At 36.9% G+C, this 72,089-nt stretch overlaps 2 protein-coding genes across 5 annotated transcripts in view; one reads left to right on the top strand and one right to left on the bottom strand.

Moving 5' to 3' along the window:
* Nucleotides 1-13,032: 13,032 nt before the first annotated feature.
* Nucleotides 13,033-69,142, bottom strand: LOC121380177 (bifunctional 3'-phosphoadenosine 5'-phosphosulfate synthase-like). 4 transcript variants are annotated; one of them, XM_041508982.1, is made up of 12 exons: nt 69,051-69,142; nt 28,998-29,348; nt 27,914-28,052; nt 24,784-24,902; nt 24,144-24,257; nt 22,917-23,028; nt 21,718-21,923; nt 20,230-20,361; nt 18,341-18,470; nt 15,921-16,063; nt 15,357-15,482; nt 13,033-14,548 (listed from the first exon to the last, which is right to left on the bottom strand). In XM_041508982.1, exons 1-12 carry the CDS (start codon nt 69,081-69,083, stop codon nt 14,300-14,302), a joined length of 1,854 nt encoding a protein of 617 aa, XP_041364916.1. In that variant the 5' UTR covers nt 69,084-69,142; the 3' UTR covers nt 13,033-14,299. The 4 variants fall into 4 exon arrangements, with proteins under 4 accessions (XP_041364916.1, XP_041364914.1, XP_041364915.1 ...); XM_041508980.1 differs by lacking the exon at nt 69,051-69,142 and adding an exon at nt 51,825-51,975; XM_041508981.1 differs by lacking the exon at nt 69,051-69,142 and adding an exon at nt 48,286-48,436.
* A 1,594-nt stretch (nt 69,143-70,736) lies between these two features.
* The window catches only part of LOC121379899 (multiple inositol polyphosphate phosphatase 1-like), a 6,911-nt gene continuing 5,558 nt past the window's right edge, over nt 70,737-72,089 (top strand). Inside the window, exon 1 of the mRNA XM_041508570.1 lies at nt 70,737-71,503. Coding sequence (XP_041364504.1) covers nt 70,774-71,503 — 730 coding nt within the window. The 5' untranslated portion in view covers nt 70,737-70,773. The remainder of the gene's footprint in view (nt 71,504-72,089) is intronic.

Here is a 72,089-nt window from a genome sequence, read left to right as displayed (position 1 = left end):
TAATGTATATATATTTTAAATTAATAATATTTTTTTTATTTAAGTTAATTTACTTATTTTCCCAACATTCATATTTGATGCGAATTACAGTAGGCCCTAACACGGGGATATTAGAATCGATATGACATTAGAAAACCCTCCAAAAGAGGGACCCCCCAAAAAACCCAACCAAACAGACCGACACACACACACACACACACACACACACACACACACACACACACACACACACACACTGGGATGTCCTTGTGACGAGTTGGGACCATGCATATGCCCTTTCCCCGTTAGTCCCACCCGCAAAATACAGTGGCGTGGGTGGGGGGGGGGGGGCATATGTTGGCGATGATTCCCCCCCCCATCCCAGGAAATTTTTACCTTTTCGCTTATTAATAACATTAAAAAAGGTTCCCGTGTCAAATCCCACTACACAGGTGCACCCCCCCCCCCTCCAATATAACATCCTGCCTACGCCTCTATCTCCTACCCCACCGCCAAAAAACTAATCCTGGCTACGCCAGCGACACGGTCTATGATCACGATAATACGGTGATATATATACGTACGGTACAGTGGCGTAGCCAGGGGGTGTCATGTCCCCCCCCCACCCCCCAATCCCGAGAAATTAGGGGTGATCAGTGGCGAGGAAATTTGTAAGTAGGACGATTACACTTTAAATCAGCTTTGTTTATTGTTTGTCTTTTCGCCTATTAATAACATTAAAAAGGTTCCTGTGTTATATCCCACTACATGTGCCCCCCCCCCCCCCCCCCAATACAAAATCCTGCTTACGCCACTGGCAAAATATTCCCTGGACCGTCCCTGTTCAGTGCAACGTGAACCAGACGATGGTTGACGCAATCTTTCATTGTCTCCTCAATAATTAGGCTAAGCATGCGCATGTAGGAAGAAGCGTTGCGAGTGGGTCACCTGTTTTAGATTACCACCGCGCGCGCGCGCGCGCACACACACACACACACACACACACACACACACACACACACACACACCGTTGCTTATCAGTGTCACATCGACCTTCCCAACCTTTTCAAAAGTTTCCATGGATGCACATTTATTGGGGTGGGGGGGGGGGGGATTAATTGCTACTTTATTCTGAATCAAAGCAAAAGTGAAAAGTTATATGTAAAATTGTACATTACAGACTTCAGTAAGCTTTTAAACATTTAAGCTAGTAAAATGTTAAGTTCCCTCTCGTATTACTGTTTTTATGAGCTTATTTATCCTCTTGCACCCTCTGTATACAAGTTTTCAGACACCCATGGATACGTCTGTCAAATAGGTGACCGAGAAACTTTGTAACATGTCCCTGTAACATGCAGACACATTTAAATATTTACAGAAGTTGTTTGAATAAGGGCACCTTATTCTTCGCGTGTAAACAAAGCAGCCATGAACATCAGGGAAAGATCGACCAAGGGCAACTTAGCCAGAGCAGTTACTAATGAATTCTCACAAATCACTCTACCCTCTCTTTCTCTCTCTCTCTCTCTCTCTCTCTCTCTCTCTCTCTCTCTCTCTCTCGTGTGTGTCTCTCTCTCTATCTCTGTGTCTCTTTCTATCTCTGTGTGTGTCTCTCTCTGTGTCTCTCTATCTCTGTGTCTCTCTCTTTCTATCTCTCCGTCTCTGTGTGTCTCTCTCTCTCCCTCTCTCTCTCTCTCTGTCTCTCTGTGTGTGTGTGTGTGTGTGTGTGTGTGTGTGTCTCTCTCTCTCTCCGTGTGTGTGTGTGTCTCTCTATCTCTCCGTGTGTGTGTGTCTCTCTATCTCTCTTTCTATCTGTGTGTGTGTCTCTCTCAGTGTCTCTGTGTGTCTATCCTCTCTCTGTGTCTCTCTCTTTCTATCTCTGTCTCTCTCTGTGTCTCTCTCTCTCTCTCTCTCTCTCTCTCTCTCTCTCTCTCTCTCTCTCTCTCTCTCTCTCTCTCTCTCTGTGTGTGTGTGTGTGTGTGCTTGACTAATTTCATTCACTTAGTTATTTTCTTGCTTATGTTCAACTAAGGTTCAAGCAAGCTGTCATGGGCACATACCTCAGCTATCTGGACTACCTGTCCAGGACAGTGGGTTTCTTGTTAGTTGTTAGTAAGAGAAGTTGGTGTAGTGGTTTACACCTACCCATTGAGTTGTTAAACTTACTCTGGGTGGGAGCCGGTACCGGGAGAGGAACCCAGTACCTACTGTGGCAGGTCTTGCTCACCGGTTTGCTGGAGGTGCGAGGAGTCACAGTACTAATTGCCCCTTGATGGACTCTTCCCCCATCCCATAACTGATACATTATTTTTAAAATATACTAAAAGCCAAAAGTTATTGTGACATGGATTGTTTGGAGTAATAAATTTGTTAATAGATTCATGGATGTAAACCAGAGAAAATGTGCATGAAACAACTCGAAGAAATGCAACCAAGCAGTTGTTGCAGCGATTGCATGCTTTGTGCAAGAAACATGAAATATTCGGGAGAAATCCTGTCCAGTGTTCACCATAAAAGGCCAGACATTCAGTCGCAAATCATTGCCACTCTGTGCAGCCTTCAGAAGTCCAGAAGTCAGAAAAAACATCATTAGTGAACGGTTTGATACAATTTCGTCATGCCACGCATCAGTGAAAATTACAGATGGGGAGTCATAGGGATGCTTGAATCTGGAACCTCGCAGCGTTAAACGTCCACAAAAACAACATATGACACTTATGGCAACGATATCAACAAAACAACCAGGTCAAGGGCCGTCCCCGTAGCGGCCGACCACCCGTGACAACCCCTCGCCAAAACACATGGATCCGAACCACGCATCTGCGAAACAGGTTACAGCCAGCAACCCTCACAGCCCGTACCATCCCTGGCAACAGAGGTGTTTCAGCGTGGACAATCCGACGACGTCTATGCTCAAGGTGGACACCCTCGCAACTGACTGTGAACTTTGCTCTGGACCCCCCTCTAGTGATGTGGCTCATTTGCATATGGCAGGTGCGCCAATTTCATAGACTATTGCTCGTTTCTATACCTTCAGACATTTCTCTTTCCATGTTACAACGTTTCATACACGGCAGTAAAACGTATCATCGGTTATCTTTGTCTTTTGTGTGTCACAATAACTTTTGCCCTTTAGTATACTACTACTACTACTACTATTACTACACAAACATGTATCTATACTAAAACGCAAAAGAAACGCAGGTTCTCATTAAATTGGATATAAAATATTAAAAAAACAAAACGAAATGAACATTTCAACATTTATTTTGGAGCTACACCAATTCGGCACACATTGGTGTTGGAAATTTTTGATTGAATTCCTTTTTGGCTATTGTTTCATGTCATAAAGTAGGGTGGGGGTCCATGTTAAAAATGTGAAAGAGACGACCTGTAGCATTGTCAAAGTCAGTATCGCGTGTGACCACCCTGGGCATTCAAACAGGCAGTGCAACGTCTCCTCATTGAGTTGACAAGCCGTTGAAAGAATGCCTGAGGGAGTGAGTTCCATTCATGGACCAATGCTGCCTCCAGCGCCTGCATATTCTGAGGTTGTCCGCGAGCCTGAAGGCGACGTCCGATTTCATCCCAGACGTGTTCGATAGGCGCCATGTCCGGTGATAAGGCTGGCCACGGCAACGTTGGGATGTTGTGCTGAGCCAGCAACGCCTGTGTTGCCCTGGCAGTGTGCGGCCTGGCATTGTCTTGCTGCAGCAAGCGCACACGTGGGTGAGCGGCAAAGAAGGGAAAGACGTGATTGTTGATGACGTCATTTTGGTACACGGCGGCATTAACGCGTTGTCTGAACACATGAAGTTGTGTTCTGTGGTTGAATGAGAACCCACCCCACACCATCACACTACCCCCGCCCCATCGGTCGGCCTGCAGAACGCAGCAGTCGGAGTAACGTTCATGTCGACGTCGCCATACTCGGATTCGGCCATCAGCGTTGGAAAGATTGTAACGGCTCTCATCAGTAAACAGAACTTGTTGCCACTGGCCACGTCGCCATCTTTGATGTTGTTGCGCCCACTGTTGACGTTGTTGGCGGTGCCGAGGGGTCAATATTGGTCCCACATAAGGACGGCGGTTACGGAGTCCTGCTGCCCTCAGACGGCGTCGGACGGTATCGGCGGACACTGGACCACGTGGACCACGCACCTGGTGAGCGGTGTTAGCTGCTGGCAGCATCCGATTCCTAAGGTGGGTCACCCGGATGTACCGGTCTAGGGCTGCGGTTGTCACCCTCGGGCGGCCGGTGCGTGGTCGATCGTTCACAGATCCAGTGATTTGGTGACGTTGAGAAAGGCATGCGATTGTCGAAACATGACATCCCAATTGTCTGGCTACAGCAGTACGGGTCTGGAGTTGCGTCAGTCGCGGCATTTTTAAAATGTGATTCTGTTGTCTGTCACTACTCAAATTGAATTTATGCGATTAAATCCAGGTGTGTAGGCTTTATAAGCATTTCAATGAGTGTGTTTGCACTGGATTCATGATACGGATGATCCAGCACGTGCAAACAACGTGTTTTGAGAATTCGTGACGTCACACAGGTAATGAAATTGACACGCAGGTGGGACTGCGGTGTGGGTGTGTGCCATGTCCTTTAACACAGTTGAGGTTCAATTCCACCAAAGATACTGCTTTACAAAGTGCAATTCTTTCGCATTTTCAGGACCTGCGTTTCTTTTGCGTTTTAGTATATGAAAAAGTGCATATAAAAGATTGCTTGGTGCCTTGTTAATAGGAGTTGCCAGCAATGAATTTACTGTCTTTGTATTCCTTGATAAGGTGTTGAAGGGTATATACCACCAAACCAAATCCCATAGATGACAATAGTAACATGCTGCTAAAAGTCATACCTGCAGCATATCAGGTACACCACATATATAAATACCACTACCCCTCAACCTTCAAGTGAATCGGAATAAAATGGGGATGAAGCTGCTCATTTCAGAGATAACGAGTAGTGTCTATGATTACCCCACTTCCGCACAAAAATTGAGTACTTTTCTTTTTTTTTTTACAGTAATCACATACATGTTTCAAGCACAAGGCTATTTGACAGTGGTACTACATGAAATAAAATTGCATACATTTTTGGCCAAGAAGTTTTTTTTTTTTAAACAACAAAAACATTCACATTTATCACCAACGACTTGTGGTATTAACTGCTCTATCAAAAGTTTAGTGCACCTTAATCTTTAACCCAACCGGAAGTTATTTGATTTAGTACTACCTAAAAGTTAAAACGCATTGATTTATTAATCATCGGTTATTGGATGTCAAAACTCTGGTGATTTTTTAAATGCAGTCTTAGAAGAAACCTGCTACATTTTTTCCATTAGCAGCAAACGATCTTTCATATGCACTTTCCCAGACGGGTCATCACATATCACAACCTTTGATATACCAGTACCATTTAGAGTAAAAGTCAGTATCACGTAAAAATTGTAATAAAAATTCTGAATGGAATCGAAATGATACCAAATATATCTTTTTGAGTTTCATTCAGATACTTGCACTCTACCTAAATGTGGTGTACCGTCAGAGTACACTGACAGTGCACACACTGAGGTAGAGGATCATTCTTCAAGATAAATGAATGGGTCAAGTAAGTATGGCCGATGCGAGCACGACACAATATTCCATTAGAACCGGCCATACAAATAAGAACAATGTTTTCACTAGCAGTCCACCGGACAAAGTACATCTGAAAATCTATTTGTCTTCCAATATTTTCACTTATCTAAATAACGATTTGTTTTATTCAAGGCCAAGGATGATGTCTTTGATTGTTCAAAATAAAACTGCATCATAAATTCGTACTTGTCCATGGAATAATCACCGAGATACATTTTTCTTGTCCAACCAGATTTTTACTTTTCAGGTCAGACAAGTGCTAAATTAAGAGTGCTATGAACTCCATGCAGAGGCAAACTAAATTTTGCGATAGTTATAAATTTTATTATATATTAATTTTCATTTTTTGTACGATCTCCCTCCAAACCTCCCCAGAGTTCCCTTGGCATTCCACCTCATGTCACTGGGACCCCCCTAAATGAATTTTCTGGATCTGCCACTGCCATCTTACTATTATCTAATAACACAACTAACGACAGTAGTCATGTGTTAATTAATAGCAGATTTCTTCACTCAGCCCTCAGAGTATGGCAATTAAAATATTCATATGCTGTGAACTAAAATAAACACTGGATTTTTAAAAACGGACAATTTAAGCAATGTTCTAACACAAGTATTTCATAAATTAGTGCTAACATCTCAAGTAAAAATCGGTGGTCAAATTTGAATTTGTAGGGGCACAGTGTTGCCTTATATTATGAAAAATCACGATAAAATACGTTTGCAAATTGTCTCACCAAACTATCAATTCTTTTACAAATTTGTATTATTTGTTTGCAATTAAGAATACATATATATACAACATGGGATTAATGAATATGGCACAATGACATTTTTTTTGTAGTCAGTGTCCAGTGTTATGGGCAGGAGGGCAACCATGGCACTTGCTGTTGATGCCATGGTTAAATCTGAACACCAGGGTGACCAACTTTCCTGAATTTTCCGAAAACCGAAAAATCCGGAATTTTAAACTCATATCCGGAATTCCGGAATTGATGCCAAATATCCGGAATTTTTTCCAAATTCGATATCATTATTTTTTTGGAAGCAACCATTTCTGAATATATTTTATATTTTCTATATTTTTAAATCCCGAGTTTAATAAACCGAGTTTATCATACATTTCAACCTGAACTCGACAGTTTTGTGCTATTACTAAGACATTTGTCTATTGGCTGTATTTGTCAACAGCCGACCAATGAAAATGTTTTTGAGAATCGAGTAAACTGAAGCCATGTATGAAATTTGTCTTACTTATTATGTAGTTTATGTATTTATTTATCATCTGTTTTTTGCAGCGCTCTCATTGGTCCAATCTAGCCAATCACGAACAAGGAACTCCACATGTACATTATTTCGCACATTATGCACTTGCACCATGTACCACCAATAAACTTTCTTATACTAATAAGGTGAGTCACTTAGGTTCACAGACAGAAACAGACGGAAAACCAGCCCATCGGGACTAGCTCCATAACAACCAGATAGAAAATAATAAAGGTACATTTATCAGATTAATATCATATATTAAACTATCTTTCGGGGGTGGGAATCAAAAAACGGTACATATATACAATTACTGACTAGTAGTATGTTTGTGTGTCTGGAGTATGTTTGTGTGTCAGTCTTGACTGGCTCCGTGGCTATAAAAAGAAAGAAGTGTTTTATTTAACGACGCACTCAACACATTTTATTTACGGTTATATGGCGTCAGACATATGGTTAAGGACCACACAGATTTTTTTTTTTAGAGGAAACCCGCTGTCGCCACATAGGCTACTCTTTTACGACAGGCAGCAAGGGATCCTTTATTTGCGCTTCCCACAGGCAGGATAGCACAAACCATGGCCTTTGTTGAACCAGTTATGGATTACTGGTCGGTGCAAGTGGTTTACACCTACCCATTGAGCCTTGCGGAGCACTCACTCAGGGTTTGGAGTCGGTATCTGGATTAAAAATTCCATGCCTCGACTGGGATCCGAACCCAGTACCTACCAGCCTGTAGACCGATGGCCTGCCACGACGCCACCGAGGCCGGTCCCGTGGCTATAATGATATTTTATTGGTAACAAATTAAAACATGCTAGAGCACTCTGCTTTTTAACCAATACTCACACTACAAGGGACAGTCCCTTCAAATTAGATAGCTAGGCTAGTATAACTCCCCCCCCCCCTCCATCCTTGTATTTCATTATAATCCAAGGAGATGGGGGGGGGGGGGGGTGGCTCTGAAAAGACGTTGGAAAAACACTAGAATAGGGACCTAGGACAATAAGAACAACCTTAACACCAAAATAGGATTCACATACAGATAGCATGCACATCGCATCAGTACATAGGGTGCATTGACTAATGATAACAATGCACCCGCAGCCATTTAATGGCCCAACACGTACTCTAATAAGGAGCTGGACAAAAGAATACCAACTCCGAGTACACAACTGCACTGCACCCAGGGGAAACTGGACAAAAGAATACCAGTCTACCCTACCCAATCCCAAATACTTGCTGCTGGTACTGTACTTGGTGACACGGAAAAGGATCAAACAATGGCTACAAGAACAACAACAACGTCTGGAACCCTCCGGAACAACTGCCTTGCCTACCGGTGTCTACACAATTGCACGAGTCTCCCCTGGGTTGTCATGCCACGACCAGAAGCGGTCAGGCCCTTTCTAAAGGCCCTATGGGCAACCTACGGAGACACCACAGCATCATAGAGGTTTAAAACTAACGAGCTACTCTCGATTCTACTATCTATAGGCCTATTAGCTCTGCCATTTAACTTTCGCCCGACCGTTCAAAATTGCGCCAAACTTCCTCAACCAAAATTGCGCACCTTTTTCTCTTTGGCATTAACAGCTCCATTCAAAATTCCATAGCACTACCACCACCCCCACCTGCCTGCTACCGATTTGATCGGGCTGCTGGTGCTCCCTTGCACCTGCCAGTGCAGGCGGTCCCTCCTCTCCCCTACCCCCTCCCCTTTCCTGTCATGGACGGAGGAGCCGGCCAAGGAATGCTCTTGTGCCTACGCTACAACAGCTTGTTCTGAATGTGCACGTAAAACCCATGACCTGACCTGAACTATTTATTTTAAAGATATTTCAAATATATAGTAATTACTACGGGGCAGACATCGGTTCTATGGCAATATAACAGAACACATGCGATCGTCCGAAAACAAAAGAAACGGATCCACCATTCTCTTCTTCTAAAAGTGGGGCTTTTAAAGGTTGTTTGATGAATTTTTTTTATGTTCGGTCGGTGTGCGTGTGATAATGCAGTTAATTTCTGTACTAGGTATAGCCTAGTAACTATTTACACTGATGAATATATTTACCATGTTTTACTAGACAAGCCATAAAGTAGGCCTATGCCTAAAAAGGAAGTAGAACAATTCTGCTACTTAGGCTGCCTTTCCATTGGCGCGAATAGCCGCGTAGCGGTTCTACCTGCGCGGCTAGCACATTTCCATTGAGGCGTCCTTATGACACGGTTTCTTCCATCTGACGTCATTAATTAATTAAGCGGCCATATGCAAATTGAAAAATGTCATTGTAAAATGAGGAAGATCCATTACTAATGAAATTTGTACAGAAAAAAAAACCCATTTGATCAAATCGAGATTTGAACTATTACTTAAGTCCATCCCACAGGGAATGCTTCCACTCCATACTATGTAATTTACTACATAGGCCTATTATTTATTTCTGAGCCGATTGTTTTCTAAACTGGACACAAAAATAGTTGGGTTTTTGGGGTTGGTTTGTTTTGTTATAAGTTCCAAAAACACATAGGCCAAATTTTCTTTTTACATCAAAACAAACTGAAATTAATTACAAAAAAACAAAAAGAAAACGGACCATTAGACACGAGAGCTAACACATGTAAAATGACACACATATTTTGGGAACATAAAATAATGAGGAACCGATTATGTTTTACTGACACCACAGGACTGTAGGCGGGGATGGGTAAGTAGGACCGAACAACTCACCATATCATAAAAAATACTTTAAAAGGACAATAGTTTACCTCCGAAAATAACACAATTCTTGCTGAAAAAAAGGTATTTTTATTCTTTGTGACTAAAGAAAACACGGTAAATATTATTGTTAGTACTAGAAGTTGGTGAGCATGCACATCAGTTGTTTGAACTCATTTCATGTTATTATAGTATCGGTACGGCATTTTTCATTATTGAACGAGGATAAAGGGTGTTAACATAAGCGGATTCAGGAGGGAGACATGGGGGTCCAGATTCGCTTTATTCACCTTTTTTTCTTCTTCAATAAATAATGTTTATATTGACAAACTTTAAATCTTTCAAAATTAAAACATTGTAAAATTTACGGATCCGTCACCGATACTGTGTAGACAGTTTAGTGAACCTAATACTATTTTAATTCATTATGATGGTTGTGTTTATCAACTTTCCATTGATATGCATGTATAATAGTAGCATAATATTAAATTATCAATATTATTATTGAACCTGTCATGTCTTGGACGTTGAATTTTCTTGCGATTGTCGTCCACCAATTGTTAGTTCAGATCTGGTACTTATATTCACTTAAGGATTGGTAATAAATACTGGGTTTTCGATTACCAAGTCAATTAAAATTTCAATTTGCTCATATGTGAACTTTTCTTGCCCATTGCACGAACAATGCCTACTCCTAAAACTTGAAAATTAAATAACGCTATAAAACACACAAGTGTGGGAGATGGGTAATACCCCCAAATTACGTCATTTTATGGATTCCCCATGCAGTTCAAGCCGCACGGCTGGCAAAAAATCGATACATGATCGACTTTTTTTTGCCGCAGTTAGCACCCATGTCAATGGAAAGACGTCAATACAAATCAACGCATTTGATTTTTACCGCTTAGCGGCAGAAATAGCCGCGCGGGTAAAACCGCGTCAGTGGAAAGGCAGCCTTATGTGGATTGATTTATACTTTTATTACTGAATACAGAACATTCCAATAAATAATACAATTTTTTTTTATTGTTATGTATCTCATTAGTTGTTGTTATTTTTTTAACTATGTCAAACATGGCTTTGTTTAATTTAAAAAAAAATGTTTTGAAAATTTATGGTGTTTTCACGTGCTTTAAACTATTGTTTTGAAAGGGGTGTTCGCGTGCTTAAAAATTAAAATACCAGAAAAATATTTCCATTAGGTTGGTCGCCCTGAAACCCCAGAAAACTAAAGCAAACCTGCCTAATACAGACAAACTTGACATATAAATAAAACAAAACATCCATTTAAGCCAGTTGTGTACTGTGTTGCACCAACATGGCATTTAATCCCCACAAAAAGATCATAAGTCTGTGTTGACACTGTAGTTTAAGATAATAGACAAAAACAAGTTTAACAATACCGTCATACAAAACAACAACAATAATAATAATACATGTATACTGTAAAAATATACTTTAACAGCAGTAAAATCAGTTAGTTCTGCTGGTCCACAGACCTGTAAAGTGCATGTTCAATTAATGGTACTGCGTTCATGATTCGATTTGTGAATGAACTGTCCGAAATTATCAATCATCAACATGATTTATCTTTATAAAAAATACTACCACATAAGCACTGAAAACATTAAAAAAGAAAACAATTATGTATTGAAACGGTTTTGCGACTTAAAAAGATAGCGTCTGTCTTTCTCAAGTGACAACACATTTTCACATAGGTATCGGACAATGACAGTAACTGATAGGGGCGGGGCAACAATATATTCATTTAATTTTGAAATGAGGAGATGCATTATCTTCAGCATTGTGCCCCACAAACCCTATCAACATCTATGTCACATAAGACCCCCCCCCCCAATGCTTGTTCTTTTATAGTTCTTTTTAACTGCAGTTATTTCCCCTGCCAAATCTGAAGTACATATCTGATGGTCTGCTTTTTAATATCAATATCTACACATCTGAGGTTTCTAGGTGTTCCAAACACTTTTAATAGCATATGAAAATGTATCAGGATGTGATTTCTGCTCTACCATGTGAGTAGATTAATTAGTGCATATTCGGCCTCGATGGTGTCATGGTTAAGCCATCGGACATAAGGCTGGTAGGTACTGGGTTCACATCCCGGTACCGGCTCCCACCCTGAGCGAGTTTTAATGACTCAATGGGTAGGTGTGAGACCATTATGCCCTCTTCTTTCTCACTAACCATTAACAGCTAACTATTAACCCACTGTCCTGGACAGACAACTCAAATAGCTGAGGTGTGTGCCCAGGACAGCATGCTTGAACCTTAATTGGATATAAACACAAAAATAAGTTGAAATGAAATAGTGCATATTTTCTTCTGTGAGAAAGAAATAATATCTGCCACATAGGAAAATATGTACTTTTAAAGATAAGAAATGCACACAAAATTTTCTAAAGTAGAATGATTTGCTATAAATAAATAACTTTTCCTCAATCGAGTTAAAAAATCGGATACAAATTTTGTTTTATCCAAAAATCAAACTACAAAAGTCCAATTCAAAGTGCCAAAACTGCAATCGCACAGTCTTAATGGTTTCATCAGAAACTCGTTTTCAAAATCACTAATTTAAATGAAATCTCATCTTGTTTTGTCTATAAATATTGTGATAATTGCTTAATGTTGTGATTTACACGAAAATGAGTATTCTAAAAACAAAGAATGTTACTAGTCAGTAGCACATGAGTATTTTGTTAATACACACAATACTGAGACAGACTGGCTGAAAAGCACTACACAGAACCACGTCGTTAAGAAACCTTCTTCCCCTTGTAGCATTATTATTAGGATATAGCAGTAATGACCGCACACATCGGATAAATCACAGGTCTGGCACATGTTGTGATCACTTCTTATAACAACATGTATGTTAATCACTTTTTGTCTCATTCTTAGCTATATAAGTATACAGGACAGAAATATCCCATGAAAGACAGCCAAGAAAGAAATTCCATCTTTGACAAGCTATCATACGATTGTGAATAAGGGGAGTATGAAATTGTTGGTATAATATGGCGTCATATTTATGCAAGTTGGTGATGTGAGATCATCAGACAACAGTTTTATATTGATATTTAAAAAAAATTAAAACCTTCATTATAAAAGCTAATGTTAATCTGTGGTGTTAAATTAAACTTAACACATGAAACAAATGTGGAAAATATGATAGTGTAGTGTATTTATAATAAAATGGTAAAATAAAAAAGTTACTTTGTCATCCATCTTTGTCTATTAGTGTAAAATAATAGTTAATTTACCTAATTGATGAGAGAAAAAGACTCCATCATATGGGAAAGAAAAAGTACATCCTTAGCAAAGGTACTTTCCACCGACATGACCCTATATTATGGAGTCATATAGTTATCACATTATTCATTAATAACTATAAATCCATCCAAATTTGAACAAGTGGAAGTTTGAGATATTTTAAGATTCCTCCAACTATGATCTTTAATAAAAAGTTAAAAGTTCCAGCTACCACGAGTTACTAATACCACTAATCAACAATCAAATAATAATGTCGTCATCTTGCATTTCACCACATTCTTACAGCTATGCCCTGTGTTACAATTTGTCCACATTCCACATCGGGACAGCAGCCTATGAGGTATGACGAGTCACAGAATATCCTCCTCAGTAGGCTCAAATATTTCCCATTCCAACCAGAAATAATAAATGAGAGGCACGTTTACAAGGTACAATCATCACCAATGTTTATTTCAGATTCACTTAAGTCTTAAAACATTCCTGTTAGACACCTGATGTGGCTAAACATCAGTGGTTGTCATAACATGTTAAATATACAGGCTTTTTAGGAAAGGTATACTAAAGAATCAATACCTTTTTATTGCCCCAGTGGCTACCTGAAACTGGGGGGGGGGGGGGGGGGGGGCGAAATTATCATGCATTGGTGTAATGTACAAATTGTTGTATGATTTGCCATACACACACGCATAATGACCTCACAGAGATCAAAAAGAGTTTGCATTTATGCATCTTTGTTTTCAATGTTAAATTTTTTAATATAATGTTCTTTTCACACAATTCATTATAGATTTTTTTTAACAAAGTAAATAGAACATCGGTTTTTGAAAATCGTAAAATGTGAATAAAATACTAAGTTATAACAATATTCAGAACAGTGTGTAAAGTGGTTGACATTGTTTCTGTATACATGTACATGTATAGATATCCAAAATAAAAGGCTTTTAGATAAAAACAAAACAAAAACAGATGCGAGGTAATAAACAGAATAACAAACTCGGTACCAGTCATTATCAAATTTTCATGTCACTCGTTAAAAGCTTGTGAAATATATAAATTATTTCATTCAGGACATAAATTTCTTTAACTGGTAACTGGTTTATTATCCTCTGTTTGTAAATGCGGCTCTTAATGTTTAACGACAGCCCAGCATGAAACATATATTTGCTATTGGGCGTCACACAAAGTGCTATTCCAAAAAATACTCTACATCATTGTGGTACATTCCACCCCAACAATGGGAAAGCACACAATTAAAAATGATTGGTTTTAGATTTGTTACCAAACGGCATGGGAAACAACATCAGGCAAGAATGTATGTCTTAACTAGAGTGAAATATAAGATTAGTCTTCATTATTTGACTGGACAGATTCCCCTCTTTGCAGCGAAATGGCCATTTAGCTTTTGCCATTCGATTGTGCTTGGTAGAAGTTGGCCAAGATGGCCCAAGCTTTTGGTGACATGAACCCTGGCGGCGGGGTCTGTCCTTCCCGTGCCAGCTTCCGCATTCGTGTGCCCGATATGAAATCAAATTCCTCCCGACGCTCTGCATCATAGAAATCCATGCATTTCAGTTTGGTGTTGTATGCCGCCACTCTGAACGGGACTATCTCGAGCTGCTGTAGACCGGGAGCCATTGTTAGAACCTACAGGAAACAAAATAATAATTATAGAAATTAACTCGAAGAGAGGGAAGAATTATTTCTTTAATGACACATCAGCACATTGTAAACTTTGGTGACTTGATGGCTAAAGCTGTATCCTAACCAGATTTATTACCCATATTGTTGAAAATATCTTGGTATATATATAAGTGATAGTTCCCACTAAAAAGCCAAGTGGGACGTAACATGATGACATTATCAATTGGCCACTACAACCTTACAGGTACGTCAACCAAATGAGTTGAGTGATATAAATTAAGATCGATTATGGGTAATAAATATGATATTGAACTTGCTACCATTTGGTATCATGTTTATGTACCTCATGAAATCATTTTCATTGTTATTCTCTAAAGCTCGTGACAACTGAAAATTATTTCACTCAGGACATGAACATGATATGAAATGGAAGCTCGTTTAAATATCCTATAAGAGTGCTACACAACGATGCTTTTTTATCCTAACCAGATGCGACCAGCTGATGTGACTCTTGATCTGGTTACCTCAATATACATGATACCAGTATTTCAAAACCTAATTCTGTTTAAAACTGTTCAGCAAGCCTCTGAGAATTGAACATCTGCGTGACCCATTTATCGGTTACGCAGAAATAAATCCAGGTAACCCATTTTCTTTTTGCGTATCCCGTTATATTAAAGTAAATGGTGACCCAAATTCCGCCTGAACAAAAAAATAGGTAATGCCAAAGTAGATTTGCGAGAGCACCGCGCGAACGAAACAATCGTTCTCGCAATTTACAGAGGCCTGTGTTCAGCAGACAAACACCTACCTTTGCTCCGTGTGATGGATCAAACAAATCTTTGCCTGTGTCTGGGTGTGGCATGCCCGCTGGGTCGCGGCCCACGATGTAGAAACTGGTCCCGGTACACATTCGTGCCTTTGCATGCCACTGTACCTGAATAACGAAATAAAATGTGTAGTCCTGTCCTTCATTCTTAAATTACTATGTTTATGTCACATTAACAACCATGGCAATTAAGAAAATATCCACGTCAAAAAATCTGCAATGAAAGAATAGTCTCCATGGTATTTTCCAATCATGGTGCTCTGGTTGGGATGGGAATGGAACTGTTCCGCAATGAGATTTGATCCTATGATCCACGTACCACAGGCAAGCGCTCCACTAACTAAGATACATCCCACCCATTATTTTATGTTATGCATAATTAATTAATCAGACACATATGACATAGGGGAAACATTCCGTATTTGAAAAGTAAGGGATTACCGTATACGTAAGCAACAAAATGAAAATTATTTTTCTCTTGTTTAAAAAAATATTTACCATGAACATGGAGTTGTGTTAGTCTATGGACTGGTGTAGGTGTTTTACCTCTGTTGGTCCGGCGTACATCATTGGTGATGGAAATATTGCGAGAACTGTGGATTCTGCGTCCAGTATACCTTCCTCAAGAATAGCTTGATGCTGTTTGATCCTCACCGGTAGGGGAACATCGTCGTCTTTCGTCCAGCCACCTGACAGTTAGAAACATGTTACAGTGTACATCTAGATATACAGTGATAAGGGTTCTCGTTCATCCATGGACTCATGACCTTATATTTTGAGTCCATTAGGAATGTAGGAGAGTCCACATTTGAAGATGAATTGATTTATCCAATAAAATATCAACACAACTGACAACACAAAAAACATTGACATTTAAATGGTTTTATGTCGTAATAAAAAGTACATGAACATGAATACATTTTTTAATTATTAAAATGTATGATAAAATATAAAACAAATACCAGGTAACTCATATATATTCAACTAATAATGCGAAGAAAAAAAATATTATGAAAGAATTTTCGGTTTGGCGAAACAATTTGCGAAAAAAAAATCTTTTTCTAATACTATCGCGATTTTTAGAACCAGTTTTGTTTAGTTGATCCGCCTCACGGTGTGAATAAGCGCTGTTTGCATGTCCACGTGGCCAGTCTACTATTCAGTAGTGTACTGCTAGCTGCTTGTCGTAAAGCTAGAAAACGCGATTAAATAAAATGAAATACTGTTTAAGATATGTTACATTTTTTATATTAAATGTTCGATTACTAGCGACAACAAGTTTTACTTTTTATTAGTCATGTTTTGTCGTACCGGTTAATGTTGTAAATCTGGGTCACGTGGTTGAGTTCATTTCCACAAAGTGGGTACATTGACGAGGGCGGCTTTCTGGAGTGACCAGCTGATTGTACCAATTAACACTCATTTCCAAGAATTTTTATGAATGTTGCCGATTTATTTTACAGTTAATTTAGATGTTTAAAAAAAAAATCATATTGAAGTTAAATAAAAATAAAAATATACTGCGTCCACAGGGACACACGTGTATGCAATATGGTGCGTCCCATCCTTGATCGCTGTGTCAGGAACCCGCGAGAACCCCGAGTGATGTTATTGAACGTAATCTGAAATTCAGATATATTACAGCAAACCCACAGTAAACAACCCCAAAACCCTATTACAAATGGACATTGTCAAAAGTCATCTTGTTAGCAGAAATAAAATTTAATAAATATGTGCATTTAAAAAATAAATAAATTAAACATTGAAAAATTAATCCATTTATTTTTCATTTTGCCGATACTGCATATGCTCTCAAGAAGATTAATGGATGTGTTAGTGTGAGTATAAAAGACATTTATATCATCAGAAAAAAAGGAAAAGAAAAGAAGGGAATTTTTGGGCACCTAAAATTGAAACGCATAACAAGACACTGAGATATAAACTGACATTGTGGAAAGCCATCAAGCTGGTGGTAATATAATCGAAGCATTAGGTACGCCAAAAAAAATTAAAATGAAAAATCAATGCATATACATGATTTTTCCAGTTAACTGAAATGACTAAAACTTGAATTGTTTTCTCTTTTTATTACTAATGACCTAACACCAAAAACAAGATATCTTGGTTCGACAAAAGCAAAAGAAAAGACGTGCAGACCATAAGAGCAAATGAGAAAGAAAGTAGTAACTATCCTGTGACAGGATGCCCTTGGGTTATTGGAAGATTTTAGCCATTTGATTTGGATGTTTGGACCAGTCGACGTAAAAGGGGAGAAATGCCACAGAGTCAGAGGTTAGGTTAATGAATAATAATAATAAAAAAAGAAGAATGAATTTATACTATCCCAGACGAAAATTGTAATTTACATCCTAGAAAATTTAAAGCTATGGCTATAAAGTGTTTTAAATACCAAAGAGCTTTACTATGTTTAAAGTTTGTTTCTTTAATGACACCACTGGTGAACATCAATTAATCATCGGCTATAGGATGTCAAACATTTGGTAATTCTGACTCGTAGTCATCAGAGGAAATTCACTACATTTTTCCTAATGCAGCAAGTGATCTTTTATATGCACATACCACAGCCTTTGTCCAGTCATGGTGCACTGGCTGGAACGAGAAAAACCCAATCAGCTGAATGGATCCACCGAGGTGGTTCGATCCTGTGATGCAAGCATCTCAAGCGAGCACTCAACCGACTGTTAGCAACAAGGACAGATGGGGTTGTAGTTAAGCCATCGGACATAAAGCTGGTAGGTTCTGGGTTCGCAGCCCAGGACCAGCTCCCATCCAGAGTGAGTTTTAACAATACACCCTCTCTGACTAACCACTAACAACTAACTCACTGTCCTGGACAGACAGCCCAGATAGCTGAGGTGTGCGCCCAGGAGAGAGTGCTTGAACCTTAATTGGATATAAGCACGAAAATTAGTTGAAATGAAATGAAACAAGGACATTCACAGTACCTAAAGGGTGTAAAAGTAGAACTGGTTTCTGATAGCCTTGTTCTAGCAGTCTTCGCTTGGTGTCGGCCATGAGCAATGCATGGCCGTTATGTATAGGGTTCCTCAGTTGAAATGCAAACACAGCATCCGCCTGGAATAATCAACAAAGTCTGTTGAAGAACACACATACATGCAAAACATCTCTCAGTTGAATGAAAAACCATTTTAAAATATAAAATCCTCAGGATTCTTAACAATAGTTATGATTACATATAATTCAAGAGCTGAACGTAAAAAGTAAAGTAAAGTATGTGATGTATAATATCGGATATATTTAAATGTTTTTGTAAATAACATAGCATAAAAAAGTGATTAATATCTTTAAGCTTTCTTGCTAAATATCATTCGTCTGAATAAACTATTTTTAAGCTAACCGAGCATTCTGAGAGTACTGCTGAAGCACTACATGCTATGAAAGTCCAACGATCTTTAACTAAATTGCCATGAAAGTCCAACGATCTTTAACAGTACCATATTTTCCGGCATATAAGCCGCTATTTTTTTACTGTGAATTGCAAGGTGCGGTTTATAAAACGGTGCGCTTTATATATGAATTTTATGGTAACCGCCATGCGTATAAACCGCACCTTTTTTTTTTTCATTCTCATAATAATAATATAGCATACCAAATGACTGGGACTGAAGTATTACGATGGAATGGCTCTTTATTAATAGTCTAGTCAGGCTAGTATTGTTATACTTACGGTGTCAAAAACAGACTCGATCACAAAGTTTTTTAGTTTGATTTTTGTAACATTTATTGTTAGTAGTGCATCAGATGTGTTTGTCTGGTGTTTTAAAATGAAGTCACTCGCCTCATAGTAATGTTGTTATAGTTTATAGCAAACACACCCAACTTGCATATTCAGTACTCCAGATAAAAAGCCAGTGGTAGTCTAAACAATGTCACGTGACACAATTACAATGCCATGGCCATTTACGGCCAATTGCAAAAGCCGGACCTTAACAATGACATCAAAACAGCTTCTTGATATCTTTAATGCCTCTAATTAGAGTAGGCCTACCTGTAATGTTTGTATTACATGTCGACATTCCCAATCTAATTAGCCCGCTAATTTATACAGAGCATAACTTTTTGGTATTTCATTATATTACATGTAATTATATATATATATTATAAATATACAATTCAGGGCAAATATTATTTTAAAAAGGCCATCGTTTAAAAGTTATAAAACAATGTTGAAACTGTAAACGATCGTGCTTAGCTTCGGTTCACTGCCAGTGGTCTATATATCTAGCTTGACCCGACCTCGTTTGAATGTGTAATTTTTGCACACGGCATGCTAATTAGGTTACAGAGAAACATGTGTAATCGAGTGAGTACAAGTAATTTTTACTTGGGAACATTTTGGGGTTCATGTTTTGTAATCATACTGGAACAAATAAAATGTTATCAAGTATTTTTTTTCTTCTTTGCAACTAATGCAAGATTACGAACAATGCATTACCAAGTTCTTGTTAATATTTTCATAAAAATAGCGGGCTTTGTCAACAGTGTGTTTTGTTTATGAAACTTATTAGGTGAAATGAAACTGAAAGCCACGTACACAATCGACAATTATTTATTCTGTAATTAAGTTTGTGGCTTTATTTCAACCGCGGTTTATTTAAAAGTGCGATTTATATATGGACGAAGGTCGGAACTTTGTCTAAAAAAAAGGGGTGCGGTTTATACACCAGTGCGTGTAATAGGCCAGAAAATACGGTACTTGATAAAGCTATATACAAATTTACAGCTTAATATCTTGAGGCATTGTGTAAAAAACATCTGAAAAAATCTAAGTGGAACAGACAGACAGACAGGACAGCGATGAAGCCCATCTTACCTTGATTTTCCTGAATTCTGCGCGTAGCTCTTTAGGCGTCAGTCGGTAGTGGTCGAGACCGTCATTCCAGTATATACGTTCTATAACCTCCAGATCTCCCCCCACCAGCCAGTCTCCACCTTCATGGATCATCTATATTGCAAGCAAAAAACAGATAGAGTTGAAGTTACAAAATGTATATAAATTTATCTGTTAGTTACATTTAAAATTCCTAAACAGCAGTGTATTTTTAATAATTTATGATATAGTTAAAGCCACCAGAACACATTGATTTATTAAGGCCTAAAAAAATATATATGTGTTTCAGGTTTCATCAGTGAACAAAAAAAATGGGGTAGGTGGGACCTTCTTTTTGTTTAAATTGAATCAAACCGAGAAACCGTAATGAGTCGAAATGTTCCGAATCTAGTTTGCTGATTGCAAAAAAAATTCAGGGACCATGATTTTATTAAAATTTTTGCTTCAAATATTTTATTGTCGCTACATTGAATTAGGGTAGGTCGAAAAACACAGTCACATAGATCATCTATATTACAGGCAAAAAACAGATGGGGTTCAAGTTACAAAAATATATGTAAATTTATCCATTAGTCACATGTAAAATTCCGAAACAGTAGGGTATTTTTTAATAATTTATGATAAAGCTAAAGTGTATTTTTAATAATTTACGATATAGTTAAAGCCATCAGAACACATTGATTTATTAAGGCCTAAAAAAATATATGTGTGTTTCAGGTTTCATCAGTGAACAAAAAAAATGGGGTAGGTGGGACCTTTTTTTTGTTGTTTAAATTGAATCAAACCGAGAAACCGTAATGAGTTAATATGTTCCGAATCTAGTTTGATGATTGCAAAAAACATTCAGGGATCATAATTTTTATTTGTTATTGTCGCTACATAAAATTAGGGAAGGTCGGGAAACACACAGTCACATATTTTTTTAAGGCCTAGTCATCAGTCACTGATGTCAAGCATAGACGAAACCCGCTACATTTTTCCATTAGCAGCAAGGGATCTTTTATATGCACTTTTTCAGACAGGACAGGACATACCACAGCCTTTAGTATACTATGACCCAAACAGCCCAGGCAAGTGCTCTATGGACTGAGCTACTCTGGCTAAACAATGTTTTTAAAAGTTTGTTTTGTTTAACGACACCACTAGTGCACATTGATTTATTAATCATCGGCTTTAATATTAAATGTCAAACATTTCGCAATTCTAACTCATAGTCATCAGAGGAAACTTGCTACATTTTTCCTAATGCAGCAAAGGATCTTTTATATGCACTTTCCCACAGACAGGAAAGCACATACCACAGCCTTTGACCAGTTGTGATGCACTGGCTGGAACAAGAAAAAACCCAATCAGCTGAATGGATTCACTGAGATGGTTCGATCCTGTGATGCAAACACCTGAAGCGAGCACTCAACCGACTGACTAAATCCTGCCCCTTAAAAGTGTCAAACTAAACTCTGTGAGCCTGACCTTGACGTAGGGATGTTTCTTGTTGTTCGTTCCGAACTGGCGACAGCAGCGCTCCTCCTTGTGGTGTGGGTAGAACTCCGGGTTGCGCAGGATGGCCACGGTCTTCTTGTCATACCGCAGCGAGAACGCGGCACACCCATCCAGCTTCTCCTTGTCACTCGTGTGAACCGGCAGCACGATCGGCACTGACTGGTTCGTCACACCACCTGCAACGACAGAAAGGATTTTTAGGTGTTATTATTGCTAACGTTCCAAATAAATAGTACTTATTATTTGTAACGTTTTGAATAAATAGTACAACCCCTGCAATTGCCAGTGGCAATCGGCAATGTCATGGAGTTTTTAATTTTCTATGGCACCTTTTTTTTTTTACTGTGGACTATATTTGATTTATTTCCACGGCATGTTTTTTTGTCGTAGTCACTACTAGACATTTTCTTAATTGCAGGGATTGCAGTACAATAAATACAGCAAATGAAAGGAATGTTTGTTTAAAGAAAGGGACAATTAAGATATTTGACCTAGTATGCATAGTCAATGATATATAATGCACATTATTGCTCAACATCAACAAGTATAATCGTATGGTTAATTAATAAAATGCTTAAATGTGATGGCTATTATTATGTCGAATCACTTCTGCACATCCATTCCATATTCCAATAATAAATACATGAGCAATTTGAAATTTAAACTTGTTTCAAAACTGGATTCTTTTCACTGTTGCTTAGGGATTAAACAAAGTAATTCTCCAGCTTAGTTTATAATACTTAAAGTTAAAGTTTGATTTGTTTAATAACACCACTAGAGCACATTGGTAATTCTGACTTATAATCTGAGAGAAAAAAACCTGCTACATTTTTCCATTAGTAGCAAGGGATCTTTTATATGCATCATCCCATAGACAGGATACACATATCACGGCCTTTGATATACCAGTCATGGTGCACTGACTGGAATGAGAAATAGCCCAATGAGTAATACTTAAATCACACCCACACTTATTAAATTTTAATAGCTATGTTAATAAGGCATTTGTTCTATCTATTATCAAAATGCATCAATATGATGAATATGACAACTTGAACCATAGATTACCATATTTGTTTGTAACCACTATTGGCTGTGGTCATAGAAAAAGCCAAAAACACATTATTAAACAAAAACAACTGCTAGATAAAGGGAGGTAAGTCACCAACCGTCAAAGAGACATCCAAAGTGCTGACACTGCAGAAACTCCTTCTCTCTCATGAAGCCACTGAGTGGAGTAGCCCACCCTTCAGCCAGTACCTGAGTCCATTGTAGGTCTATCTGCAAAACAGAGAAGAGAAAAACAAATATATGACTGCTGTCAGCCAATCAGAGGAACTAGAGACTGAATATTCTGTTATCATGTTATCATTTAGGTGTAAGTCACAAAAAAGTAACATTATGTTACCAGGTTATGTTACCAATTATAGCCCTTCCCACAGGGAACACGTCTTTCATACTATAGAATTTACTACAAGTTATTTATTTCTGAGCTGATTGTTTTCTAAATTGCACACAAAAATAGTGGGGGTTTTTTTCCGTTATTTCCAACACTTCCACTTTTTTTCTTACGTCAAACTAAACTGAAATTAATTACAAAAAACATTTTTGTAGGAGGATGGGATGGACTATATGGTAGGTGTCAATCAGCTTTACAGAAAGTAGAGATCACTGAAGTATAACTGCTCAGTAATAGAGCACTTGGTTCATTCAACAATTAAATAATGCGTAATCTGTTTTTTGTTTTGTTTTTTTGTTTTATTGACTTCTCTTCCTCCATATAATATTTTGTAATGTTCAGACCACTACACACACAAACGCTCCTTTTACTGAAACGACGACCTAATTTAACCAACTAATTTAACCAACGTTACTTGAGTTTTTGTTTTATTTCCTTGATAATAAATATTATATTTTAACAAAATTATTTGTAATTAAAGCAATCTGGTCATGGTCGGTTGCATTTACTGTTAGTAATATTAAAAAAAAAGACCTATTGTTTCAAAACCATTACTGAATTCCACTACAAACATCATATAACATTTTGTAACACATACCCTAACACAACGTCCCCATGTAGAGTGTTATTAGGATTTCTGCCGGTGTGTACATGGAATAAAATTATGTACCCTAAACTCTTAGAAATTAATGGAGACATTTTCATAATTTTTTTAAAGATTATAGTCTGCTGTCTAAAATTAGTCAAAGTAGATGTAATGAAGGTTTTCAATTTCAAAACATTTCATACCCATAACCACCTAGTAGGGGCATTTATGATTTGTTTTGTTTTTATTATCTACCGTCAAATTATTTTCTGGCAGAAAGTCTGTTTATGTAATTATTGTTTAATGGCTCCAAATAAAAGACTATAGCAGAGTTTCTACAGTTCTATTTACCTTGTTTATCTCCATGGAGGGCAGTGAGCATGCCTCAGCCTTGACCGATTCCACGCGGTTCTCTGGGACAAACAGTTCCTTCACAGTGTTTATTGCACTCTGGGGCACGATATCCTGCAAACACAAGACATAGACAATACTTCTACAAACAAACTGTAGACAAGACAATAACAAGATTCACACACACAATGTGTTGACAGTTCCTCTACAGAATTAGAGGTGTTATGAGGAATGGTATCTGCTAAACAAGAAAGGAAAAAGGGTAATACCATAATTGCTTCTGGTAACAATATTCAGCAGGGTGCATCACCTTCATCTTAGTATATGTGTATTACAAAACTGGTGTTTTAAAGACATAGTTTTGTTCACCCCAAAATAATTAATAATTCCATTTTTATAAATATGGTGAGAAAAACATTAACATCAAGGATTGTCTACTATATTTTTTAAATTATTATTTTCCTATAAAAATCCTATGCCAAACTTCAAAGTATTATACATAGGCCTAATCCCATTCATACAATGGATCATACCAAAATTCCAAACTACTGGGTAAGATAAAAGAGAATCATCCCCTCTCTATAATGGACTATGCCAAATTTATGAAAATAAACAGTTTATTTGCTATAGTTAGTCTTACGTGCTCTATGAGCGCATGCACAACTTCCTGTACACACTCGTCAACAGTCAGCTGGCCAGCCTTCAGCGTCACATCTGGGTTGTCTGGTGACTCGTACGAGGAGTCCACACCAGTGAATCCTGCAACACAAAGAACATTAATTTGCTTAAATCCTTGCTACAAAGAGTACTTTAAAAATGTAATAATATAAATAGTGTGAGACACAACTATTCTGTATGAATGCATGTAGCAAGGATACCTATTTGAAAACTAAAATGATGTTTAAAAAGCTAAAAACTGCACCAGAGTAAAAGTAAGGTAATTTTTCAGGATTCTTAAATCCAAAATTATATAAAAAGCTTAAAAATTACATACATCCCTCATATGTATTATCTCCATTTAAAAAACACTTATGTTGAATAAATCATTCGAAAGGAAAATTTATTAAAGGGAGATAATTCCTCCAATATTATGTAAATAGAACACTACAAAACACCAGGCATGACATGAAATTATCAAAATTATGATCTGACCTCACCATATTATATTCCCATTTAACTAATGCAAAATACAAACACAACTATAGTTTTAATAAACTTGTGTGTTATTAACAGTTATCGTCAACTGCATTCATACAACATACAGACTATGGTCAAAGGTCATCCAAGAATGGTATTCTATGTAAGGAAAATGCATGTGATCGATGATAAAATAATGTCCTCAAGATTTCAACTTCAAATTTGTGACATTGTATTAGACAAAATATTAAAAGTTTGTTTTGTTTAATGACACCACTAAAGAAAATTGATTTAGCAGTCAACTACTGGATGTGAAACATTTGATAATCCTGACTTGTAGTCTTTAGAGGTAACCTACTAAAACAATTTCATTAGCAGGAAGGTATGTCTAATGTGGACCTTCATACATATACAGACAGGACACAAAATACCACAGCCTTTGATATGCCAGTCGTGGCGTATTGGTTGGGACAGGAAAAACCCAATCAGAGGAGTTTTGATCCTAAGACGCAAGTATTTCAGGGGAGTGGGTCCACCGAGGAGGTTCGATCCTAAGTCGCAGTATTTCAGGGGAGTGGGTCCACCGAGGAGGTTCGATCCTAAGACGCAAGTATTTCAGGGGAGTGGGTCCACCGAGGAGGTTCGATCCTAAGTCGCAGTATTTCAGGGGAGTGGGTCCACCGAGGAGGTTCGATCCTAAGACGCAAGTATTTCAGGGGAGTGGGTCCACCGAGGAGGTTCGATCCTAAGTCGCAGTATTTCAGGGGAGTGGGTCCACCGAGGAGGTTCGATCCTAAGTCGCAGTATTTCAGGGGAGTGGGTCCACCGAGGAGGTTCGATCCTAAGTCGCAGTATTTCAGGGGAGTGGGTCCACCGAGGAGGTTCGATCCTAAGTCGCAGTATTTCAGGGGAGTGGGTCCACCGAGGAGGTTCGATCCTAAGTCGCAGTATTTCAGGTGAGTGGGTCCACCGAGGAGGTTCGATCCTAAGTCGCAGTATTTCAGGTGAGTGGGTCCACCGAGGAGGTTCGATCCTAAGTCGCAGTATTTCAGGTGAGTGGGTCCACCGAGGAGGTTCGATCCTAAGTCGCAGTATTTCAGGTGAGTGGGTCCACCGAGGAGGTTCGATCCTAAGTCGCAGTATTTCAGGTGAGTGGGTCCACCGAGGAGGTTCGATCCTAAGTCGCAGTATTTCAGGTGAGTGGGTCCACCGAGGAGGTTCGATCCTAAGTCGCAGTATTTCAGGGGAGTGGGTCCACCGAGGAGGTTCGATCCTAAGTCGCAGTATTTCAGGGGAGTGGGTCCACCGAGGAGGTTCGATCCTAAGTCGCAGTATTTCAGGGGAGTGGGTCCACCGAGGAGGTTCGATCCTAAGTCGCAGTATTTCAGGGGAGTGGGTCCACCGAGGAGGTTCGATCCTAAGTCGCAGTATTTCAGGGGAGTGGGTCCACCGAGGAGGTTCGATCCTAAGTCGCAGTATTTCAGGGGAGTGGGTCCACCGAGGAGGTTCGATCCTAAGTCGCAGTATTTAAGGTGAGTGGGTCCACCGAGGAGGTTCGATCCTAAGTCGCAGTATTTCAGGGGAGTGGGTCCACCGAGGAGGTTCGATCCTAAGTCGCAGTATTTCAGGGGAGTGGGTCCACCGAGGAGGTTCGATCCTAAGTCGCAGTATTTCAGGGGAGTGGGTCCACCGAGGAGGTTCGATCCTAAGTCGCAGTATTTCAGGGGAGTGGGTCCACCGAGGAGGTTCGATCCTAAGTCGCAGTATTTAAGGTGAGTGGGTCCACCGAGGAGGTTCGATCCTAAGTCGCAGTATTTCAGGTGAGTGGGTCCACCGAGGAGGTTCGATCCTAAGTCGCAGTATTTCAGGTGAGTGGGTCCACCGAGGAGGTTCGATCCTAAGTCGCAGTATTTCAGGTGAGTGGGTCCACCGAGGAGGTTCGATCCTAAGTCGCAGTATTTCAGGTGAGTGGGTCCACCGAGGAGGTTCGATCCTAAGTCGCAGTATTTCAGGGGAGTGGGTCCACCGAGGAGGTTCGATCCTAAGTCGCAGTATTTCAGGTGAACGCTAGACTGAGTTATAGTCTGTCCCACAGAGAACAGCTTTTTTCATACTATGGAATTTACTACAAGTTATTTATTTCTCAGCCAATTGATTTGTAAATTGCACACAGAAATAGTATTTTTTTATATTTCCCAAACACTTTTACTTTTCTTCTAAGTCAAACTGAAATTATTTACAAAATTAGTTTTTTTATAGAATGATGGGACAAACTTTAAATCCTGACCCAAGACAAACTAATATACTACAAAACCCAATAACAGCCAACCGAGGTTGATGAAACATACAGTGAAATCCCTCTAAACTGGATAATTCTTAACACCAGACTTTTTACCTGGTTTTGTTCTGTACTGATATTTAAAAAGAGACTGTAACAAATGTCCAGTTTTGAGGGAATTCCGATTTACACAGAGTCTTAATGGACATTCTCATTATGTGATTAGTCATGCCGATTTGTCACATGCGATTTGAATTGTACTGTGAGGAAACCTAAATCGGAACAACTTTTTGTAAACGACAAATCGGATGTAACAAATCGATCAACAAATCGCATAATGAGAACATCGCTTTACCTTTGATCTGTCCAGCACGTGCCTTCTTGTAGAGACCCTTGGCGTCTCGTTGTTCACAGATCTCTATTGAGGTATTAACGTAGCATTCGATGAACTTCAGTCCAGCTTGTTCATGGAGATGTCTTGCCTCACTTCGGTCCTGTCAAAATAATATCATTCCACTGATCAAAATGTTAAAGTTAAACAACACCACTAGAGCACATTGATTAATTAATCATATCTTACATATGTCAAAATTGGCTGAAACAAAATTTGTTACAGGGTCAGCCCTGTCTGTAGAAAATTTGTTTTGTTTAATGACACCAATAGAGCACATTGAAATAATATAATATGGTGATTGTGTTATTTATTAGCATCAAATTCTTATTTAATTATTCCCTTAGCACATGGTATACATGTGTAACTATAAGCAAGCACCCAGCTAAGAACATTTAGTCCAGATTCCACAGTCAACAAGGGATCATTTTCTCTTTTTATGCAAATTTAACTTGACCTCAAACCCATGGCATTTTCCTCTGATCCGAACATTCCAACAGCCAATGAAAAGAAAATACTTTTGAAGGTATTTTCATAAGACCCCTATCCTTCTTATGCCTCAGACACAACACCTAATATGCCTACACCAAAATCCATCCCTAAATTAACATCAGGCCAAATAAAAAAAATATGCGTTGTTCTGGTTACCCGACCGATCGTAATTTTTTCCGCCATTTTCGCCAACCATAAAAGTTTTTTCCCCATCTACTGATCTTGAAAATGCAGCATTTGTTTAAAATGTTACTTTATTGCTCTTTGCCAAAACCAGTTTGACAGATTTTAGGAAAAAAAAAAAAAAATTATAACCTACCTACATTGTACCTACACTATTTTGTTTTCACATGTAAACAGAAACACCCATTTTTTTTTATTTGGCCTGATAGCTACATGTAATACACAAATAGCAAACAAACAATTACGCAAAACCCCTATCCTTCTTATGTCTTAGTCATAGCATCTAATATGCCTACACCGAAGTCTATCCCAGAATTAATATGATGGCTACACGTACATTCTGCAGAAAGCAAACTAATCCTCAAAACCCAACCTTTGAATATGGACTGATAAAGCTGGTAATGCAGACAATTCCCCCATCAGCAAACAGCTTAGCCACCTCGGAGATACGTCGGATGTTCTCCTCGCGGTCCTCGGGCGCGAAGCCCAGATTCTTGTTGAGTCCCGTACGGATGTTGTCCCCATCCAGACTGTAGGCCGGGATGCCCTGGCTCACCAGGTACTCCTCCAGTGCAAACGAGATGGTCGTCTTCCCAGCCCCGGAGAGTCCCGTCAGCCATATCGTGCAGCCACGGAAACCACCACGCGACCCGAGTGTCTTCGCTCGCTTGTCGCGGGATACGTGTCCTGACTGGAAAACAACATTGGTGGCTTTTTGCACAGCCTGTAATAGAGAGAAATGAAGAAATGAATGGAATGAATGAATGAATGAATGAATGAATAAATGAATATTTAACAATACCTGGTCCTTGGCATCAACATAAAGAAATATATTTGCATAAAATAAGATGTACAAAAAAAAAAAATCTATATTTTGTGTTACAGCACCAATCAGTGTTTGAAATAAGCACTTGTCCGTTTGTCCGGACAAATGACAATATGCTGGGACAAGCAAAATATTCCTCAATGGTTGTCCAGTACAAGTAAAAATTTATAATACTGTTTCATTTTGAGCAATCAAAAACATTGTAATTGTACTTGAATAAAACAAACAACTTATTTGGACAAGTGAAAATAATGGTGGACAAGTAGATTTCTAGATGTACTAGTCTGGTGGACTAGTGAAAAATTCTGCTTATTTCTATCACTGCCCTTAATACAGCCTATTGATTTATTAATCATCGGATTTGGTAATTTTGATGTGTAATCTTCAGAGGAAATTTGCCAAATAAATTCATTATTATTTTATATGCACTTTCCCAGACAGGACAACACATACTACAGCCTCTGATATACCAGTTTCTGGGGACTCGTCTGGATGTGAGAGACAAATAAATTCATTATTATTTTATATGCACTTTCCCAGACAGGACAACACATACTACAGCCTCTGATATACCAGTTTCTGGGGACTCGTCTGGATGTGAGAGACAAAAAAATCGAATTGGAGAATGGTCCCACCAAAGGGGTTCAATCCTTCTATTGAAGAAAGGAAGGAAATGTTTTATTTAACGACGCACTCAACACATTGTATTTACAGTTATATGGCGTCAGACATATGGTTAAGGACCACACAGATATTGAGGGAGGAAACCCACTGTTGCCATTCATTGGCTATTCTTTTCGATTAGCGGCAAGGGATCTTTTATATGCACCATCCCACAAGGCAGGGTAGCACATACCACAGCCTTTGATGTACCAGTCGTTGTGCACTGGCTTGAGCGAGAAATAGCCCAATTGACGAGGATCGATTCCAAACCAACCGTGCATCAAGTGAGTCCTGTACCACTGGGCTACGTCTCACCCCCCTGTTATTGAAGACAAAACTCTCTACCAACTGAGCTAGATCCCCGAGACAATACTTCAAACTGTTAGGTACAACTAATGGTAAGTCAGTTCACGTGATTTCTACCCAGGTAACCAATTGTTCAGATATCTGAATTGTACTAATGCAGGGTATAATAAAATAAAGTTTGTTTTGTTTAATGACACCACTAGAGCACATTGATTATTAATCATCAGCTATTGGATGTCAAATATTTGATAATTTTGACATACCCGGTAATAGTCTTAAAGGAAACCAGCTACATTTTTCCATTAGTAGCAAGGGATTTTTTATATGCATCATCCCACAGACAGGATAACACATACCATGGCCTTTGATATACCAGTCGTGGTGCACTGGCTGGAATGAGAAATCAGGGTATAATGATCATTCAAAATCTTAGAAAACCAAAGTCAGTTCATGTGACTTCTACCCAGGTAACTGACTGTTCAATTATGTGAATTGTACTAATAATTTACATTTTGATGACAGTATTTTCAGCTGATACTCAAGTTTAAGCTAAATGAAAAAAAAGATATAAAAAATATTGAAGAGTTATAAAAAAACAAAATATTTTCTTTGATACATGGAAAAGTGACTTTCAGAATGAGTAATGGTTTACCATGTAACTGATGGGTGGATCCCATGAATTTAAATTTGCAAAATGACGGTTCTGGTGAATTATTATGCCCCTTATAGATCACACCCATGGATGCTATATAGTTTTAGCTAAAACGATGTTCTTAAATGGTGTAATTATACATTAAAATCTCATCTATCACATTGTACTGTAGTGTACATGTATGTGAAGTCACACAATTGCATTATTATAGCAATTTGTGACCCACACCCATGTAGGATGTGAAACCCACATATCTGTGAGATTCCACTGTCTAGAAACAATAGGTCAAATACAAGCAGTGACAATTTCCTGCAAAATTAGTTGATATTTAGCAAACAAAGACTCCTTTTAAGTTGATCACACACAGAAACATGTAGCCATGTGAAAACTCTTCATCTCATGTCAGTAACACAGAGGCCAAGAGTTATGCGACATTTTAACTTACTTCCCCCATCTTTCTCTCTTTCCCTCTCTCCTACATTTTCCCCCTTTCTGTCTCCAACTCTGTCTCTCTCTCTCAAACACTCACACTCACTCACTCACTCTCACTCTCTCTCTCTCTCTCTCCCCTCTCTCTCTCTATCTCCCCTCTCTCTCTCTCCCCTCTCTCTCTCTCCCCCTCTCTCTCTCTCTCCCTCCCTCCCTCCCTCTCTCTCTCTCTCTCTCTCTCTCTCTCTCAAACACACACATAAATTCATAAACACTGGATTTTTTAGGCTGTAGGCATGTTCAGATCAAATACTTGTAATAAAGTCAATATATATTACTCCTGATGGTCTTAAAATCACTATGCCACTTTCTGTTGGTCTTGTGAAAATAAAATAACTGAGAAAATACTGGCAACCAATACTCTAATATTTACATTAAAAACCCTGGAACATCACATACATGTCATCTTATCACATCATTTCCCAAAGGCATGTTCAACACATCACTACGCCAACAAAACTTTCTTATCATATACTATTTGTTCAGGACTACCTTGTCGCATTCACCAGTATGTTTAGACCAGATACCAGGGAGACAAACATTACAGTCATACACTGTTTTGTGAAAGATGACTGTTTACTCACCTGAACCTCAGAATCAATTCTGAACCATTGAGGTGAACTCTACTGAATGCCGGTACCATAGTCAATCTTTAAAAAGATATAAATGGGTCAATAATAACAAGACCATTAGCCAGTGTGAATATTTCTGATCTTGATACACATGAAAGTCCATATAAGTACCAGCGGCCCATAACTAGTATACCAGCCTCGGTGGTGTTGTGGTTAAGCCATCAGACATAAGACTGGTAGGGACAGGTTTGACAGCCCGGTACCAACTCAGTGGGTAGGTGTAAGACCACTACACCCTCTTCTCTCTCCTGGACAGACAGCCCAGAGGTGTGCCCAGGACAGCGTGCTTGAACTTCAATTGGAAATGATATAACCATGAAAATAAGTTGAAATGAATGAATAACTTGTATACCAGCCTTGGTTGTGTAGCAGTTTACATATCTTATATTCAATGGCTTAAAGACTGATAATGGCTCAAACCCAAATTGAGTTTTAATTAATGGCTCAATGCTGCTATGTAAACTGACTTCTCTCTACTTAACAAAAATCCAGTAACTTCTGTCCTGGACAGATTAACACAGATAGTTGAGGTGTGTGCCCAGGACAATGTACTTGAACATTAATTCTATATAGAAGCAGAAAACTAACTTTAAAATAAAAAGGTACATACCTCATAAACTAAGGTCAGTGGTTTTAACATCCTTACGTTCAAAACATGTTCAGGATTCATACTAGATGTTTTAGATTACTAACATGACAGATTTAAATGGCTAAAATAGTAAAAAGCAATATACTGTGCTTATATAGCCTTGTGGGCTAAGGAGCTGCATGTGTTATGATATACATTTGTACTTTCTGTTGGGTACTAAGAAACATTTTAAATTACAATGCACATCGTTCACATGTGTGAATTAGGCAGTCACAGCTGTTGTGTCTTGAGCACTAATGTACAATTAACACCATAGTGAATGCATTAAATGTATGTTACATGTTCACGTAGGCACTTGCTCGTCTGTTATTCAAATTTACTAATGAATGAATGGTTAAACACAATAGTCACAGGAATGAATTAAACGTACATATGTCACATGTAGAGGTATTGCAACATGTGTTTGTTTTCATCCTGCAATACTTTTATACATTTTGTGTGCTTATGTTCATATTAAAGTTCAAACATGCTGTCCTGGACAAACATCTTCTGCTTTCTGGGATGTCTGACCAGAACATAGGGTTACCGGTTATTGAGAGAGAAGTCTGTGTAGAGATCTTACACCTACTCATTGAGTTGTGCAAAATCCACTGGTTTTTTTCAACAGAATACCAATTATTACATGAAATGTTTTTGCCAAATCAAGATAAAATTTGCCAATGAAATTTGCAATTGGCGAATTTGGAGAGTGGCAGAGCTAGCCCCGACTCGTACCTACCAGCCTTAAATTATGATGGCTTAACCACAACACAATCAAGGCCGGCGTCTGCAATATTGTTTCTACTGACCAATTATAGTGACCGTTTAAAAGCAGCTTATCGTTTATAACATAACTCAATGTCTGTTGGTCTTGTTTGTTTGGACTAGAAAAGTAGACTGTCAATTGCATATATTCCAAACGTCATTAATTTCAAACAAAATAAAAGTTGTGTGTGGTAGTAAATACTACAAGTGGATGTAATGAATATAACATATTAATAAAACGAAGTCATGGATTTTGAATTTCATACTTAAAAACCTTACTTGTTCAGCACGAGCATATTGAAAATTAAGAATAAAGATGACACCCCCACTCTTTCTTCTTGACATAAATCAAAGGAAAGGAATGTTTGTTTTTTTTAAAAGTTTTTTTAATGACACCACTAGAGCACATTGATTTATCAATCATCAGCTATTGGATGTCAAACATTTGGTACTGTTAACACTGACATACGACTGGCTGATCCTAGGTGATGACCAGATCACCAATGCCATACGTCCAATAAAAAACAATGCAATGGAAATCGATTACACTGTGATGTATAGTTAACCTGACAATCATGTGTCTGTGATGCACAAGTCAACTACAACTACAAGTGAAACGGCTGTAAATAACATTTAGTTGAAAAGATGTTAAAATTTGCTTAAAACCTGGTTTTTGAGGATATGTAAGACATAGAATAATACATTTGTGTCCGTTAGATACCATTTATCTCACAACTCGTTTAAAAATGTATCAAACTTGCTTTTGCTCGTTAGATACATTTTAAAACCTCTCGTGAGATAAATGGTATCTAACGGCCACTCATGTATTATTCTCTATTTGTCACCCAAATAGGGAACATTTTGTTTTCAAAATTAGCGACATTTCAAAACTGATTACACCAACTGCTGTTTAATGTTTTAAAATTGTATAGTGATCTCTGAAACTTGTGTTGTGAATTGTCACACGATACTAACATAATGTTACCTGACAAATGCTATGATCATTACACAAGTTTTATATTATCCTTCTGCACTGTTTGAGTTACACTTTTGAATCTGTTCCTATATTAACAATATCTGACCTGTCTAAAAAAAACTTCCTTGAAGGTGGTAAATATACATGTATATATTCAATAGGTGTGTAATATCAGTTACAGTTTACAGACTTTTTTCTAATAATTCTATATACAGTAGGGTTATTGTTCTTTTGACCACCTGTTATATATATACATATATATACTTTGCAAAAGACATGACATAAGTTGGGATCAAGGCATATAAATTATGCAAACTATTGCACTTCATCAGAGCACCCTACCACAGAGCTATATCCTGCCCTGGCCACAGTTAAAATGAATACCAGATTCTAGCCACAGAAAACTCTGCTGGTGCTACGGAGATGAAAAGTAAATAAAATATCGCATCTAAAGCACATGGTGTACACTACAAGTAACACCTATATATCTAAAACTTACCCCTTTCATGGCATGCTTAATATCTCCCATGTTGTACACAGCCAAAACTGATTTTGAAGACTTGTTGCTGTTTAAAGTTTTTTTGTGATAGATATTCTGAGATTCTTCAACAGTAGTAGTTAACTGAGAGAGTGTGATTAAAATCTGATGATGTGGCTGGCTCCTGCAGTTTCCTAGCGACCCTAGCCTGGTGTCCCCACTGCTGCCCAATGAAGCACGGCCAATAATAACTTGGTAGTTTATGCACACAGCCACAGGCTGAGAATGTATGAAGAATTTGTGAAGAATGGAGTTTAAGAAGTTATGATGTTACTAGTGCATGTTAAGGAAAAGAAAGGAATGTACAAGTATCAGTTCATAGACTGTCAAGTATCATAAAAAGCTAAATATATGTTAATTTGTCTAGCTCTAACCCCTCAAAACGAGAAAAAATCCTACTACTCAGGCCTGTACCCATGGGTGGGGAGTAGGGGTGGGGCTGGGGGTCACACAAGATTAACTTTTTGCATGCAACAATGTTTATGCTTAAAAAGGCCCCTTTTTCAAGAGCTATGCACCCCTCACCTTAAAACATAAAAAATAAATAAAATAAAAGTAAAAATATTATAGTTTTACAATCCACAATATGGGCCTGCTACTGCCACATAACAATAAAGTGTAGTCATACTCATGGCCAACTGGTGTCATGTACTCCACTTGAGACCCCACCCAAAGTTTACAAAGCGTACAATTATTTCCAATGTACATAGACAGTGCACAAAGCAACAATAAAGTCAGCTTGTAATTCATGTAGGTGGCTTGTCATGTATTCAGCCTATTTCACTATTTCACAGATGTGGCTTGTCATGTATTCAGCCTATTTCACGATTTCACAGATGTGGCTTGTCATGTATTCAACCTATTTCACTATTTCACAGATGTGGCTTGTCATGTATTCAACCTATTTCACTATTTCACAGATGTGACTTGTCATGTATTCAACCTTTTTCACTATTTCACAGATGTGGCTTGTCATGTATTCAACCTATTTCACAGATGTGGCTTGTCATGTATTCAACCTGTTTCACTATTTCTCAGATGTGGCTTGTCATGTATTCAGCCTGTTTCACTATTTCACAGATGTGGCTTGTCATGTATTCAGTCTATTTCACTATTTCACAGATGTGGCTTGTCATGTATTCAACCTATTTCACTATTTCACAGATGTGACTTGTCATGTATTCAACCTTTTTCACTATTTCACAGATGTGGCTTGTCATGTATTCAACCTATTTCACAGATGTGGCTTGTCATGTATTCAACCTGTTTCACTATTTCTCAGATGTGGCTTGTCATGTATTCAGCCTGTTTCACTATTTCACAGATGTGGCTTGTCATGTATTCAGTCTATTTCACTATTTCACAGATGTGGCTTGTCATGTATTCAACCTATTTCACAGATGTGGCTGTATCATGTGTGGATGTTTTCACCAAAGTAATACGTAAAAAAATATATATATAAATTTAAAACTGGAAATTGTTCATGGTCCGTTAACAAAAGTTAACCTCTCAAAACCGGATACCTGTTAAAACAGGACACTTTACTAAAACTGGACATTTTTCATGGTCCGTTTTTTAAAATCAGTACAAAATTTAACCTCTGTAAACTGGATACCTCTTAAAACTGGACATTTCACTCGGTCCCACGAGTGTCCGGTTTACAAGGGTTTCACTGTACATGTAGTAGGAAATAAAATGAAGTTTGACCTAGTACAAACACTAGGATGATTAAAAACTCATTTAATACACAGCCACTGGTAATATATGCAGAAAAATATATTTAATTACATGTACATGTACAGTCGTTAAAAAGTTTCTGTTAGTTGCCAACATCTTAACAGGGTATCTGATGTCTAACACATGGTCATTGAGAGAGACTAAGACAGAGACCAAGACAGGGCTACATCCCACTAAAGTTTTTTTTGAGCACATTCATTTGTTAATCATTGGCTACTAGATGTCAAACATTTGGTAATTCTGACATACAGTATTATAGAGAGGAAACCCGCTACATTGTTTTCATTAGTAGTAAGGCATCTTTTATGTGCAATATCCCAGACATTATAGCACATATCACAGCCTTTGGAATACCAGTCATGGTGCACTGGCTGGAACGAAAAATAACCCCAATGGGCCCACAGACGGGGATCGATCCTAGACCGACCGTGCATTAAGCGGGTACTTTACCACTGGGCTATGTCCTGCCCCTTACGTTCCACTAACGCCTAATTCAATGCCTGCTGACAACTGAGGGTCCTTGTAGTTGAGCACAGTATAATTCCCATTACAATGGTCTGGTATAAGGGCAAGCTGTTGTAGTGTAAGCCTGTCATGGGCACAGGTGTTGATCCATGCTGGCTCATCAGTCCAGACCAGAAAAGGGTTTGTGGTGAATGGAGGCACTATTGAATTTTGAATGTCCCGTAGGATTAATATAAAGGTTGATCCGAGACCATCCACGCATCAGGCGTGCGCTTTACCACTGGGCAACATACATGCATATACACAATAGTTTTTATGAGCTAATTTGGCACATAATTTGGAACAGTTCATCGAAAAGAAATGGAGCTATTTGAGTAATTTTGACTTAGTTTGCCAAATAGTTGCTCATACTGGAACCTGACCTATTGGGGGCCATCGTGGTTGGTCTCCTGAGGTTTGCCCCCTAACTTAGCCCTTCGGAGGACTGGGAACCATATGTTCAACTGGGATAATTGTATACCTGCTAGTTTTCTTTTCTGTTGTGTCATTTACTGCATACTTTCTTTGTTTTGTTTAACAACACCACTAGAGCACATTGATTTATTAATCGGCGGCCATTTTTGACAGTCATAGAGAGGAAACCCACTACATTTTTTCATTAGTAGCAAAGGATCTTTTATATGCAGACAAGATAGCACATACCACAGCCTTTGATGTACCAGTTGTGGTGCACTTGCAAGAATGAGAAATAGTCCAATGGGCTCACCGACAGGGATTGATCCTAGACCGTCCATGCATCAGGCATGCGCTTTACCACTGGGCTACATACATTATAATGCAAATCTAGGACTAGGTCTGGCTGATAAAAAAAAATTCCAAAATTTTATCTGAAAAATGCAAAACCTATAGCCATTTTGAAACAAAATATCAGTTATTACAAAAACTGTTTTTGCCAAATTAAAATAAAATTTGCCAATTGTTCCTAAAATTAGCAATTTGTGAATATGACGAGTGGCAGAGCTAGTAGCTATCCCAGCTACAAATCAAAACTCTCTTATTGATGTTGTATATCCATGTATGTACAATCAAAACTCTCTTATTGATGTTGTATATCCATGTATGTACAATCAAAACTCTCTTATTGATGTTGTATATCCATGTATGTACAATCAAAACTCTCTTATTGATGTTGTATATCCATGTATGTACAATCAAAACTCTCTTATTGATGTTGTATATCCATGTATGTACAATCTAAACTCTCTTATTGATGTTGTATATCCATGTATGTACAATCAAAACTCTCTTATTGATGTTGTATATCCATGTATGTACAATCAAAACTCTCTTATTGATGTTGTATATCCATGTATGTACAATCAAAACTCTCTTATTGATGTTGTATATCCATGTATGTACAATCTAAACTCTCTTATTGATGTTGTATATCCATGTATGTACAATCTAAACTCTCTTATTGATGTTGTATATCCATGTATGTACAATCAAAACTCTCTTATTGATGTTGTATATCCATGTATGTACAATCTAAACTCTCTTATTGATGTTGTATATCCATGTATGTACAATCAAAACTCTCTTATTGATGTTGTATATCCATGTATGTACAATCTAAACTCTCTTATTGATGTTGTATATATTGTACAAACTAAACTCTCTTATGTTGTATATCCATGTATGTACAATCTAAACTCTCTTATTGATGTTGTATATCCATGTATGTACAATCTAAACTCTCTTATTGATGTTGTATATCCATGTATGTACAATCTAAACTCTCTTATTGATGTTGTATATCCATGTATGTACAATCTAAACTCTCTTATTGATGTTGTATATCCATGTATGTACAATCAAAACTCTCTTATTGATGTTGTATATCCATGTATGTACAATCTAAACTCTCTTATTGATGTTGTATATCCATGTATGTACAATCTAAACTCTCTTATTGATGTTGTATATCCATGTATGTACAATCTAAACTCTCTTATTGATGTTGTATATCCATGTATGTACAATCAAAACTCTCTTATTGATGTTGTATATCCATGTATGTACAATCAAAACTCTCTTATTGATGTTGTATATCCATGTATGTACAATCTAAACTCTCTTATTGATGTTGTATATCCATGTATGTACAATCTAAACTCTCTTATTGATGTTGTATATCCATGTATGTACAATCAAAACTCTCTTATTGATGTTGTATATCCATGTATGTACAATCAAAACTCTCTTATTGATGTTGTATATCCATGTATGTACAATCTAAACTCTCTTATTGATGTTGTATATCCATGTATGTACAATCTAAACTCTCTTATTGATGTTGTATATCCATGTATGTACAATCAAAACTCTCTTATTGATGTTGTATATCCATGTATGTACAATCAAAACTCTCTTATTGATGTTGTATATCCATGTATGTACAATCAAAACTCTCTTATTGATGTTGTATATCCATGTATGTACAATCAAAACTCTCTTATTGATGTTGTATATCCATGTATGTACAATCAAATCTAAATGCAGTAATTAAGTGCTCAGAGCCTATGTAATTGATGTCACAGCTGTTTCCATGTACTTAATTTTATCCATTGCCTAAAAGTGTGAATTTCCATCATCATATACACATGTATATATATTTATTCTCCCACCACTTACCATCTGTTACATTACAGGTAATTCTGATGGTGAAATGGTAGTTCTTAAGTCATCTTTTTCAAAATAAATTAAACCATTTTACAAGCACATTTTGCACTTGGAAGTTAGTAATTTTTTGGAAAATTATTTATATCGATGTTTAAATATAATTGAAGAAATGAAATTATTATACTGACGAAAACACCACACATGAGGTTAAGTGACAGCATATCGGGTGTATTCTCGGAATTTTGTCATCGTGGTAAATCCTGGTTGCCTGTGACAGCATACATCGATTGTCAGATTTATCACAAATAGTAACCAATGGAAAAAATGGTTATATGCCAGTTGTATTAGAATAAGGAAGGAAATGTTTTATTTAACGACGCACTCAACCCATTTTATTTACGGTTATATGGTGTCAGACATATGGTTAAGGACCACACAGATATTGAGAGAGAAAACCCGCTGTCGCCACTTAATGGGCTACTCTTTTCGATTAATATCAAGGGATCTTTTATATGCACCATCCCACAGACAGGGTAGTACATACCATGGCCTTTGATATGCCAGTTGTGGTTCACTGGCTTTGTATTAGAATAATTAATTTAATATTTAAAAAAGAAAATCTTCTGTGGAAGCACGAACGCAAACCTCTTGAAGTAGTTAGCAGGGCAGTGACTAAACCAAGATGCTTGATAAGGGGGCAGGTGTAGACTACACATTCTCCACAGAGCAGTATGAAAACACTGTGTAGCAGTATAAAGAAGAAAAGTTGAAATTTGGACATGTTAAAAAAAGATAAGACACATTTCTTACTACATGCATTATGGTGTCACAAATTTCGGCTATCATTACTTCAAAAAATGTATTTAGGATTCAAATTTATGATCAGAAGTTATCAGTATTAACCATTATTTATAAATTTATGACTCTATTAATCTTTTTTACTACTGAATTGCACTGCAATAAAACAATTTGCAACTTGTTTGTAATTTATTGTAGAATGTGTGTCATTTTGGTTAATGATGTATAACATCTAACAGGTACATTGTACATGTCCACATGAAATAAATTTAAATGTGAAATGGCACTTTAGGCCAGCCTCAGTGGAGCCATCAGACTTAAGGCTGGTAGGTACCGAGTTCGAATCCTGGTACTGACTCACACCCAGAGCGAATTTAACGACTCAATGAGTAGGTGTAAGGAAAGAAGGAAATGTTTTATTTAACGGCTCAGTGAGTAGGTGTAAGGAAATGTTTTATTTAACGACTCAGTGAGTAGGTGTAAGGAAAGAAGGAAATGTTTTATTTAACGACTCAGTGAGTAGGTGTAAGGAAAGAAGGAAATGTTTTATTTAATGACTCAGTGAGTAGGTGTAAGGAAAGAAGGAAATGTTTTATTTAACGACTCAGTGAGTAGGTGTACGGAAAGAAGGAAATGTTTTATTTAACGGCTCAGTGAGTAGGTGTAAGGAAATGTTTTATTTAACGACTCAGTGAGTAGGTGTAAGGAAAGAAGGAAATGTTTTATTTAACGACTCAGTGAGTAGGTGTAAGGAAAGAAGGAAATGTTTTATTTAACGACTCAGTGAGTAGGTGTACGGAAAGAAGGAAATGTTTTATTTAATGACTCAGTGAGTAGGTGTAAGGAAATGTTTTATTTAACGACTCAGTGAGTAGGTGTAAGGAAAGAAGGAAATGTTTTATTTAACGACTCAGTGAGTAGGTGTAAGGAAAGAAGGAAATGTTTTATTTAATGACTCAGTGAGTAGGTGTAAGGAAAGAAGGAAATGTTTTATTTAATGACTCAGTGAGTAGGTGTAAGGAAATGTTTTATTTAACGACTCAGTGAGTAGGTGTACGGAAAGAAGGAAATGTTTTATTTAATGACTCAGTGAGTAGGTGTAAGGAAATGTTTTATTTAACGACTCAGTGAGTAGGTGTAAGGAAAGAAGGAAATGTTTTATTTAACGACTCAGTGAGTAGGTGTAAGGAAAGAAGGAAATGTTTTATTTAATGACTCAGTGAGTAGGTGTAAGGAAAGAAGGAAATGTTTTATTTAACGACTCAGTGAGTAGGTGTACGGAAAGAAGGAAATGTTTTATTTAACGGCTCAGTGAGTAGGTGTAAGGAAATGTTTTATTTAACGACTCAGTGAGTAGGTGTAAGGAAAGAAGGAAATGTTTTATTTAACGACTCAGTGAGTAGGTGTAAGGAAAGAAGGAAATGTTTTATTTAACGACTCAGTGAGTAGGTGTAAGGAAAGAAGGAAATGTTTTATTTAATGACTCAGTGAGTAGGTGTAAGGAAATGTTTTATTTAACGACTCAGTGAGTAGGTGTAAGGAAAGAAGGAAATGTTTTATTTAACGACTCAGTGAGTAGGTGTAAGGAAAGAAGGAAATGTTTTATTTAACGACTCAGTGAGTAGGTGTAAGGAAAGAAGGAAATGTTTTATTTAACGACTCAGTGAGTAGGTGTACGGAAAGAAGGAAATGTTTTATTTAACGGCTCAGTGAGTAGGTGTAAGGAAATGTTTTATTTAACGACTCAGTGAGTAGGTGTAAGGAAAGAAGGAAATGTTTTATTTAACGACTCAGTGAGTAGGTGTAAGGAAAGAAGGAAATGTTTTATTTAATGACTCAGTGAGTAGGTGTAAGGAAATGTTTTATTTAACGACTCAGTGAGTAGGTGTAAGGAAAGAAGGAAATGTTTTATTTAACGACTCAGTGAGTAGGTGTAAGGAAAGAAGGAAATGTTTTATTTAATGACTCAGTGAGTAGGTGTAAGGAAAGAAGGAAATGTTTTATTTAACGACTCAGTGAGTAGGTGTACGGAAAGAAGGAAATGTTTTATTTAACGGCTCAGTGAGTAGGTGTAAGGAAATGTTTTATTTAACGACTCAGTGAGTAGGTGTAAGGAAAGAAGGAAATGTTTTATTTAATGACTCAGTGAGTAGGTGTAAGGAAATGTTTTATTTAATGACTCAGTGAGTAGGTGTAAGGAAAGAAGGAAATGTTTTATTTAACGACTCAGTGAGTAGGTGTAAGGAAAGAAGGAAATGTTTTATTTAACGACTCAGTGAGTAGGTATAAGGAAAGAAGGAAATGTTTTATTTAATGATGCACTCTACATATAGGTGTAAGGCCACTGAACTGACTTTTTATCACTAGCCATTAACTCACTGTCCTGGACAGACAGCCCAGATAGTCGAGGTGTGCCCAGGACAGTGTGCTTGAACCTAAATTGGATATAAGTGTGAAAATAAGACTAAACAAACATCGGTACTTTACTGTGAGGTGAGAAGAGAAGGAATTTGTCTAGAAATTTCTTAGGGTGTTCTGATTTCTACATAAGCACCATATATTGTGTGTTACCAGGCCTCACGTGAGGTCAAAATCATAGAGCGAAGTCACTTCTCTCTGACACTTTTGAGAGAGCGAAGTTTTTAACAGGAGCAGAGTTGTTTGATTTAAATCACTGCAAAAAAATAAAAAATATCATGCATTTCAAATTTTTTTATTTTTTTTTATTATGTTTCATTTGATTTTTATGATTATTGCATTTATTTTTATTGATTATTTTGTAAACATGATTTATCAATTAACTTGCAGTACAAAAAATGAAGTGTTATTTAAAATCAATTGTTACTTACGCTAGATAATTATTTTTACATATATTTATAATTGAATTGCAATTAGATTTCAACACCATGTAGTCTAAAAAGTCATCCTGATCAGTGACAATTCCCCCAAATGGTTGGGATTCCTGGGAGATCAACACAATAGGTGTCAAGTGAAGCCACTCTGCTTCAATGTGGTAAATTGGACGAATTTGGGGATGCTCTAGAGTCAGATCTAACAGATGTGACTTGAAGTCAGTGTCAGTCACTGAGAACACATTGGTTTTTTTCAATAAAAGTATTAAAATACTATTTTGTTGCCTCATTTCTAGATGTTCGAGGTATTTCCTTTCAGAATGCAGTGAAACTTCCAAATCGTGTATTTAATAGGGAGCAAGTATTCAATTCAGAAGCTCTAAATTAAAGTAAAAATCAAAAAAATCAAATAAATCTGATTTAATTTTAAAAATCTGATTTAAATTTAAAAAGACTGATTTTTTGGATTTAAAAATAAATAAATTATGATTTGTTTCAACCCTGAACAGGAGGGAGACTTGCCTTTTAATCTTTAAAAAAACCCCAAAACAACCCAACACAAAAAGAGTTATATTAACCCATACAATCAAACCTGTATTAAACAGCATACAAGTGCAACTTTTACAATCTGTAAACAAATTTCTTTTCTTTTTTACAGTCAGTACTGCTAAATGATGAAAGTGCTCTAGAGTTTTCTAAACATCACATTTCCACATGTCGCCTGCTTATAAAATAATAAAATGTTAACTGAAAACACTAATTTAACCGTTTGGAATTCATTATCTCACAAGTTTGTGGTTTCTTTTCATTTAATTACTACTCTATGCAGAGTATTGTTTTAATGGATTACTCTACCAATGTCAAGCTTCGATTACCCGGAGCCAATTAAATGCATTCCACGACCACAATTTCTTAATTGATACACAGTGAAGATTGTTTATTTGCTGCACATTGTCACTGTATAATTTAGCATTTTTAATTTACAGTGGCCACTTAACACAGGCATTTCAGCAACTTGGGATCCAGTTTAGGTAGCCGCTAAGTGCGTTAAACAAGTGACTGCTTTATTATTACAAGTGCATTTACATTAACACATCTTTCGGTAGGGAAAAAATGGCCACTGACTACAAGAGACAGCTGATTACAGGTGGCCATTAAGACAGGTTTGCCTGTGTTATTTTATAATTTTGACATCTTTGTTTGTATGTTGAATTTATTCATTGTTATGAAAAAGTCTGTGTGAGACTAGTTAATTATTGCCCCTTTTTTACGTCAATTTTTTTTTCAATGTATTTTTGGTTGAAGCATGACCCAACCTCCATATAAAACATTCGTTTGCCATAGTCTAGATCCCCACCCATGTCCACTTTCCAGCAGACACACCTGACAATAGAATTAAAGTTACACGCTTCAACAGTCTCTCCCACTTGTAGTGCCCGACATGGGTGTTGTATGAGCCTGTCGCATGATTTTGTGGTGCCAGAGTCTCTTCGAACTCTCGGACACAGAACACTTAATTATTATCTATGAATAGGTGTTCCCCAAGTTCTTCACCATTCATCCGTGATTGTGTACAAAAAGCAACACCGATTTCACTTTGTAACGACTGGCATGGTGAAGTCAAGCTGGACAAAGCGAAGTTTGGACTGACTTCACCCACTCGCGTGAGCCCTGGTTACATAAAATAACACACAGGTTACCACTGCGTACATACAAGTAACAAAGAAAAGGAACTTTTTTCTTTCTTTAACAGCACCATTAGGCTTAGCACATGTTAAACTATAGCTATTTGGTGTTGAACATGATATGGTTATTTTAACATTTGGTCAATATAGAAAGAGAGGAAACCTGTTGTCACCACATACATGAAAGCTACTCCTACAAATAAAGCAGCAAAGGAACATTTGTATGCAATTCCCATAGTACATACATGTACAACAAAAAAAATTTTGGTAATAATTGTGAGACACTAGTTGGGATGGGAAAAAACCTCAGGGTCCATTGAGGATGATAAATTGTATAACACACTGCACCTCATGTGAATGCTCCACAACTAAACTACCTCCTACCCCTAGGATAAGCACTTAACTTACCTCAATACCCCTTCCCAACTCCCCCACCCCCACGAGAGATCACCCTATCCTTCTCTCAATCATCCACCAGTTCTAATAGGTCTGTATTAAGCAGTCACTTGTATTAAAGTTAAAGTTTGTTTTGTTTAATGACACCACTAGAGTACATTAATCATTGGCTATTGGAAGGAAGGAAATGATTTAATTAACGACACACTCAAGACATTTTTTTTACGGTTATATGATGTCAGACGTATGGTTAAGCACCACACAGATATAGAGAGAGGAAACCCGCTGTCGCCACTTCATGGGCTATTCTTTTCGATTAGCAGCAAGGGATCTTTTATATGCACCACCCCACAGACAGGATAGTACATTTGTTACACCAGTTGTGGAGCACTGGCTGGAATGAGAAATAGCCCAATGGGGCCACCGACGTGGCTATTGGATGTCAAACATTTGTTAATAGTTTTACCACTGGGAATGAATGAACGAATGAACATTTCACCATTGTGGCACTGGGCTACATCCCACCCCTCTACTACAGTACTAACACATCCGTATTAAACAGTAACCCGTATTAACAGGGCATCGTACCCTTCACCCAAATCATCTACTACAGTACTAATACATCTGTATTAAACAGTAACCTGTATTAACAGGGTATCGTACCCTTCACCCAAATCATCTACTACAGTTCTAACACATCCGTTTTAAACAGTAACCTGTATTAACAGGGCATCGTACCCTTCTCCCAAATCATCTACTACAGTTCTAACACATCTGTATTAAACAGTAACCTGTATTAACAGGGCATCGTACCTTCACCTAAATCATCTACTACAGTTCTAACACATCCGTATTAAACAGTAACCTGTATTAACAGGGCATCGTACCCTTCACCCAAATCATCTACTACAGTTCTAACACATCTGTATTAAATAGTAACCTGTATTAACAGGGCATCGTACCCTTCACCCAAATCATCTACTACAGTTCTAACACATCCGTATTAAACAGTAACCTGTATTAACAGGGCACCGTACCCTTCTCCCAAATCATCTACTACAGTTCTAACACATCCGTATTAAACAGTAACCTGTATTAACAGGGCATCGTACCCTTCACCCAAATCATCTACTACAGTTCTAACACATCTGTATTAAACAGTAACCTGTATTAACAGGGCATCGTACCCTTCTCCCAAATCATCTACTACAGTTCTAACACATCCGTATTAAACAGTAACCTGTATTAACAGGGCATCGTACCCTTCACCCAAATCATCTACTACAGTTCTAACACATCTTTATTAAACAGTAACCTGTATTAACAGGGCATCGTACCCTTCACCCAAATCATCTACTACAGTTTTAACACATCCGTATTAAACAGTAACCTGTATTAACAGGGCATCGTACCCTTCACCCAAATCATCTACTACAGTTTTAACACATCCGTATTAAACAGTAACCTGTATTAACAGGGCATCTTACCCATCTCCCAAATCATCTACTACAGTTCTAACACATCCGTATTAAACAGTAACCTGTATTAACAGGGCATCGTACCCTTCTCCCAAATCATCTACTACATTTCTAACAGACTTATATTAAGCAGTCACCTGTCTTTAGAGAACCCCTACACATTGTCCCAAATCTACTACAGCTCAAACAGACCTGCACAGTACAGCCACCTGTAATAAGTTGTCATTTCACAGTTCTCCCAAATCATGTGTACAAGACAGTTCAAATTATCCTGTAATAAACAGCCACCTGTCTTTAACAAGTCAGCAATCATCTCAAATCATCTAATATAATTATGACAGACCTGCATAAAGCAGTCACATGTTCTAAGAGGTCATCTTACAGTTTTTCCAAACCATCTAATTTACACAGTTCAAATGACCAAGAGTTAAGAAGCCAAGTGTCTTCAAAAAACAAACATTCTGAGTGTACTGCTAAAGCAATACATGTCCTCTACCGGGGCCCAACAAAGTTCAAGGGCCATAACTCTGTGAAAAATGGGTAAATTGCCATGAAAGTCAAACTTGATCTGTAACAGTACATGATAAAGCTATACAAATTTTTTTTAGCTTAATATTTTATAACATTGTAAAAAAAAAGTCTAGAAAACATTTTCTTATCTCCTAAGTTCAAGGGCCATAACTGTCAAAATTAGGTAAATCAATATGAAAGTCAAACTTGATCTGTAGCAGTACATGATAAAGCTATGCACAAAATTCTAGCTCAATATCTTGAGGCATTGTGAAAAAAAAAGGTCTGGAAAACTATATACTAGTGTGACAGATGAACAGACAGACAGAAATAAATAAATAAAGACAGACAGACATCAATACATACAGGCGGATGGAGATGAACCCTATAGTCCCCTTTGGTTGGCACTAGTAGGGAACTAAAACAATCTGTCCTTCATTTATAGGTGTAGATGCTTAGTTAATACAAGTTTGACTGTCGATGTATTCTTTCATGTTTGTTATACATATATGTCATAACACATCTACAGCCTAAAACGCCCACTAACAATGACGAAAAAGACAATATAACAGCATCAAGTTACCTGATTCATTCTGTTTTGGTCGAAATGTAAAGACATACTGAACCCTCAGACACTCTGAAAATGTTTATCAAGTTTCACAGTGTTTTAAACTGCAGTATGGACGATTTAAGTGATACCTTTGGTGATGTGGCTCAGTGAATACAGCCTGATATTTCTACATCGCTGTCCAACCAAGCGTGGATATTATCACACAGTGATACACAGGTGTGTTCATGTACATATACAATATATATATTTTGCCTGCCAACATACAGGCTATAGATTTCTATATCAAGAGGTTAAAAAAATAATCAGTGTAACTGATGCATATCAAAATGGTGTAGACACGTTTCCCATTCAAAAAAGATTACAAATACAACTATTTATAGCAAAATCATGCTTTACCGGCCTCTATGGTTGATTGAGCCACTAGCAATACATGTGGTGTCGTGGTTAAGCCATCGGAAATAAGGCTGGTAGGTACTGGGTTTGCACCCTGGTACCGGCTCCAACACAGAGCAAGTTTTAACGACTCAGTGGGTAGGTGCAAGACCACTACATCCTTTTCTCTCTCACTAACAACTAACCTACTGCTATGGATAGACAGCCCAGATAGCTGAGGTATGTACCCAGGACAGCATGTTTGAACCTTAATTGGATATAAGCACGAAAATAAGTTGAAATGAAATGAATTGTATATAGGTACCTAGTCTGCATCCCAGTAGAGCCCCACCCAAATGTTAGTTTTAATGTGCACCTGCAAATGTTTCCTGAACTACTAAGGAGTGTTTTTACTATGGACATGATGAAGGAAGGAAATGTTTTGTTTAATGATACACTCAACACATTTTATTTACAGTTATATGGCATTGGACATATGGTTTAGGACCACACAGATACTGAGAGAGGAAACCCACTGTCACCACTTCGTGGGTTACTCTTTTTCGATTAGCAGCAAGGGATCTTTTATATGCACCATCCCACAGACCGGATAACACATACCACGGCCTTTGATATACCAATCATAGTACACTGGTTGGAGCGAAAAATAGCCCAATGGGCCCACTGACGGGGATCGATCCCAGACCGACCGCACATCAAGCGAATGCTTTACCACTGGGCTACATCCCGCCCCTAGTTGTGATGAAGTTACAGGGTCTGCCTTTCACATCAAACAACTGTCTTCAGTATTGATAAAAGAAGTTACCCACCTCACCTGTAACTGATACACAGCTCACAGTGAAAATACTTTGGTAACCAAGCCAATACAATGCTTAGTCACAAATGAAAAAGTTAAACGTTAAATGTTTTTCTTTGTTTCATGACACCACTAGAGTTCAATAATTTATTAATCATTGACTAACGGATGTCAAATATTTAGTAATTCTGGCATACAGTGTTAGGAAACCCACTATATTTTTCCATTAGTAGCAAGGGATCTTTTATATGCACTTTTCAGACAGGGCAGCACATACCATGGCCTTTGATGTACCAATGGTGGTGCACAAGCTGGAATGAAAAATAGCCCAATTGGTCCACCGACAGGGATTGATCCTAGACTGACCATGCATCAGGCGTGCACTTAACCATGGGGCTATATCCCACCAATTTTGAATGAAAGTAGTTTGTTTTGAATAACGGCACCACTAGAGCACATTAATTAATTAATTATCGACTATTGGATGTCAAACATTTGGTAATTCTGACACGTGGTCATCAGAGAAAACATGCTACATTTTTTATAATTCAGCTATGGATCTTTTATATGCACTTTTCCACAGACAGGAAAACACATACCACTGCCTCTAACCAGTTGTGGTACACTGAGAAGAACGAGAAAAAACCAATCAGCTGAATGGATCCACCGAGGTGGTTCGATCCTGTTGAATGAATGAAGTTGTGAGATTAATAATTATTATAGAACTTCTGTTAGCCTCTTCTATGACCATGTTTCATTTCCGAAAGGAGAGTATTTGGAATTATTATCCACGTAGTTCAAGGTATTCAGGGAAATATAATCAGGATGACCCACGTGTGTCATAATGATTTCACGTGCACCACGAATGACATAATTTTGTGAAGCGACGTCATAACTTAATATGGCTTCCTCAGTATAAACACTTATCAAAAATGAAGTCATTTTGGAAAATGAAGTCGGTTTGTCGTCTCTTTTTAGTTCATAAAAATAATGTTTTGGATAATGTGGATAATAAAGAAATTATTACACTCGCGTGTGAATCGTACTGATTTGACAAAACTCGTGTCAGGATTAATGTATTACCCTCGCTCTTGCTCGGGCAATACAAGAATCCTTACACTCGTTTCGTAAAATAAGTACGACACACAAGCTTGTATAATAATCTCTATTTATGATATACAAACTGAAAACATGCTCAGATTCCCCCCCCCCCCCCGCCGTTTATGCTATCTATAGAAAACTAAATTTAATCTGAGAAATGCTGATCATATACTACCCGACTGGAATACAGTGAAAACAACAGGTGATAGGCTGGTAATAGAATCAGCCAGCCACAAACCTGTCAAACTGATGGACTGATTAAATGAACAGTAATTAATAATGTATTTGGTTTGTGTTTTCCTCCATGGTTGACTAATTTATAGAAAATCTGATACTCGGTTCGTGGTTTGCTTACCATAAATTGCCAATATCCATTAAAAATGTTTAGGCTGCTATATATTTTGGCAAGTTTCGAGCCCTGAACATCAGGTTGGGTGTGGGATGTAGCCCAGTGGTAAAGCACTCGCCTGATGCGTGGTCAGTCTAGATCGATCCCAATTGATGGGCTTATTCCAGCTTGTGCTCCACAACTGGGCTGAGTTCAGGTAGACAGAGCAGAAAAACATCTGCTAGACTGGTTTTATGTGCTTCACAGTAAACCAAATGGCCACGTCGGGAAACAATCAAATAGTTCGCAAACGATAGCGAAATGTTTACTGTCTGAACTTGGGCCGTGTAAAACAAACAACAAAAGAAATCCATTTATTTCCAACAAAATATGAATCGTTACATTAAAATTGTTCGTAAAATTAAAAACAAATTAGGTGAATATAGCGAGTGACAGAGCCAGCGCTACATGTTATCCAACGGAAATGGTCTTCTACCCACAAATAATAGCATGAATTATGCTATTTTGGCAATTAATAAAAAAGTTTGTTGTGATTACTGATTTAACAAACATTATTAATAATAATAACAATTAAAAAAAAACCTTTACATGTATACTCACCACTTTTCTCTACATTTTCTTCTTTTTAATTTTATAGTATTATATATATAATTTTTTTTTTTAAATTAGAACCAACTACATGTATTAAAATTTAATAGTTGATTTTGTTATAACAATCCTTTTCTTTTAAAGAATTGTCATACTATCAAAATTTTTTCCATAAATTCAAACATACATGTATGTAATTAAAAACCCCCACCCCAAAACAAGAATTTAATTTAATTATTTTTTTTTAATATGACATTATAAAATAACAAATGACAAATAACAAAATAAAATAAAAATGTATTTAAATATTAACATTAAAGTTACCTGCGCCAAAGAATACTGATAACATGGCAAAGCCATATTGAGGACTGGGCAGCTTTTGAAAAATGGAGCTTCTGTCAATGTCAACAAGTGCTGTCTGACGATGTGAGCATTAATTACTGTATGCCACGTCCCAGGATGTTACACACACATGATCAGTAGCTCCTGAACAAACCCAGTCAGGGCCCTAGCACTGTCAGAGCAAGTGGAAAATGACTTCTTTCATATGCACGCACAGCCAGGCAATCGGTGTTATTTATGTCTGGTCAAGTGTACAGGTTAATCAATTTTTATTCGGAGTGATCCCATTCAAACGTCTGTCACAGTGTCAGTGACGTTTAAAGCTCTGTATTTGACATGGGTTTTGCATCAGAAGTGATTTTAAGATTGTGAAATTCTCACATGGGGTCCATTTCAAGGATGAGGGAGGCGGGGGGCTAGGTGGAATATCTCAATCAAGTATATAATTGCCAAACACATTAAAAACTCTGCAGTTGACATGTATTTTGCATCAGTGCCAATTTAAAGATCCTGAAATACTCACATCAAGTTATATCCACAAGGGGGTGGTTATATCATGGAGGGCATGTCTCCGGGGGTGGTTTCAAAACATTGTACTACTTGATCATGAAAGTGAAAATCTTTTCAAAATGTTCTACCGATACACATTAATGTTCATGTGGTCTCACTCAACATCTGCCTGCAACATGGAAAGCTATGCATCTGACAGGCGATTTCATTCAATCAAATACATTTTTAAGTTAAAGTTTGTTTTGCTTAACAACACCATTAGAGCATATTGATTTATTAATCACTGGCTATTGGATGTTAAACATTTGGTAATTTTGACATATAGTCTTAGAGAGGAAACCTGCTAAATTTTTCTATTAGTAGCAAGGAATCTTATCTGCACCATCCCAGACAGGATAGCACATACCACAGCTTTTGATATACTGAACTGGATGGGATGAGAAATACATATAGTCCAATAGGCCCATGGACTGGTATCGATCCTAGACTAACCGCGCATGAAGTGACGGTTGGTAAAAGGAAGGAAATGTTTTATTTAACAATGCACTCAACACATTTTATTTACGGTTATATGGCGTCGGACATATGGTTAAGGACCACACAGATATTGAGTGAGGAAACCATATGTCTGATGCCGTAAATAAAATGTGTTGAGTGCGTTGTTAAATAAAACATTTCTTTCTTTGTACAGGTCTGTATCACGATGCAGCTTCTCTGACTCAAAGGATTGTATCATGGTACAATATTGTAAAATGCTAGTGAGTGTGTTCTGTATTGTGATTGGTGAATTACATTCTTTTTCCGGGATCAAATGAAAATAACACCCGGAAAGCTAATGACATTATTAGAAAGTGACACCATTAACAATTGGAACAGGCCAAGTTGACGGTTCAAGGGTCTACATTGTAGCCAGGTATTTTTTTCAAGAAATGCCAAATATACAGTTACTTCCGTAGAAAAACAATTCAGTTTACAATGGACATAACCATATGGACTTTTTAGATATGTGGGTATTTTTGTCTATTTGATGACTGCATATGTTTCGTTTTTAACCTCAGGCCTTCGGTCAAAAATGACTGTACTGCATATGATTACAACACTTCTTCTTCTTACAATTCTAGTCAATAGAGGTGGAGGACTGTTATTCAAAGTATATGTTCCGAAAAGTCAGTCACCAATTTATTATTTAACTAATTTGCACTTCTTTGCAAAGAATATATTAATCATTAAAGGGGCACTTGCTTTGTGGAACAGCTGTGAAGTTTACAGTGCCAGCCATAAAACTCACCTTAAGTCACTACAATTACGGTAACCTTAGCTACAATTCTTTCCTGGAACAGGGCCCAGATCGCAAATATGTGTGATAAAAGATAAATTTATAGCATGTTTTAAAAATGTCTTTATCACTATACGGTAGTAAGAATGAATAGGTATGTAATAAAATAATATATTACATTTTTCTACTGAAATAACATTTTCCTAATAATTGTGAAAATTCCACAATGAAGAAAATCTCTGCACATTAATTAAATTATTAAGGGGCCTTTCACAATTACAATTTATTAATGTTTTACAAAAGTACAAAAAAGAATATTGTTTTTAGCTATTCCCTTCTCAACCAGTAATAATGTACTTGCACACCAAAAAATTTATAATTTGCACACCAAAAATGTATAATTTGCACACCAAATTTTTTTTAATTTGCAAAGAATATCTGAACTGACATTTTCAAAAAATATTTCAGAAAGTTAGCTCCTGGAAATGTTGTCAGTTATACATGTACAGCGTGATTGATTTTATCCGCTCCAAATGGGTTTTTTTAACAACAGATTGAAATCCAATAGATGCTCCAAGTGTGTACAGCACAATTACCAGTACTCACATGTAATATACCATAGTCAATATGGCGGGAAAAAAACATGGAGATTTATTATTACGTGGCCTTTATGAGTTATGTGTGCGTTAAATTTCTGCATACAAATTGAATGCTGACTGGCAAACTGTACCAGGTTACTTTTCAATTCACAGACCAAATAATTTTCCAAAGAATAGGAAATTAAAGTTTGTTTAACAACACCTCAGCACATTTAAAACTACGCCTATTTGGTGTATAACAATATTAACAGTGTTTTTTCAAACCGTGAGTGATCAATTGTTTCCCTAAAATGTATGTGGAGCCATTTAAGATATTACCATATTGATACCATATAAATTCACATGCTAAGATGAGCTAAATATTACTCACCTTGAACTAGTCTCAGGGGAGTGATGGAGAGCGAGAGTGACAGCTCCCCTTAAACAGTGAGGTCTGATTATTTTGATATTTGGGTGACAGAGACAAAGAGAGGAAACCCACAGCTGCCATACACACTACTCCAACATGTACCAATAAGTAGTAAGGGATCTCTGATATGCACTTTCCTATAGACAGGAGAGTAGATATCATGGCCTTTGGTGTACCAATCGTTAGATACTGGTTGGGATGGGTAACATATTGAATAATTGTCTGAAGAATAGGAAAGGAAAGGAATGTTTGTTTATTATATGAACACCTCAGTACATTTAAAACTACCAGTCTTTTTGATGTCTAAACATAATTATGATTAATTCAACCCCTGCAGTTGCCCATGGCAATCGGCAATGCAGTGGAGTTTTTAATTTGCCTATATTCAGGGTTTTGTCCAATGACATGTGTTTTTTTGCCGTGGACATTTTCTTACTTGCAGGGGCTGTAATTTAGATCTTGGTCTGGAGTACAAGAGAGGACATTTGCTGTCACTAAACAGGCTTTCATCCTACCGAATAGCAGTATGGTTGGAATGGGAAGAAACTCAATGGATCCACTTGCAGTGATCTATCCTACAAACCATCACAAATGAGGCCAACACATTACACTAAGCTACATCCCACCCACCGCACATATATTACAAAGACAAAATGACTGTGGTTGACAAATGTTTGAGAAAGTTACTAGCCTTCACGGAACCTTTGGCTATAGTGCTCTACGTACAATGTATTATAGTAATGCAGTTGATAATTTCCACTAGCCCAGACCAAAATTCATTAGCCGGAACTGAGGACTAGATTGGCTTTGTCGAATGAATGAATGAATGAATGAATGAATGAATATAAGAATGAATGGATGAATGGGAAAAAAAATTGCTTACCACCACTAGAGCACATTGATTTATTATTTAATCGGCTACAGAAATGAAATATTTGGTAATTTTTACATTTAGTCTTAGAGAGGAAACCTGCTATATTTTTCCATTAGTAGCAAGGGATCTTTTATATGCACCATCCCACAGACAGGATAGCCACAGCCTTTGATATACCAGCCGCGGTGCACTGGCTGGAACAGGAAATAGCCAAATGGGCAAACTGACATGGATCAATCCAGACCGACCGTACATCAAGCAGGCACTTTACCACTAAACTGAATGGATGGCTGAATGAATGAATGTTTAACAACACCCCAGCACAAAAATATACATCGGCTATTAGGTGTAACAAATGGTAAGTATATGAAAATTGATGGATGAATGAATGGATGGCTGGATAGATGGCTAAATGAATGAATGAATGAATGAATGGATGGATGGATGGATAGATGGCTGGCTGGCTGCATGGCTGGATGAATGAATGGCTGGATGGCTGGCTGGCTGAATGAATGGATGGACAGATGAATGGATGGCTGAATGAATGAAAGGATGGATGGATGAATGGATGGATGGATGATTGAATGAATTAATGAATGAATGAATCAATCAATCAAGTAGTTTTACAATGGTCTGAGGGCTGATGTAACAATTTTATCACATAGACCTAGGCTACATGTTTTCAATAGATAACAAACCGTTTATACCCCAGCTGTGCCACGCTGCCTGGAGCTAAACAATCTATATACAGTGAAACCTCTCAAGACCGGACCTTCTGTAAACCAGAATTCCCTCAAAACCGGACATTTCACAGAGTCCCTTTTTAAAAAACCAGGACAGAACTTAACCTCTCTAAACCAGATCCCAATTAAAACCGGATATTTGTCTTGGTCCCAAGGGTGTCCGCTTTAAAGGTGTTTCACTGTATGTGTATTTTACCATTACTTGTATCAGCTGTTACATTTACATCTACATGCAGTGCTAAAAATTTAGGAAAATCTCCAAATTCAATTTATGTCAGGATGCACGTAAGCATTAAACATTCCAATTGATATGAAATATTTCGCGTGAAATATTTACAAATCTTTATGAAATTCTAATAATCAGTTTGTAAAATGTTGCTAAACGAACTCATGAAATAATAAAATAATTGTGTGGAGCTCATGCTTCCATCTAAATTGGACACGGCTCACCCTGTCCACTGCCAAATTTGCTAATTCTTAATTCTTATAGAAAATGGCTACAATATATTTAAGTCTTTGGCTAATAACATTTTCTTTAAATTTACCTATTTTCAATAATTTTTCAAGGATATACTCTAAAAATTGGCTGAAACAAAACTGGTTCTAGTGTTAGTCCTAGTTGTCATCAAAAGTGTAGCATACATTCACACATTCACACAGACTTGGAAATGTAGTGGTTTATCGAAAATAAATATATAATTATGTACCGGTATGTAAAGAATTTTATCTTTAAAATTCAATTTGATGCCCAAGCACTGAAAAAAGTCAAGAACACTTATTTAGGTTACCAGGATGTTACAACATGTCAAGAAAGTCAGATTACAGTTATCTTCCCATTTGGTTGTCCAAAATCCGTACATTTGTCTGCGCAAGTAGTCTGCTGTTTGACTGTGATTATTTCATGGCAGACAGCAATGAAGTGGCAACTATTTGATTGAAGTTGACAGGGGAGAGAGCATGTAGTTTGTAAACATGTGTAACTTGTTGTCCCATGCAAAGTAGTGCTTTTTGTGTAAAATGGGTGTACTCCGACCAGGTTTAGTGGGTGTGTTTGTTTAAACCAATATCCTGGGAGAAAGAGCTGGACAACAGGGGTTATTCTTTTCAGGGTATGTGTCCCCCAGGCAGGCAAAGGTACATACAAAAATCCATGGGTCTGCTGATATTAATAAAAATGTTATAGCCACTAAGGCTATATAAAAACATATAGCATAATTAATTGTGGTTTGTGGCCAGGTTTCCAGGATGTTACCACATGTCAAGAAAACTTGTTCATGTTTCCAGGATGTTACCACATGCCAAGAACACTTGTTCAGGTTACCAGGATGTTACCACATGTCAAGAACACTTGTTCATGTTTCCAGAATGTTACCACATGTCAAGAAAGTCAAGAAAACTTGTTCAGGTTTCCAGGATGTTACCACATGTCAAGAAAGTCAAGAAACTTGTTCAAGTTTCCAGGATGTTACCACATGTCATGAACATGTGTTCAGGTTACCAGGATTTTACCAAATGTCAAGAAAGTCAAGAACACTTGTTCACGTTTCCTGAATGTCACCACATGTCAAGAAACCTTGTTCAGGTTTCCAGAATGTTACCACATGTCAAGAACACTTGTTCAGGTTTCCAGGATGTTACCACATATCAAGAAACCTTGTTCAGGTTTCCAGGATGTTACCACATGTCAAGAAACCTTGTTCAGGTTTCCAGGATGTTACCACATGTCAAGAACACTTGTTCAGGTTACCAGGATGTTACCATATGTCAAGAAAGTCAAGAACACTTGTTCATGTTTCCAGAACGTTACCACATGTCAAGAAAGTCAAAAACACTTGTTCAGGTTTCCAGAATGTTACCAAATGTCAAGAAAGTCAAGAAAACTTGTTCAGTTTTCCAGGATGTTACCACATGTCAGGAAAGTCAAGAATACTTGTTCAGGTTACCAGGATGTTACTACCTGTCAAGAAAGTCGAAAATGGTACTTCATCCTCCTAAAAATCTTATTTAAGCAAAAATATGTTAAAGTTGGTTTACTGTCACTAATTGAGTTTTACTGTTACCAATTGAGTTTTACAGTCACTAATTGAGTTTTATTAACCTTATAAAAATAATGATAGTGCAAGCAAATTAAAATATATGTTTTCATGTGTAAAACATCTGTTGCTCCTAATTTTGATTTTGTATTTTATTGTTTTAATAATGACAATTCCAACCATTACCAATTTCACTTATTCCGAATACTCATTGCGACAACTGGTGCTTGATAATGTACATTGTAAAGATTCATAATTTGGCTCAGTTGCCATTTACTTTGGAATTCCTGTCAGCGTCATACAAATGTTTATAAACAGCATTTATTACATCATAAAATTTAGTGAAGTACGCATTTTACTTTAGAAAAGATTAATATTTTAAAAGTAAGTATGCCCAACTAAACAGCAAGAATATGTAAATAGGCTCTTGGGGAACTCCCCAAATTTCCAAAATATTCATGCTGGTATTCAGGCGCGGATCCAGGATTTTTTAACAGAGGGGACCCAAAACCCGTTTATGAAAATAGAATTTAAAGGTCCTTGACAGGTGGACTTTGCATTTTTGTGTATTCTGTAATATGTATTGTTTCACCAAAAATAGGAGGCGGTCCCCTTGGTCCCCCGCATGAATCTGCGCCTGGTATTAGTGTCGCAAATTGATTTGATCAGCCAATCAATTTTCGTGATATATGCAGATTGAAGTACAATTTTAAATCTACTTAAAAAATTATAGAACATTTGGTGTAAAACTTTTTAAAAGATTTAACAGCAGATTAAGCCACTCTCTATTTTAATACTAGTAGATTGGCTACAGTCACTACAATATCAGGATAATCCCGTTAATAATTCAGCTTAATAAACATACCTCTTTAAATACTTGCTCCACTTTAAATACTTTTCTTACATCACCGTAATTAAGAAAATCATTAATTATTTATTATAACACGCATACATTAAAGACATACAACTGGCTGCTCCTAAATGAAGACCCGGACACCACAGCTATATCATCCAATCAAACAGACATGACATAAATTAAAAGCTTTGTGATTAATAAATTAACCTGAAATGATTACTTTGAGAAAGAAAGAAAGGTAGGTTTTATTTAATGACACACTCAACACATTTTATTTACGGTTATATGATGTCAGACATATGGTTAAGGACCACACAGATATTGAGAGAGAAACCCATTGTCACCACTACATGGGCTACTCTTTTTAATTAACAGCAAGGGTTCTTTTATATGCACCATTCCACAGACATACATACATACCATGGCCTTTGATATACCTGTTGTGGTTCACTGGCTGGAACGAGAAATTGTCCAATGGGCCCACTGATGGGGATCGATCCCAGACCGACCGAGCATTGAGCCGTACCACTGGGCTACGTTCTACCCCTAATAGCCCTATTACTTTGAGAGGCATATAAGTAAAATTGCTATAAATATGTTTGAGTTGGAAAAGATGATTAATTTGTTTTAAATCTGGGTTTTTTATGATATGTAAGAAATAGAATACTACATTTGTGTCCTCCATTAAATACCATTAAATATCTGACAACTCATTGTTTAAAAATGTATCCATTTTCTGCTTGTTAGATACATTTTAAAACAATTCCTTGTAAGGCCAAAAAAAAATAGGTGTGTTTCCGGTCGACCGACCGTCCTTAGTTTTACCCCCCCCCCCCGACCCTAATTTTTTTCTCTCTTAAACTGAAGAAAAAAAAAACTGAAAAAAAAAAAAAAAGTAAAAATAAAAGAGGACAACATCACCAAACAAGAGTATTTCCTTCCTTGCACATTGTTTACATACTATTATACGATACATTTTGCACATGTAATTCCCTTCCGAAAAACATCGAGAAATTATGGAATTAGCTACCACCAAACAGCTTGATCGGTCACGGAAGTAACCGAATGTACGAACATAGCCTTGGTACAGGTTATTTCGATTAAATATAATCGTATCAATTCAGCTTAATTCTCGTCTTCACTTAAATCAACAGGTCTTATTATTAATGCATCTCAAATTTTTACATAAAGTATTTAAATTAAGATAATGATAATGATAATGATGATAAATAATAATAATAATAATAATAATAATAATAATAATAATTATTATTATTATTATTATTATTATTATTATTATTATTATGATAGTATTCAATTTTTGGGGGGATGCAATCGGAAACACACCTATTTTTGGGGGGGGGGGCCTAAGATAAATGGTATCTAACGGACTCTCCTTAAACACTGTGAATCATGACATTTATACAAGCAGGACATTATTGTGAAAAACGTGTATGATGTATCAGCGCAATAATTACTTGACATATTACATTTTTAAATTAATGTCACCACCAACAATAAATAAAAAAACAATTCACTTGTTTGACTGTCTAAGCAAATGCCAACTGCTATTGTTTAAATGATGGAATTTAAAACTAAATTAAATTCCCTGAAAACAACTGATAATTTTTTGTCTTCAGTGTGATCTTTAAAAGTTGCATTTACTATCACACATTAATAAAGATACTTCAGCTATTGGATGTTACATAGTTTTACAGAGAAAACCCACTACATTTTTCCATTTGTGACAAGGTATCTTTTATATGCACCATCCCACAGACAGGATAGCACATACCACAGCCTTTGATATACCAATTATAGGGCACTGGCTAGAATGAGAAATAGCCCAATGGGCCCACCAATGGGGATCGATCCAAGACCAACCGCACATAAGGCGAGTGCTTTCCCACTGGGCTATGTCCCACTAAAATTTGTTTTGTTTAACAACTGTACTAAAGCACATTGCACTGGCTTGGAGGAGAATTAGCCCAATGGGCCCACCGATGCACAATAATATCATGTGACATTATTTCCCCCCATTTACAGGTACCTCTTCAAATACTTGTAATTGCAATTATTGCATGTTCCCCTTTACGTATGCATAATACATGTTTCACTTAAAATACTCAAATACATGTTCCCCTTGAAATACTTGTAATATGTGTACTCCTTTAAATACTTGTAATACATGTTCCCCTTAAAAAAATCATAATACATGTTCCCTTTAAAATACTCATAATACATGTCTCCCTTTAAATACTTGTAATACATGTTCCCCTTAAAATACTTGTAATATGTATCCCCCTTTAAATACTTGTAATACATGTTCCCCTTAAAATACTTGTAATATGTGTCCCCCTTTAAATACTTGTAATATGTGTCCCCCTTTAAATACTTGTAATATGTGTACTCCTTTAAATACTGGTAATAAGTATCCAATCATTTCTAGGTTAAACATGCAAACAATGTACCATATATCATGAATGCTCATGCTTTCAGTTATTTGTCTTGACCTATTCGTCATGGTGACAGATTGTCACATATATTGTAAGCCTTCATTAAATGTCTGGTCATGACCTGTTCACAATAGACAGCTTCCTTATGTGTATAAGGAAAAGATTTAACATACACAAGGAAAACATCACAACCATTTACATTTTAGCTTTACATAACATGGTGTTTACTGTTTTGAACAAATACTGTTGAACAATGTATGGCAATTTTAATGAAACATAAATTAATTGATAAATGAATGACTGAATGAATGAACTAATAAATGAGCGAATGAATTAATTAATAAACAAATATTTAATGCTTAACAATACCATAGCATTAAAAAAACCTTTTTTTATTAGGTGAAATAATAACTTTTAAAAATCATGAAAAAATAACTATCTAAAGTTGAAAGAAACATTAAATGTCATTGGAAATTTCACAACTATTTACAAGAAAAGTGGTTAATAGAATTTACAAGTAGACTTGGGGGGGGGGGGGGGGGGGGGGGGGGGGGGGGGGGGGGGGGGGGGGGGCTGACTGAGATTGAGGGCACAAAACAAAGTTTCTCGGGGGTTTGGGGGTATGCTCCCCCATCAAATTTTGAAAACTAGATGTCCTGAAATGCAATTTCCTGTGTTCTACAAGAAAAATCCATCTCAGCCTTAAGATTTATTACCATTAATATTTTTTATTCAGAATTTAGTCCAAGCTGCATGAACATGTAGTACAAAACATGTTTAATTAATTACTTGTGTACAAACTGGAATTCAGTGTTTTCTCACTTTTCTGTAACCCAGCTGACACGACTAAACAGAAGGGCATAACCAAGAACATTTTTGAAATGATACAACTGTACATTTGTAGATGTGTCTAAGTGATTTCCTGATCTTCGACAGACAAAACTTGGATGTAATAAACATGTATAAATTTAAAGATAAATGTGGATACCATTGAGAATTAACATTTCTAAGCATGATACATGGCCTGGGAAGTGATCCCTGGTTGATGTGTTCAGTGGCTCATTACTGACTTGCCAGTTTCAATGTAGATGTTTTGTATTGCCTAAATTTGAAAGAAAACAAGAGATTTTGGGAGAAAGGTAGAATGATGTGGTTTGCACAGTAAATGCAGAGAATACTGGGTATCATGTCTGAAACAAAAGGTAAGAAATATTATTTTAATGACACCTTTCTTTTAATACATTGTGTTTGCCAGCTACATTCATGTATTGCAAGTATATGTCAAAATAGTTTAACTGGAATCCTTACTCAGTTATTTCCCCTTTAGTTTTCTAACTTGTTGATGATGTCAAGTACATGTAGTTCTCATATTGTTTATTCTAAATCATTTATATTTCAATTTCATGCCTTCAATATGCCATTTTACTGAATAGACATTTACTTAAACTGGGTTTTCGTTATTTCTCAAAATACGAGGCTGCTAAATCAAAGTAGGCAGTTAACAAAATTATATATAACTAATAATTTATTTGCAAGGTACATATATGCTGACAAATGCAACCTGTGACATGTGAAAGTTATAACCACCAGTGGAATTTGTCAGTTACCAGCTTATTTTGAATGAATGAGTGAATTAATGAATAAATCTTTAATGACACTTTACAGACCTCTGAGCATTGCCAATTTGTGTAAACCATTTATGAGATAAGCAAAAATAATAAACTTTGTAACCCATTTTCTTTTTACATAGCCCATTAAATGTATATCCATTTAAAAAATGTTTTTAATTTAATGTGTGAACGAAAAAAATACATGTAGGTTATGAAAAAAATAAGATTTGCATGAGCAACACATCAACAAAAGTGACTGTTCTCATAATTTTTACAGGCTTTCTTTAGCATGAAAACCCCATCAGATATTAGATGTCAAACAAAGGTGAATGATGATCAACATAAATCCAAAATTTAAAAAAATAAAATTCCAGCTGTAAAAGAGTCTCATTCACAAAAGACACAAGTTTTGAGGTCTACCTCTACATTCCAGTAGTGTACCTGTCTTGCCAACCACTCATCTCTGTGGGCATCTGTGACACACAGGTCTGCAATTTCATCACCTGGGCCCATGCTTATAAAACTTTTAGATTACAGACTCAATCTCTAATGATGGTGGGATGTAGTCAGTGGTAAAGCACTCACTTGATGCACGGTCGGTTTAGAATAGATCCCTGTCGGTGGGCACATCGAGCTATTTCTCGCTTTTTCCAGTGCACCACGACTGATATACCAAAAGCCATGGTATGTACTATCCTGTCTGTGGGATGGTGCATATAAAAGATCCCTTGATACTAATGGAAAAATGTAGCAGGTTTCATCTCTACGACTGTGTCAAAATTACCTATGTTTTTAAAGACCCAACTTGTTCTACTATTTCCAGGTAATGCCCATAGACCACCCACCATTTATGTGTGATCTCATTTATAGATAACCCTTTACAGTTTATAGATAAACATACTACATGGGCGATACTTTGAACCATTATTAGATGGTTATAGTATGAAATGACTGGATATTATTTACTTTAGTCTTTTAAAAAAAAGCCCACAAAAAATAATTAAATACAATATGTTCAACAACTTTAATCTGGTACAAAATGACTATGGTATGAACTGATTATGATATGAAATGACTTGATATTATAGTAATCTCATACCTTGATAGTATTAAAATGGTTAGTGCTAGTAAGATTTGCAAATAAAATTTAACAAATCAATTGTACATGTAGATTGTGTTGTTTCAGAGGACAATATTTTCAAATTTCAGGTACTGAATTTGGGGATTTTTTTTTTAAGGATAAAAATTGTTTAATATAGCTAGTATCTTGGGATTCCGTTTCATAATCTTATGCTTCCGACCTAAAATCTAAGATTCACAGAAGTACGGAAAGTTTTGTTTTGTTTAACGACACCACTAGAGCACATTGATTGGCATCGTCTTAAATTCATAACTTGTTTTTTAATACACAACCGATTGTTTGCAAAGCAATAAAATTCTGATGATTCTGAAGTTGTTAACTTTAAATTTTAGAATGTAAAGGTTCACCACGTAAAACAATATGTACACAGTTTGTGTGAATTTAAAGTTGTGTAACTATCACGCAAACAGAACATTGGTTTGTGTGAAATACTATATTGCATTTGCATCATGCATGGGTTTGTTAGGTAAAATTATTCTGTAAAAAAAAATAAGTAAAAGATTGTTTTGTTTAACAACACCACTAGAGTACATTGATTTATTAATCATCGACTGATGGATGTTAAACATTTGGTCATTTTGACATAGTCTTAGAAAGGAAGGAAGGAAATGTTTGATTTAACTCTTAGAAAGGAAACCTGCTACATCTTTCTATTAGTAGCAAGGGATCTTTTATATGGACCATCCCACAGGCAGGATAGCACATACCACAGCCTTTGATATACCAGTTGTGGTGCACTGGCTGGAATAAGAAATAGTTCAAATGGCCCACTGATGGGGATCGATCCCAGACTAACCGTACATCAAGTGATCACTTTACTACTGGGCTATGTCCTGCCCAATCATTTTGTAAACGACATTACCTTTATCACATGACATGTAATATAGGCATTTTTATATTACTTTATAAAATAATATGATTCTCCAGTACAAAATGGCTTTACATGTATATGATGATACAAATTTACTATGGTCAAAATTACTTTTTGCAATGGGATGAAAAAAAAAGTCCATGTTTTGCCTTCAAGTTTTCCACCAAAAAATATGTTAGTTTGCCCCCAATGCATTACAAGTTTGCCACCAGTGAATCCCCCCCCCCCACCTAGTTCGCCCCCACATTGTGTTTGGTGTGTCTGCTCTTAACAGAAATAAGGAACCAGTACCAAAATTATGAAATGAGACAATAGGTAAAATAACCCTTAGCACACATGTATACTACTGTACATTTTCAGAAATGACTATCTTCTTAATGCTTGATTACTAATTAAAAGAAAATTGGCTCATTAGTTAATCCCACTAACAAAGAAAGAACAAATATGTGATGCCTAGAGTAAGCATGTCAAACAACCAAAACACCCATTCACCTCCTCCATCTACTTAATTACTATGGGAACACTTCCTGTTCAGTGGCTGTATCCAAAGTAAGTGAGGGTTTAAGCTGGACTTAAAACATTATTAGCAATGTGGCTAATTTGACCCCAAAATCTGTAGCCAAATTCAGGTTTCAATTAGCCAAAAGAATTATGACAAAATTAAGGCTCTTTTAAAAGTAATTTATTTCTAACCCATAATTTCTGAATGAATATGGGTGTCCATGCCCAGTTACTACTTTAATGTATCCATCAGTTCTGCCCGGTTTTAAAATCCACTCTGTGAAGTGCATTACTTCGCTTTTAAAAACATGTGTGCCTTCAATGCGACCAAACTATGACAAAATCATTTAAACTACCGTAGCGATCATGTGATACAAAAATGGGTAGACTAATAGCCTACATTAAAAAGAACTGAGGATCTTTTTCACTTTTCACGGTGTTACAATTTTGTCGAAGTTATCGAAAGTCTATGTAATTTTTGGAACAAACTAACAAACTAGGAATCGTTCATACAGTTAGGACTACACCCTGGCATCGACGTCTTGTCTCGCACAGTTGTTTGTAGGACTATATATATATATGACAGCAATGACAACACATTAATATATCAGGCCTTTCCCCAGGATTTTTTTAAGACGCTTACATATTTAGCATCATTATAACACAAAAATCAAGCCAAAAGAAGTGGGGTAGTGGGTTGAAAACAGTTAAGTGTTTGCCTTCAATCCATCAAATCATGTTGGGGTTGTTTTGGGGTGGGGTTTTTTTTTTGGGGGGGGGGGGGGTGTGGTAAAACCTTTTTTAAAATAACCCATCAATTCCCCAACCCCAACAATTTCATAATTTGTGCCATGTTGTTGCTGTTGATTTCAGCGTTGTGTTAAATGCTTGTTGTGATTTCTGCTTGTAAAATACCTAAGCTAAGAATGCTGACTTCACAGTATATTCCATTTATAAAAAAAGAAGAAAAAAAAAAAGAAAAAAAAAAGAGTTAATAAAATAAAATTTTACGGTCTTTTTAAAATCCAGCTAACTTATTAAATGTCACCTCACAGTTTTACAAATATATATCTAGCATTATCTAACAAATATGATTATTGTAAACTAATACAGTGTACTTTTAACTGCAATTTGTATAAATACTGCATGTTCATTTCCCGCGATTGCGATCTGCATGCGTGCTCACGACCATAGGTACAAAATTAACAAAGACAAAGGAAATAACCGAAACTGCAGTTAGGTATTCATTGATGCAAACAACTATTGTTTTTCTACAAATTTACATCAAGATTTACTTCTGTGTAATTGTATTGTTTAATGTCTGCAACGATGTCTCTTGACACGTGGTTGTCAGCTGACTCTGAAGCGTGATGTATATTATGCCAAGAGCTTTCCTCAGTTTAGCCAACAAACGGTCTTCCTAACGTTCGTGAACTATTTGATTAGTGTCCATTTGGTTTAACGTGAAGCGCACAAACCAGTTTTGTGAACGTTTTGTTTTCGCTCGGTCTGGTTGAACTCAGCCCTTGGAATAGCCAACATGTCTTTCGGCCCTGAACTGGCATGTGTATTCAAATTAACATGCATTGTTGGTTTGTTTTTATTACTTTGGTTCAAAGACTTTACAAAATTAAAATAGCAAGTTACATATCTTCCAGACATTGAATCACCGTCACATTGCTGTCATACATGTTGAAAGGAAGAGAGAAATGTTTTGTTTAACGATGCACTCAACACATTTTATTTATGGTTATATGGTGTCAGACATATGGTTAAGGACCACACAGATTTTGAGAGGAAACCCGCTGTCGCCACAACATGGGCTACTCTTCCGATTAGCAGCAAGGGATCTTTTATTTGCACTTGCCACAGACAGGATAGCAAAAACCATGGCCTTTGCTGAACCAGTTATGGATCACTAGTCGGTGCAAGTAGTTTACACCTACCCATTGAGCCTTGCGGAGCACTCACTCAGGTTTGGAGTCAGTATCTGGATTAAAAATCCCATGCCTTGACTGGGATCCGAACCCAGTACCTACCAGCCTGTAGACCGATGACCTGCCACGACGCCAGCGAGGCTGGTCATACATGTTGAATGCATGCCGTTAAAATTAATAACCTTGATTATTAAAATTAGCAAACATCATAAGGCATATGCTGTATTCTGGATAACACCGTTTTTCGTTACCGGTCGCGAGATCGCTATTATGCTAATTGAATATTTGGTATTATTATGTTTGAGGTGTCGAATAGATTATGTAACCGTTTGTTCACATCAGAAGATAGAAAATGGCTCAGCCAAAATTTTAGCCACTTGCAAATTTTATTAGCCATTTTTTTTTTTAATAATTTTTAATTAACCGAAACAGTACGTGTTTTGGGAAGGGGGTGTTAGGATAGAAATTACTGATTGCCAACTTAACTGTACTATTAAAAAGTGCTTCACCTATTGTTTATTGAGTTAAATAGTACAGTTGATTCTGTCAATGGGCATCTTCTTTGATCGGCCTTGAAGCTTGATTGCTCGGCACGGGAATCCTAATGCTGCATTCGTATTTACTCGGAAGTTGTTATTTCTGGGCGAGACGTAGCCCAGTGGTACAGCGCTCGCTCGATGCGCGGTTGGTGTGGGATCGATCCCCGTCAGTGGGCCCAATGGGCCATTTCTCATTCCAGCCAGTGCACCACGACTGGTATATCAAAGGCCATGGTATGTACTACCCTGTATGTGGGATGGTGCTATCAGTGCTAATCATATCTGTGTGGACCGTAACAATGTCATATAACCGTAAATACAATATGTTGAGTGTGTCGTTAAATAAAACATTTTTCTTCTTTTTTAAAAATTATTTCTGACTTGTAAACTTATTTCCGACCTGTATGCGTTTTAATGTATTAACAAATACTCCTCAAAAACAAATAGCGGAAGATAATGAAACATGATTTTTAATATTTTTGCCAAATTCAATATTAATTTGCATTTGTCGATTTGGCGAATGACAGCTTAAACCCTGGTAAGCGTATTTGGGGCGAACTGACTGGGGGAAAACTGACACTTGGGAGTGAACTGACTCGGGTCAAAACTTCTGGTACCCATTCCAAATTACCATGTGCTTTATGTTTATGGTATGAAACGACCAAATTTGGTATGAAATTAAACAGCAACCGTCCACACTGACCACAGACACTCGGACTGGGGTCGAGTTTTGACACAAATTAATCTTCTAGTGAACACTAAAATGAACCGATATGGGTACAACTTTGTTTAAAATAAATATTATAACATAAATTCAATAACGTCACAAATGTATATAACTAAAACGCCATACGTGTGCTGATAGCTTCTTCTGTTCGTCATTCATATTAAAAAATAGGCTCTTCTCAAGTGCTCAAAACTTTGTTCACTCTTTTAGACTGATTGCAAACTATGCGCAACTATCATGTTGAGAACCAGTTGATATGGCCATTATGGGTGAGTCTAATAACCGGACTAGTTATTCTTTCAATTTCAATTCATTTATTTTAGTATATGAATTATACAGACATGAATAATAATAATAATAATATCAACATCAAGAAAAAAGTTTATAGTAAAGTCGTTTTTTTATGTAGATAATTTGTGATTATAGTACTGTGTTGAAATATGATTTTTAAAATGTATGCCGTTTGTGGCCATGGGCTTTAACAGAGAAGTATCAATCCCATTTTTATCACACATTATGTTAAAATTGTTGTGCCAACTTGTTTTGTTGGCATCTATCCCTTTGCTGCATTGTACAGCATCGATAAGAATATTTTTGGATTCACATAGATTTTCCAAATGTGTCCAGTACTTAATCATAGTTTTATGAATATCCACGATTAACAGGTACCTACCAAGTTCACTTTTGCAAGCGATATTTATTGAATTTTTTTTTCCGACTTGGAATGTGAATTTGCAAAATTTATTGTGAAGCTTTTCGAAGGGTTCGTTTTCCATTGTATCGAAGAATTTTGTTTAATTATGTTTCTTTATCATTCCAATGAAATCAGCTCCCCATATTTCACAATTATATAAAACAGTTGGTTTTACAAGGGTATCAAATAATTTGATGTAGATTATTGGAGGTGGTGAGCTACCCAGAAAAATGCTATTGATTTTGAAGAGTGCTTTTAAAGTTTTGTTGAATAAGTTTGTTTTAGTACTAGTAAACTGTCCTCGGGAGTTTATGGTACATCCCAGATTCGTATATTCTTGTGTTTGAACATAGGATAAAAAAATTACTACTATTGTTCGCCAGGATCCACCTTTCTGGAAATACTCTAACCAAATAACGTTATGAATGCCTCAGATAATTTATTTTGGATACTAAATGATGAAATCTTCAAGAAATAACCCTGTTTAAAACTTAATGACTTGCTGGACTATGTGCGTAGTTGATTGACTGGCTGGCTGGCTGGCTGGCTGGCTGGCTGGCTGTATGTATGTATGGATTATTATATGAAAGGACAAATGGATGGATGGATGGATGGATGGATGGATGGATGGATGGATGGATGGATGGATGGATGGATGGATGACTGCATGGATGCATGGATAGATAGATGGATATATATGGATGGGTAAATGGATGGATAGATAGCCTGCTGGCTGGCTGGCTGGCTGGATGGTTAGTTGGTTTTTTAAAAAATATTTCCATGCTTATATCTGAACTGTCTTTTAGGGACATAGTGTACGATTAATGATGAAAGAGAGAGAGAGAGAGAGAGAGAGAGAGAGAGAGAGAGAGAGAGAGAGAGAGAGAGAGAGAGAGAGAGAGAGAGAGAGAGAGAGAGAGAGAGAGAGAGAGAGAGAGAGAGAGAGAGATTGAGATTTTTTAACAGAAGAAAAGAAATATAAATAAAAAATTAGCATAGAAAAAGAAAGATCTAAAGAAAAGAAAGAAGGAAGAAATATGTAAGTAAATAATTAAATTATACGGTGCTTTTCTTAAAGAAGGAAAACGAAAATATGCACAAAAATAAATGGCTGCGCCCATAGGATTGAACGTTAATGCTAGTCAAATACTAAACATGCTTAACCTGTATGTTTTATTTGTAAGGGTTTTTATAGCATGTTCGATTGTAGTTCATTCCCTGAATGCGTTCAGTAATTTTGCAACGAAAACGTCATATGATTCGATTCACAATCCAGATGATCTTGGCGTTGAAGATGAATTCAACAGCGTTGACGTTAACAAATTGACATGTCAAGCAGCGCACGCAAGTGCGTTGATAAGACACGGTACACGATTCCCAGGCCAGAATGACGTACATGAAATATCCGAGATTCATAAAGTGATGAAAGATCATTTAGATGAATTAAAATTTGAAACTCTTACAAAATGGACCAATCATTTTCCAAATAATAATGAAAAGACACTAATGGACATGGGGGAGGACGAACAGTTTCACCTTGGGCGGAGAATGGCTCACAGGCTAAAGTCTCTTTTCGTAGATGAAAACATTGATGATGATTTTCGTTTTTCTGTATCCAGCAAACAGAGAAGCCAGGACAGCGCTCGTGCATTTTTTGAGGGATTCACAGAGGTTCTGACAGGCGAAGCTTCTGATGATATTGATCCTGAACTTAGTGATGAAACACTGAGATTTCATGAAAGATGTCACAAGTTTATTATCACTGTTGACCGTAATGAGACGGCACTTCATGAGTACAAAAAATTTAAACAGAGCAAACTGATCCAAAACATTCTGAGCAAAATTGTTTCAAAGTATGCTCTTCCACCAGATGTATTATCAGCAGGTACTTTTTATACATATATATACTTGGGTTATCTATACATGCCCTCATAATTCACAGAAACTATGATATCCAGTACTGTGTCGGTAAAATCATGGAAATAAGTTACCCTACTAAGTGGTTATGGGTTTAAAATATTTTAATATTGGTCACTGTATTTCATGTGCTGTGACAAATTTTAAATAGCAGTTTGCTTGCTATGATCTATCTTAAAAATTATTGAAATAAATCCATTAATTTCAAAGATTTTAGAGTACGTAATTTTACACTTCATACCCTCTGGCAGAAACTATGCCTATGGCCCATAGGATGAGTCAATTACAGATCAGTTGGGAGCCATTTAAGTAACACTATTCCTTCTAGATTAGTATTTTAAAATGTCACCACTGGATAATTGGCAACTAGACAACTAATTTTTCAAGCCCTGTTTTATGTACATGTATCATTCTTCATCATTCTTTCTCTTGATCCTCATCTTTTTTATACAGTGTACATAACAGATCTTGTAGTTTGATGCAAGAACTTTTTCATTCATGTGTGTTCGTACAAAACTATGTCTGCATGGGCAAAAAAACTGCTCACCTTCAGT

This window comes from Gigantopelta aegis, chromosome 8, assembly GCF_016097555.1.
Source record: "Gigantopelta aegis isolate Gae_Host chromosome 8, Gae_host_genome, whole genome shotgun sequence".
Classification (NCBI taxonomy): domain Eukaryota; kingdom Metazoa; phylum Mollusca; class Gastropoda; order Neomphalida; family Peltospiridae; genus Gigantopelta; species Gigantopelta aegis.
Note: the sequence above shows the minus strand (reverse complement) of the source record. Positions and strands in the feature narration are given on the sequence as shown.

Coding starts and splice junctions, on each gene's coding strand:
- LOC121380177 (XM_041508980.1), bottom strand. CDS start 51,860: ATGGCTTTGCCATGTTATCAGTATTCTTTGGCGCAG. Junction 28,053..28,997: donor TTATCAGTCCATATTCAAAG/GTTGGGTTTTGA, acceptor TTATTTTGACAG/GACCGAAGTGAGGCAAGACA. Junction 24,258..24,783: donor TGCATGCGCTCATAGAGCAC/GTAAGACTAACT, acceptor TTGTGTTTGCAG/GATATCGTGCCCCAGAGTGC.